The 72,089-nt window shown below is 41.4% G+C and overlaps 1 protein-coding gene across 2 annotated transcripts; it reads left to right on the plus strand.

The window, feature by feature from the left end:
* The first annotated feature begins 12,655 nt into the window (after positions 1–12,655).
* Hs3st1 (heparan sulfate-glucosamine 3-sulfotransferase 1) lies at positions 12,656–42,709 on the plus strand. Of its 2 annotated transcripts, none has more exons than XM_052199234.1 (2): positions 12,656–12,879; positions 41,371–42,709. In XM_052199234.1, the coding sequence occupies exon 2, from the start codon at positions 41,477–41,479 to the stop codon at positions 42,410–42,412; it is 936 nt and encodes a 311-aa protein (XP_052055194.1). In that variant the 5' UTR covers positions 12,656–12,879; positions 41,371–41,476; the 3' UTR covers positions 42,413–42,709. The 2 variants fall into 2 exon arrangements, with proteins under 2 accessions (XP_052055194.1, XP_052055195.1); XM_052199235.1 differs by lacking the exon at positions 12,656–12,879 and adding an exon at positions 30,839–31,008.
* Positions 42,710–72,089: the final 29,380 nt, after the last annotated feature.

Here is a 72,089-nt window from a genome sequence, read left to right on the forward strand (position 1 = left end):
GAACTTAATTAAGGAACCTTAAAAGAAAGTATTAGTAGCTGGTCTCCATAACGATTAATAAATGAAAACATCCGAGCTGGGCAGCACAAGCACAAATTTGGTACCCCTTATGTTTCTTTCCACCAAATTGAACCTATTTATCTGTGAAAAATTCCATAGATGGGAGAAGAAAAATCAGGCTGATTAAAGCTTATTTATTTGCTTTTAAGAAATTCTTATTATCTGGCCACTAGAAGTAAAAGAATCCCCAGTGGTATGGAGATGAAAAACTACTTCTTTTTCTTCCATGTGCCTACCATGCCAGAGAAAGCTGGGTGAGACAAAAGAAGCACTTGGATCAAAACACTCCAGTGCTCTTCAGAGCATCCGCTAATTTTTAAAAGTCTTGATTGACTCTTTGATTGTTGGTTTTTTTGGTTTGCTTTTGTTTTCTTCTGTTGTCCCTCTTTCTCATCTCCTGTAGTAAAGGGTAAGGGTTATAACTCAGTTGTGGAGCATTTGCCTAACATACATGAAGCTCTGGGTTCAATTTCCAAAACCATATAAATCAAGAACTGTACTGCATACTTGCAATCCCAACACGTTTCAGGCCAGAAGGGTCAGAAGTTCAAAACCATCCTTAACTACACAGTGACTTCAAAAGCATCATGGACTACATGAGGAGACCTTGTCTCAAGTAAAAGAAAGCAAAAACTCTTGTAATTAGCAAGTCCAAAGCTACCCACACTACACATTATAGACTAACAAGAAGCTATGTTTCAAAACCAACTTGATATCCTATGAGAAACATGTTTTAAAAATTGGCGTGGGCTGACCAACTAGGCAAGATTCTCCTCTAAAACTAGCATTAAGACCCAGTTTAACGTGGAGGTGGTGAATGAACCAAACTGCTGAAGGTCAAAAATTGATCAGGCCAATAGAAATTGGAAGGCCAAGATGGCTGTCCTGGTGGGAGCCCTCTAATCTTAGCTAATGCTAAAAGGCATGAAGTACTTATTTTATAGTAATATGGCTCTCAAATTTTTCTGTATTGTTTTATAATGGTATCGCATGTATACACATTATTTCTAGGCCCAGCTCACAGATATAAAAACAGAGCCAGAGTGTTAGTCTTACATATATAAAAATTTATAGAACTTAATTATTAAGAAAACAATCAGCATGCCGGGTGTGCATGGGCATTTAATCCTAGCATTCAAGAAGCGGGGGTGGGGGGGGTGGGGAGAGGCTCTAGGAATCCAAGGCCAACCTTGTCTAGAAAACACAGTCAACAGAGTGTCTGAAACTGAAGGGATTGCTGGTGCCAATCCTGAAGAAGGAACAGGGCAACACAATTTATAAGACCTGAGTAGATCCTGCCTGTTTTCCTGTTTTAAAGACTGATCAGTCTTATCCATCAGGCCAGGTTTATCCTGGGAGAGAGAAGCCTCACTTGAAGGTTTCACCAACAAAAATGTTTTCCACTATGCACCAAAGATTACATAAGGATGCTCCAAGAGGTAGAGTTTGTAGTCCTGCTAACTAACCAGAAACCACAGAAATGCTATCCACAGAAGGGCAGTTAAGAATACTGCTCACATTCAGCCCACGACATTCAGCATTCAAAAGGAACTATAGCCATGTGTGAGAACAGGTGAATTCTTTAAAAAGTGGTGAGCAGGACTGAGGGACAGAAAGTAAATATATGGTGGCATTTAAAGCAAGGAACTGTTTGCAAAATTCAGGCTAACTGAAGAATTTAGGGCAACGGGGAGAGGATGTTGGTGAGGATGGCATGACTTCCTGGCCTCTTGGCATGACTTCAGCGATCCACACTTCACCTGAGTGAGAACAGAACAGCTGTCTACGCCTCTGAAACATTTTTCCTTCATTCTGCTTTATGAACAGGAGTGAGTGCTTGGGATTTAGCTCAATGGTAGAGCATTAGCTAAGCATGCATAACAGTCTGGGTTCATTTTCCAAAACCAAAATAAGTAACAATAATATATGAACAATAATGATTGGAAGTTGATCTATTGCTTGCACTTCATTAGATCTCCTTGTATGAGCATGCAGGGTTTTGAATTTTATTGTCTTCTATAGTAAGAATTGAAGTAATTGCTTTTTAAATGAAATTTTCTACTCTAATTATACCTGTGTCTAAGAAATCAGGAAACTAAATAAGCAATCAACATTATGTTTACTAAAGCTAGATGTGACCTGCTTTAAGTTTTAAAGAATCAACAATGCCAAGGTACGACAGACAGACAGACCAAAGGCTGAATTTCCCTCTCAGCTGAGCTTTGCTGCTTCCCCAGTCTTCATATGTGAGTTGCCTTTGGGTAGTGGAATTACTGATGCCTTCTTCTTTATTATTTATAATTTCTAAATCATCTTTAATGTTTTTACAGGAGTGCATTTTAATGAACCAAATACAAAAACACATCAACCATTGTGTTTAATTATGTCTCAAAAGCAAAGATTTTGCGGTTAAAAGGAAGGCACGGTGCTGAGTATTATTACTTCAACGGCTCCTGCTTCTGTCTCTGTGTTAGCTTGCAGTATACTCTATAGAGATTGGTGCCATTTGAATATCCTCTCAGGACAGTAAGTTGGCCATACTTCATGGGTACCTTTCTCTCATCTCTGTTGTGAGGACTACATTCTCTGACCAGACAGAGGGAAGCAGATCACTATAAATCTTACTGGTAAAGGTAGAAGGACCAGGAGTTTATGGGCATTGTTAGCTGTATGGAGAAATTTCAGGCATCCTATCCTGAATACAACCCTGTTTCAAAATAAATCCTATAATTTTAAAGCTATGACCAGCATTTTCAGTACTGATACACATTCTTAGGATGCCGTAATGCTCATATCTTGACTGATTAGCTGATTTGCTAGTACTCAATTTTTGATACAGGGTAATACTTATTATTTTACAGTCTATTATAATATTATTACCTATTATTCAATGTGAAAGTCATGAGAAAAATGTCTAAAATACGACTTCAAAGATTTTGAGAAATAATATATTGTAATTTATTGACCTTAAGGGTTTTGCTTTTTACCATTGTAATACTAGAGAAAATTGTAATGCCTAGTGACTGGTGGCAAATTACTCCTAATGCTGGCCAAGTGATCACTTGGTGCTGGTGCCACCATTGCTGCTGGTCCATAGCTGTCCTCCTGTGGAAGGATGCTATATTGTTCCCCTGTGAAACGATGCTCCCCCATCGAAGGATGCTTCCATGTAGAAGGATGCTCCCCTGTGCAAGAATGTACCCTGGTGTAAGGATACAGTCTTGTCGGGGGATGCTCCCCCCAAGAAGGATTGTCCCTCATGGATGGATGCCACCCCCATGAAAGGATGCTCCCTCATGAAAGTATACTTCCTTGTGAAAGGCAGCCTCTGCATTGCCTTACAGTGATCCCAACTCTCAGTGTTTGTGCTGCTAAGTAACACCCTCAGTATGAGAATTGGCTGAAGCTGGTGGTTTGTTTAAAAAAAAAAAAAAAACAACTGAAAATGGCAAATGCCAAAAGATGACACTCAAAAGACTCAGTTACAAAGGCACTATGGCATCTACCTTCCATATATTCTCTCTTTAGTGTCACCTGCTCAGTCATAAGAAGTTAACTACCTTCTGTCTACTGCCCAGAACACATAGCAAGAAACTGAAGGGAGCCTCTGCAACAGCCATCAAAGGAACTCAGGTCTCAGACTAACAGCCTGTCAAAACTCAGCCAAGTGAACGAACTTGGGGATAAGTCCTCACCCACAGAGCCTCTGTAGCCAATCATGTCTCATACCAAAAGATGCACTTGTACCAACCAGGACTGTGTACCCACAGACACCATGAGATAATAAACATTTCTAATTTTAGGACAAGAACATTGGAAGCAACTTGTCATGCAGCAATATCTCGCCAGTATGGGTGTAATAACATCATCTCAGTTGAGATACTGGCATGGTTTGAAGTATAATTGTGGAATATAATCACTAGAATATCTTTAAAATACATGCTAAGATTTGATTTAAGAACAAGAAAGACAGCCTGTATGCAGAAATAAGAAAAGCAGAGATAAAAAATGAAATACTTTATGTCTCATGTCCTCAGATATGAGAGTGACCATGAATTCTGTGCTATTTTGCCAAGCAAAAACCAAATGCTTTATGTGACTAGACTTCAAAGGTTGCCTGCCCTAACACAGGGCCATAGACAAGATGACCCACACAAGAGACATTTGTTTTCTTACCAACTCTAGACCAGAGCAAGGGCATGTAAGGTCAAGGTCCGAGCAAGTTGGCCACTTCTGAGGGCTGAGGAGAAGGCTCCATGCCTCTGTCTTTGGCTTGCAGACAGTTCAGATCTGCCTGTGTCATTAAAGTCTCTTCTACTTTTAACTTATATTTACTCTTTGCAAAGTTGCCATTTTATATTTTAGAGGTGACATGACTGCATGGTGCAGAAAATGGAACTTGGCATCTCTGGAGGGGCTCATGACATCTTCTTAAAATACATTTGGGGGAAGTTCACTTCCCACCCTTTTTCTAGATAAAAGCAGATACTAAAAGACATGGACTCTGAACACACTGGAATTATAGTGACTTCAGCAAAGCCATGAGCGATGAAAACAGTTAGCCGTATAGTGTTTAGGGGCTGAAAATTGTAGGGGGTAGAAAATGGCACCAGGATCCAGAAATGAATTGATTCGAGGAGTTGCATGAGGGTTTAAGGAGAGCAGAGGAGTGGCTAAGCAACCTCAGTCACTCTCCTGTGCTGATGCAGCAAAGACTAAAACAGTTGAGAGCTAAGCACAATCCTTTCCATTGATGGAGATTAAGTTGTAGAGTATGACAGGACAGGTAAGAAGCCTGCTAGGTGACCACATATCAGCCTTATTTTGCAGGAAGAAAGGGCTAGGCTACACTAGGTAGACCTTCTTCCTACAGGAAAATGTCCCTGAGTGGCAGCCAGGAACCCTCGCCAACTGGCCACTCCCTGAAGATAGTTTGCTCCCTAAAGGAGGAAGGATTGAACTTATAGGAGCTCTGTAATGGTTCATTCCACATCTGTCAATAAATGCATCCCTTCCTCCTTTCTAGCAGGTGGTACCCCTGCCAGCTCCAAGTGGCTTCCAGGAAAAAGGTGAACCCTGAGGCAGGCTCCATTCAGAGAATGAACATGGACTGGAGAAGGGGATTAAATCCTGCAAACAATGGAACAACACCTCTCTGTTCTGTATCTCCATGGGGACAAGGTACTGATGTTTGTTCACCTAAGCTCTGTACCTCATGGTCTCTCACTCTCCATTCCTAAGAAGGAATGGCCTTGACATAGATGCTCATAGAACATCACATGCAATCAAGGACCTCAGAGAGAGCTAGAGTATGCCTGGGAACTTTAAGACCATAATAGCTTTTCTAGTTAAAGGCTGATTATATGTGGGAAGAGAAGCCCAATTACACAGAGAACTGAGCTCTTAAGCCTAGCATTTTCTTTTGTCAATTAGTTTATGCAATGCAATTACAACAATATCATGAATATTGCATTTAAATACTTTATGGATAGTTACATTCCTGGAATGTAAGTACATTTTGAAGGCACGAAGAACTTAAGTCTCTTCATTTGAGGAAATAGGGTACAGTATACTGCAGTCCTCTCTGGGTCCATGATGCACTCACACAAGGGAGACAGAATGGTAGATTTGACTTGGACCAGCTTCTCTAGTCAGTATGGCTGTTTGCAGCTGGGAAATTCAACATTCAACACTAACTTCTCAGTCTCTCTGCGAAGTTGAGACATGTAAAAAGTATATTCAAATCCCCAACATGGAGTTACATAAATGATTTGTATTTTACTTACATGTTTTTCTTGATTTGTTTTATATTGTCTAATTGTTTACATTTCATATGAAATATTTACTTTTAGTTTAAAAACTTCTTTTATGATATTATGATGTATTTTAGAAAGTTCTAATTTTAAATGCACAGTGACATATATATTATAAAAACACATGTATTTATCTATGAATTAACTGTCTAAACTTCAAAGCATGAGTGAAGAATTTATTAATATCGTGAAAGGATAAATGATAGACAAACAGATAAACACATAGATAAATTATAGACAAGAAAATGGATTGATAATGGATAAAGAGCTAAATAAAGGGATATACAGATGTTAGATCAATAGGTGGATGATAGGAAGATAATATGTAGAGGGTAGATGGATAAAAGGTAGATAGATGATAGGTAGGTAGATAGATAGATAGATAGATAGAAGGCAGGCAGATTGATTGATAATAGAAAGGTAGATAGAAGATATGTAGATGATGAGCAGGTAGATTGGTGAAAGGGACATGATAAATAGGTATATAGGTGAATGAGTAGTAGACAGATGTATAGATAGATGATAGGTAGATGATAGACAGATGATAGATTGATATACAGATGTATGGATTCTAGAGAGATGGTTGACCGTAGCACTTTCAAATGTCACTACAAATTGTTCCATAAGAAATTTGTTCCCAAAGAAGGCAAATAGAAGCTTTATCAGTTTGAGGTAACTGAGGACCACATGGAGAGAGAGAACTTTAACATGAAACCCAGAGAAGAGATGGTTGTTGCTTTTTGAGGCTGGGAGTTAAAGGTGAGATGGGAGGGCAGAGGGCTCATGTTTCTTCTACTGTCCTGGTACCCAAAGGGTCAGGAGCTTGGGATGCTCATCTGATTAAACTATAGTTTTTTGTTCACACCATGCACATCTATGAATTTCTTTAGAAATGGTATTGGATTTCATCTTCTCCATAATCGCTGCCCACACGCCCTGCAAAGAGCTGCTGCAGAGAAGGGAGCCTGTACACATTGGCTTAGCTGAATGGATGGGCTTACTGGGAGACGGAAAGCTTTTTATTTTATTACTATTTTTTTTTTAATTTTCTGAATACAAGCATGTTTCCAGAGCCTTTGAATAAAGTTCAGAGGAGAAACAGCATCAAGACCCTCAGAAGGACAGCTAACTTTGGTCCCAGAGAATTGAAAAATCAAAAGAAGTGCCATGATTTTTTATTGTAATGAGAGTATTGCAGCAAAAGTAGACTCAAACAGTGTGAGCAAAGGGATCGCTTAGATCCTGCCATGTGGCAATTTCTGTGGCACTGATATGTATGGTCTGGGGCAAAGATTGACAGGAGGTGGCAAATGAAAGCAGTATGTTGTTTAGAACTGTTTATCCAACCCAGCAAAGGAACTCTCAGCCACTTGTGTGAAATCCCCTCCAGCAATCACCCTTAACCTCATCAGCCAAGGACCCAGGCTCTGTGGTATCCCCTTCTGCATGAAGCCAATCTGGTCCTCAGCTGTCATTGGCTCAGTGTCTGCCATCCAGAGTGATTTCAGAGACTCTAAGAATTTTACAATTTAATTTAACGTTAGAAGAGCAACACATGTAAAGCTAAAAATACAAATAAATAAATAAATAATATATAGTTATCCTAATACATTATCATCTTACAAGGACTCCCCCTAGACTCTACCACCTGTGCTAGATGGCCAAGCAAGGGTGCAACACTCTAGGCTCATTCAAACTATCAATGGATTGGAAAGTCTTGTTGCCTTTGATTTTTCCTTCATTTTGTCTTTTCTTTCCTTTCCTTTTTTTCAGTGTGTGTGTATGTGTGTGTGTGTGTGTGTGTGTGTGTGCGTACACACACACACACACACACACACACACGTGAGCGTGCGCATGCGCTGCGTGTGTGTACTTGTGCATGGATGTGGTATGTGCATGTATGTGTGCAGACCTGCTTGCCTCTGCCTTTGTGTGTTTTCGTCTGGAAGCCAGAAAAAGACATCAGGTATATTACTCCACTGTCTCCACCTTATGTTTTAAGACAAGGACTCTCACTGACCCTGGAGCTTGCCATTTCTGCTAGACTGGCTAACTAATGAGTCTATCTCTGCCATTTTCCCTGAGTTCCTCAAGCTTGTATGGGCTTTCTGCCTTTATAACCACTCTCAGAATTACTAAGGTGTCTCCAGAGAACCAACTTGACCCCTTGGCTCAATCTCAGAGACTCAAAGACCTTCTCCTAGGCCTTACATATTAAAATCAACTTCCCCTTCCCCTACATGAAGCCACCTTTGGGTGGGCCCTTTAACCATGGGCCCTTGGCACAGGTAATGGTGGTAGTGATGGTGGTGGTGGTGGTGGTAATTCCAACCATTTTTAAATACTAGAAGATGAGAATGAAGAAATTCGTAAGAGCCCCAAGTCCAAACTTAGCCCTGTAATCACACAAGACAAGAAGAAACCAGGTTATATTTCTGAAGGAAAGAAAATCATCATATAACTTCTTAATCACAGAAGGGTGGATCGTTTACACATGAGTGTAGACAGTTTGGGATTTGGGATGGGCTACAGAGTACCAACATGATGGCCAGCTGAGTTGGAAGGACTCCCCAGATTTTATGTTTGTGGACATGACCCTGACTTCTTTTTACCCAAGCAGACAACTCTGGCTAATTAGCAAATCAAAAGAAACAGACACAGCCTTAGACCCCAGCACAATCAAATTAGTGAAGAAATTTGAGGATGCCATTTCACACAGTGTAATCATGCTCGCTTTGTTTGTGTTCAAAAGGAAAGAAAATTATCTCACAACCCCCAAAGCCTTCCGTGTAACCAATGAGCTCGAAGGACGGCTGCATTTCCTATCAGCTCTCTTCAACTTTAGTTGATCGTTTATGATGAAGACAGGAATGCACAATGCACAATTAAGCAATATCCATCAAGCCTCCCATACAAGGAGAACCTTTTAAAAATACATTTGACTTTTAAGGTGATTCAGCACAGAGAGCCATTAGCACACCATCTAAATCAGGACCTGGAAAGTTTATTAAAATTGGATTTTTAACCTGATCCCAATTTCTACTGCTTGTAAAGAATCCCACTGGACTCCTTAAAATTCATGCTATTAACCTGAAAGACTCAAACATCCATTATGAGGAGAGAGGATATAGGGCAGGCCTTTAGGCAGGGATTGGACGTAGGATTCCTCTGAGTCAGGTCAGGTTTTGAGTGAGTGTGAACCCTCAGAGTCCTCTGAAGTGCATTCACTGGGCTCACTGTTCCTCACTCCCTGCCTTCTCTCCTCCAGACCTATTCCTTACTCATCATTCATCTGAAAGAAAGAACAAGCAAACCAACAACAAGGAACATAAGCAAACCATTCGGTTATGGAGAGCACTGGACTAGGAGCCCAGTTGTAACTGGAGGGGGAAAGGGTTAAGAGAAACTTAGTATGTCATCTTCAATGAGTTATCCTCCTTGTAAACTGGTGTGGTTGTGTGTTTGTTTGCTTGCTTGTTTGCTTGCTTGTTTGTTTGTTTCTTTAATAAGGTTGCTAAGAAAGCAGAAAATGTTTGCCAGAAAAAATGACTTGGGAAGTAAAGTGCTTGGCTTCCTAAGCTTGGATGCCCCGTGCATCTGTGACTTTAATGCTGGGGTAGGTAAAGAAAGACAGATTTTTTGTTTATTGTGGGAAGATAGTAGTAAAAGATCTTGTCTCAAAATATAAGGTGGCAAGATATAGAAGAAGACATCCAATCCAATCAACCTTTGACCTTCACACATACTATGAGTACATATCCATATCACTCACACACACACACACACACACACACACACACACACACACACACACACAGAGCAGGTATATAATTGGTTTTACCCAAGGCCTGACTCAAATCTTGGCTCTACCTTAGATGCTGTTATTGCAGATTATTGACAAAAGCCGTAGGTCACCAGCTTCTGTTTCCTTTGCACGGCTTCAGCTTTGATCTTATGTGAACAGAGTTTATAGCCTAGCCACAATGAATGAGTCTCTGTAAAGGTGTCTTGGGCATATAAGGCTTACTGCTCCTTGAGGCAAGGGTTTCTGCTGGCACCAATTAACATCTTAATGTTTCATTTATCTCTCATATCAAGTATCCAGCCACGACTCTAATAGCTTACATACTAGTGGTGCAGAAGACATCTGTAATACACTTGTTTTCTGGTTGATGACACTAGCTTGGATCACATAACTGAATGATAGCTGTTTTCTGGTTCGTTGCTAGCTTGCCTCTGATGTCAATTCTCACCCTGAACCAAATCAAACCCTTAAAATACCAAATGTGTAAACTTATTAAAACTATTTTATTTTAGGTATAGGTGTGTGAACTCTCTCTCACACACATACACACACACACATACACACACATGTATATGAGACAAGTACCTGCCAGGATGCATACATACACACACATGTATATGAGACAAGTACCAGAGGTGCACTGACAGGTGATGTGAGGCTTCTCTTCTAAGAAGGGAACTTTGGTCCTCTTGGAGCAGCGCTGGCCCTTCACTGGTAAGCTTTCTCTATAGCCCCTACAGATTGTTGTTATGTTTTTGTTTGTGTGTTTGTTGTGAGTTTTGTTGATGTTATGCTTGTTAGGTTTGGGGTTTTTTTTTTTTCCTTTCTTAAGTTATACTGTCAGAGAACCTACAAAAGGCCAGTTGTATGGTTGCTCAAACCCAAGGCTTTTTTAATGTACTGGGGAAGACAGATGCAAAACCAGCTCTGTTTAATACAGTATTAGGGCTGATATAGTAGACCAGGTATCCAGGAGTGAGCAGAAGGCAGACCCAGAAGACATCTAGGAGAGAGGTCAATGTCTAGGCAGACATATACAGCCAAAGAACAGCCGGAAAGCCCATGGGTACACTTATTTACCTAAATCTAAGAATATTGATTATTGAGCAATATTTGATGATATCGGGGTGGGTGGGCAGCTGTAAGGCCACTGCTCCAATTCCTTTCACTTACTGGACATGCCTGGAGTAGCTTCTGCCAAACAAGGTGACTAACAGAGACTCTGAGCTGGGGCTGGGATTTTCGTTTCTTTGGCGGTTCTGTGGCAGGTAATTAAGAAAGCTGGTTAATTGGCCTCTGACTTCCAGGGTCTCAATAGAAGAATTCTTACTAATCTCCTTTTGTGTCTCAGGGATGGCTTGTGTAGTTCATACCATGTATTGGACCCTTTATGAAGGAAAAAAAAAAACACCTCAACCAACTTAGGGAATCAACACCTCCTCTGTATTGATCTGCACTGTGCTTGGCATCTGGTAGAAGCTTAAGGTGGCCATAACTGATAGTTGGCCGCCCTTTAATCTGAACTCTCCATTTGATCACAATAGACATTTGCAGGATGTTATTCAACTTCGTACAGTGAGAGAAAAAAGTATGTATCTAAATCTAAAGTAAATTTTAAGCTTACTTTTCAAGATGCAGATTTAAAGTGGCTTTTGTAAAAAAAAATGCACTTTTTTCTTTTTTTCTCTTTTACTTGAAATGGGCGTGTCAACTTTACATTTATTCAAAGATTAAGTAGCCAGAGTCATTAAGTTTTCTAATAATTTATCATTGAAAAAGAAGACTTGGTCTAGGCTCTCTAAGATGCTGCCTGCTTTATAAACCACAATATACTGTACTGGGCATCTGTTTGCCTTTAGAGAGGACTGAGGCTAATCTTTGCATCAGCTAAGAGGTCAGTTTCCCAAAGGAATTTTCCCCCTTAGATGGGAGAATATTGATTCTAGAAATGCAAATGATAAATATTTATATTCAGATTTTTAAGATATGGAAAATATTAAAGTAGCTAAAGGAAGTTCTTTTGATTTGAATTTGGCTACTTGTTTCTCCGTCCTTTCGTGCCCCTCCCCCACTTGCCTGCTCCTCTTTCCTTTTGGTAACCTGCTTTGGAAGGCGACTGGCTCTGACTGAAGCAGTCCAGCATCTCCAAGGAGATTCCAGCTCCTCCGCCCTCCAAATCTTAAACTGAGTCCCAATATGCAGGTTGGCTTTCGCACAAAACCTCTCAGCTTTGGAACGCAAGAAAAGCTCGATTAGTTTCAGAAGTGAAATTTGCCAGCCTAGCTAGTTTTCCTAAAGGAAAGTCGAATTCTTCGGGCTCGCCTTAAGTCGGTCCTTTTGAGGCGAAACCGAAGGAGAGAGGGTGTTTCACAGCAACACTGCACACTCTAAAACCAGCTCTTCAAGTGGCTTCTGTCCCTGCTGCAGCTCAAGATGGAGCTACCAGCTCCAGAGATCTCCGGGGCTGTGCACCGAGCACAGGTGCCTAAAGTGAGTCACCTACTGGTAAGGAACGCTGGGTGCGAACACACGTGGGAACTGCAAAGGTCTTGGGGACCACGCGGAATTTTCGAAAGGGATAACGGACATAAGAACCCGAGGTTCGGACACAGAGGGGTCAGGGAAAGGACTAGGAGTCCAGGGTCTGTAAGGTGGACAAGCCACACGCCCCACCCTCTAGACTGCGCTGGTCCCTCCCCTTAGACTAAAATCCGTGGAGCCGGGGGACTGGGTGAGCGGAGCCGGCTCCTTCGGGACTCAGAAACACCGAAATCGGGTGCTTAGCTGGCTTGCTCAAAGTCGGCGCTCAGGGACTCGCTGGGAGGTGGGACTCGGGGCAGCAGCACCGGAGCCAACGAGGCAGCAGTGGGCGCTCGAGATCCTCTTCTGCCCTCGGAGCTCTCCCCGAGCTCCGGCCTCCAATGTCCCCTCCTCCGGCTCCTGCTCCTCCTCTTGCTCCTCCCATCCTCGGAACCGGCACCAAAACGCTTGTCTGCTAGGTGCTCAGTGCGCTGCAGCCGGGAGCTGCTGCCACCGCCGGGTCTCTCTCGGTGAGTGCCTGTGTCCCTTCACGGCTCGCCCGTCCCGGGGTGAGTGGGAAATTGCTCCAAGGGGCGCAAGTACTTGGCGGCGGAGCTGCCCATGGCCCGGCCGGAGAGAGGATTGAGGGCGCCGGACCGGCTGGACGGGTACTGGACTCAGGTGAGCGCTGCGCGTGAGGAGTGAGGGCTGACTACGCACCTTCTTCTGGTGTTCCGACTTAGGGCAAGTGCAGAGCCCAAGGTGTGGTGAGGCTAAAGCAGGTAGAATACACTCCACTGGAGGGAAGCCTCGGGGTTATCTTATACTCCTGTCTCCTGCCCCGGAAACCTCACCTCTAGAAATCCCGAGATGGACTATAAGGTAGCAGATTTTCTGACTCTTAAAAGACCGGATTTATGTTACTAGCTGACTCAAAGGGGTCGTCACTGCCCGTTGCTCGGTGGGTGCCACAGTTTCTCTCTAAGACCTTGGGCAACTACAGCTAGAGCGGTGCGCTGGCGGAGCCCGGGCACCACCTGGGGCGGAGAACTGGGCCAGGGGACAGCTAAGAGGAGTCACTCTGGAAACTGGAATCGGGCATCTGGGATACGGAAGCCTTGGTCTAATTTGCCTTTGCATTCGGTAGCAATAATGGAGAGAGAGAGCATCTCCCGGGGTACCCGAAGAAGGAGGTGACAGGCAGGTCCGTAAGTGTTAAGAAAGCCAATTACATACGGCTGCTATTTGTCAGGTTACTTTTTACTTTTTTCCTACCTCGGCTTCTATTTCGAGTACCACAGATAGAGGAGGCAGCTGGGGGAGGGTGGTGGGTAAGGGATGTCCGCACACGAACCTGGGAAGCCTGTATTTAGAATGAGCACAGCTCGCTCAGAGTCCGATCTCTTGGAGTGCGCCATCCACACCGGTCTTTATAGCAGTGGACTCTCTGCTGCTTTCCTCTGGACCCTGCCTTTCCTGGAACTGGAGAGCCACCTCTCCCTCTCCGAACCTGGGGCTCAAGCCAGTAGTAGGATGAAGAAACCAGTGCAGGAGCCAGATGCCTACCAGGGATTGGTGGGCTGTGATAGACTTAGCAATTATTTGTGGGTGCCTCCGATTTTTTATGGCACAACCTAAGCTAAAGAGGCGCCTTATTTTATCTGCACACACGGGTTTCTCCTCTGGACCAGGAGTAGCACCCTTCCTCGCCAACCCCCACAACACAACGAAGAAGCTGTGGTATTCTTGCATTGCCTTGCACCGCGAGACTTACTCCTCCTCTTCCCTCCGCGTTATCCCGGGCTATTTTTATCTGTAACTATGCTAAGATGCTTTTGGGGGATCCCGAGGAGACAACTCTGATCCACAGTCGTGAAGCTGCTCACCCAGAAGAGGTCTCTTGTTAGCCAGGAGCTTGGATAAGGAGAGGAGAGCCAGAGAGGAGAGAGTTAGCCCTTGCTTCAGCCTGAGCTCAGCATTTTCAGGAAAGTGCCACCAGCACCCAGGCTGCCCCACCTCCCAGCCTTTCCCCCAACCCTGGAAGGGCAGGTCTCCAGGATAGTCCCCATGTGCCCCAGGCTGGGTGTTTGACCAGCTGCTAGGGGGAAACAAGGTCCTGTGGTCTCAGCTTTGCTCCCAAATCTCGTTGTATTTGTTGAAATTCAATTACCCAGGAGTTTATTCCAGGAATTCTATATTTGACTTAAGTTTTTACTAAAAGGAGATAGAGATAGCTCAACTTCTGCATCTCCAACCTCTACATTTCTGAAGTACTAATTCCTTTTGATACCAGGAATTAGTCTTGCTTTCTACTTTCCCAACAATGGTGAGTACAGTAGAATTAGTCTGACCTTCTAAAATTCCAAATGAATGCTTAAGGTACAATGCACCGGGCGGCCCTTCCTCATTTTCAACGTGGTTAGATTTTCACATTAACTGGATTGGAAAAATAACATTGATATGGACTATTGTATTATGCAAGGTAACCCCTAACACACACACACACACACACACTCACACACACCTTCACAGGTATGAGAAGGTGAACTTTTAAAAGAGCCTCCTTGGCATCAGTTACCCATCTAAGTCTCGTTCGACAGGGATGGCCAGCTTCCTGACTAAGCACTCTTAAGTCTCTCCAGTTAATTAGCCAGCAGCCAGAGCTGTCTTAGTGAGCAAGACTGAGCTATGTATGCTCCTGGGCTTCACATCCTCCGCCAAGTCGCTGTGCATGCAATACACCACGTCTCAAGACGGGAAGTTTTGGACAGGGGATCCGGTGAGAAAGTGGTCCTTGGTCTTACGAAGGGAATTGTGGATGTGTGGAGGGCCCTTGCTGCTAGTGGGGGAGTGTGAGCTTTACCCCTTCAGTAGATCATCGCCTTCCATACCTTGTTAAGCAGAACGAGCTTTGCCTTACTCAAACTCCTTTATATAGCTGGGTCTTGTGCTTTCATCCTCAAAAGAAGAAATTCTCAGCATTGGAAAATCCTAGGGATCCTCTGAAAGGGAAAAGATTCATGGGAGTTTTTCTTGTCTCAAGTTAAAATTCAGTGGTGATTCCAAAGCAGCTGGGGGTTGGGGGAGGTGAGCTGGCTGGTACATGCTGCTCAACTTTGGGCTCTGCCTCTTTGAGACCCAGCATGCACTCTGGGTGACACCCAGCTACTCATCGGATTGAGCCATGTTCTCTCCTGGGTGGGTAGATTTGGAGGCAAAGACAGTCAAACATGTGGATGCTTTAATGGGTCATAACCTATGCCTGTCAAGAGTACCTAGACACCAGTTTCAGGTCCTGAGCTGAGAAGTGTAGTGCTTTCCTGGCCACTCTGTGGCAAGTGCACTGTCTTCCTAGGTGTTACTGAAGGACAGACGGGACTTTACAGCTGAGGTTAGAAAATATGAACACTGCAGTTCCCCAGTCCCCAACTTAGCCATGGAGCCTTCTGCTTTCTATCGACGCTTCCTTTCTGAAACAAGAAATCAAGAGACTTCAGACTGGGATGAGGCCAACCTCTGTCCCCATGACCTTAGGCTCACTGTTTTCTCTCTCTATGTCTCATAGTCTTTCCTGTAGATTAATGACTGGAGAATGATTAAGAGTAAATGATAAAATACACATAAAATGCATTTTGCTGACTATAAACACTTGTGAAATTTTGTTTATTTAATTTGCCTTTCTGGCATTTGTATTTTATATCTACTTAATGTTCATGCTAATCATAATTGGGGTGGGCCCGCCTCTGAGTTTATTACATGAACTAAACATTAAATGAGGGCAGATTTAAATAAATTTCATCTTCTGTGCACTCTTCGTAAATTACATCAGCACTGATCCTCCCTGTTTCTAAGAATTATAATTTTCAGGATCAGCATTAAGTTTTAGAGTTTCTTGTCTTCTTTGTCTGTTTTCAGACAAGGTCATATATCCTGGGGTGACCTCCAACTTGCTATGCAGCTAAAGAAGACTTTGGGCATCATCTGTCCCTCCTGCTCCTAATTTCAAGTGCTGGGGTTATAGACATGAACTATAGTACCCAGTTATTTGGTGCTGTGCTTCAAACCAGTGTGCTAGGCAAGTACTCTACCAATTGATCTACATTCCCTTGCCTTTTAAAGGTTTGTTGCTGTAGTTTTACTTTTAAGTTCAGTATGTACACAAGTATTCACAAGATGTATTTGTAGGGAGGGACTTAACATTGCTTAATCAAAAACAGAGAAAAGTTAGAAGACAATGACTCAGCTCAGAGAGAGTGAAGCGTGACCAGTTTTGTGGGTCTCTGTTGTCTAACTTGGTCATTGGCACAAAGTGCTTGCCTTTCTGTCTGTCTTTTTCCTTTTTTTTTTTTTCAGAATTTGTCCCCAGAGCCTAGTTCAATATCAAACACTTAATGCGTTTTCCAAAACGGGTTTGAAAAAGTGAATGAATGATTGAATGGAATCTTCACAGCTATTCAAAAGAGCAGATGGCATCATTTCTATTTTAACAATTGAGAATCTGCAGATTAGGAAACGTTGTCAGTTTTCTGAAGGTACAGAGGATTCCAGATTGGAATTCAGATCTATGTGTTCTCATTACAGACTTCAGTACTGCTTTGGGGGCCTCTCTCTCCATCATCACCCGAAGTCCCACTAAGTGTCTGGAAGGCACCCAGCAACCAAATATCATTCTTCTACAGAGAATATCACTGCCTTGGTCAGAGAGATGCTCCTAGTTAGAGTTAGAGTTTCTTTCCCTAGTTTGTATCTTGCAGCCCTGAACTCAGTTAAATGATCCCACCAGGGGATTAGAATCTGGAGGGAGCAGCGTAAGGGCACAGAAACTGTACAGTGTTTATCACCAACTTGGGTCATGGATCAAGTGGCTGGCGTCAGCAGCAGCATCCAAGTCTCAGATGTTCTCTCAGTGGAGCCATTCCTTGGGTACCATCTTGACGTGATTCCTGGAGTCTGGTCCCCTTCATTCCTTCTCATTTTCCAAGCCTGGATTTTCGGCATCTCACTAGCTCCTAGAGGCATCACATAGTCTTTAGACAGATCCCTTTCTGTGTCTGAGTTAAGCAGCATCTTAAGCAGCTGATGCACACAGCCTCCGCAATCCATCTTCAGGACTGCCTCTGGCATGAAGCCTTCTCAGCTCCCTCCACCCACGGGGAATTAAGTCCATAGCTTTTGCAGGCCGTTAGAATAATATTTACTGGGCCATAGTTTGTCAATAGTTATGTGCTACCAGGAGAGGACTAGAAAAATGAATACATTATTCTTCTAAGGAAAGACTTAAACATAACAGAAATAGATCCCAAAGGACATCTTTCCTAATTTTTTTTCCCTCCCGCATACTGCCTGCTTTTTGGTAACTTTCCAGCAGGGGTCGCTAATGGCAATGCCTTCAGCTGCCAGCCAAGAAGCAGCCTGCACAGGACAGAAACCTGGGCCTAGAGCTCAGATCCGCCACTTTGTTGCCAGTGAAAGCTATGGCCTAACCTTGGCAGGGTCTATTTACTATTTAATATAAATTACAGGCTAGCAGTTTTATGTAAAATGTACGGACATCGGTTTCTAGCAGCCAGTTCAACACGTCTAAAGAATACACGTGAGTGTGCGGAGCATTTTTCTATAAAGGGGCCTCGGAGCTCTCCCACGGGCCTGCTGAGTATGTGGCTTCTGCGAGCTGGGGATAGAAGGAAGCTTTGGTAGGAATGTGACACTCGCGGAAGATCTTACCTGTAAGATCTCTACAGGAATGTAGGGAAAGGGGTGTGGGCTGTTATAGTCAATTCCTTCCACATGATCTGCTTCTGCCAGTTCCGGATGCCACTGGTCCTTATCTCTGTGAACATTTTTAGAATCCCATTTACACCTTTAACTCATCTGCTGCATTCCAACCCTGCTCTACTTACTGTTCTCCCTGCCAGTAACACAGCCAGGAAATAAAACAGATGGAAGCCCTCACTACTGTGCATATCGGGGGACACCGAGCAGGAGTGCCCCTCTACTTACACTGGTATATGATAAGGATGAAAACAAAAATCAGGGAAGTGGGGTATGAAAAATCAGGGTTGATGGTAAGTTGCGAGGCCTAAGGCTAAAGTTAGCCTAGGCTCTGGTTCAGTGTGACCAATGTAAAGTTTCACGATCTGACATGAAAATGGTTTTCAGTGTGGGAAAACGGAGTCTTGATTGGACACGGCAATTTCAAATTAATGTCTGCTATTTCTCTGTATGCCTAACTTGTGTTAGGCGATGAGTGGGCATGTTGAAAACAAGCCTTGCACCAGACATTGTATTAAGTATAGGGATTGATACTTAATGATCAATCCAACCAATGATATTATAGACCAACACGGAAGGAATCAATACAGTCTCACAAGGGATTGGATCACCAGAGCTTTGGAGGGGGAGGGGCGTAAGGAAGATGTCCTTGTAGAGAACCCCTGCTCAGAACACTGGTAGCTAGTGCTTTTTTAATTGAACAGTGAATGTGCATATATATGTGTCAAAAATAGTTTATCTGTGTACTTTCCAACTTGATTTCCTTGCCTGGATCCCCTCCTCAGTGACCATTTCTTTGACTGATACTGACTTTTCTTAAAAAGTATTATTACTCTGTCTCTTGAGAGCAAAGTATATAGTTTTATTTTCTTTCAAAACATGAAGGGTGATTGTACCCTTAAAGGCCATCTTCCAAATCTACCCAGCTTTTCTTGATAGACAGTTGTCCAGGAGATGAGGAAATACTTTGGGTTCCTGATGACCTTCCAGTCAGTCAGATAAACTAGCAAGGTTGTGTGTCAAAGGTGGGAAGTATGCAGCTGCCTTCAGTGGTTTTATCTCCGAGATGAGCCTCGTTCGTCACTGTTCCCTTTGTTCAAATCCTTCCTTCGTAAGATGATTGTGTGGCCCCTGAGTGTGCTTAGCTGTCGTCGTCATAGTCATCCTGCTACTTGACTGACTCACTTGCTTACTATGCCGACCTCCCCCACAAGGAGATACGCTCCATGAGAGCGAAGACCTGGAGGTGTATGTCTGCTTCAGTTTCTAGAACACTGTGTCTGCTCCCAAGTACTAGCTCAAAAGAGAAACCCTGAGAGTCTTCATGAGGGGAAATGAGGGGGTAGAGGAGTCTTTAGGAGGAAAAAATATTTAAAGAGAGAGGGAGGTATTAGAGAGAAAAGAAAAAGATAAGATTAAAGCATTGTCAGAATTGGTAGGGATCCAATTATTGAGGACCCAATAAATTATTATGGGGTCTACAAAGTATAAATTCATCTGAGTAACTGATCCGTTGGCAGGAGCCCATTGTTGAGGCTATCTTAGCCCCACAAACCCTCTGACTCAGAAAGAATGTGGGAATGATAAGGTCTTGCTCTGGCAGCTGTTGATAATACCAGCTGTCTTCCCTCACCCACCCATCCACCCTCCTCAGTCCTACAAAGGTGGGAAAGCTTGGCTTCTTGGCTTTATATTTGAGGAAACTGAGGTCTGGAAATAAATCACTTTTTCCCATTCCCTGTGTGAAGCTGGTAGATGCTGAACCTGCAGTGAGAATCCTCTACCTGCACTGAGCAGATAGCTTGAGATTATTCAATCCACCCGGAGGACTGAATGAGGAACCCACACTCTGTTAAGTGTTAGACTGAAACCCGTTCACGTCTTCTTTCATCCATCAAGAACTTCCACTTCAGCATTTTATGTCTTGTCGCCTTTCCCCTAGAATTCCTGCAGATTCAGGGCTTGTAAGGCCTGCAGTAGGTTGTTTTATGTAAATGTCTTCATTCTTTCATTTAGGAGAGTCAATCAAAGTCCTATATCAGCAGTTAGAATACAGTGAGAGAAAGGTGATTGCAGATGAAGCAGAAATGAAAAGGCTTGCTTGCCTCGCAGTGCTCAGAAAAATAGCTGCACCAGGAACAGGGACTAGAGCAGGCTCAAAATTTCCTACAGAAAACTAGGTTGCCTTTGACTCCTGCCCCTTTTCCAAACAGACCATTCTCAGCATTGGGAGGAAGGGACAGATATCTGAGAGTCTATTTTCGAATTATTTTTGCTTTGCTGGTATTATGTGTTTGTGTTGGCTTTCAGTAATGGGCGACTTTTCTGGGACTTAATTTTTCTCAAACTTATTCTGAAGCTATAAAGACATAAAAGTGCCTAGCACCGTGCTTGAGAAGTTGCGACGGGTAAAGTTGATAGGTTTCACAGTCACAAACATAAAGCTGCCAATTAAATTTGAATTTCAGAAAAACAAGTGAATTTCACAAAAACAATAAGCAATAGTTTAGGTGTATCCCAGGTCCTTAAAAATTTATTTACTGTGGACTGAGAATATAGGTCAGTGGGCTGAGAATATAGGTCAGTGGTAGGGTGTATCCTTAATAGCCCTGAGTACTGGGGTCCATCTGCAGTGATGTTCACCTGCTTTCCTATACTTACAAAGTCCCACTAGTTTCCTACATCTTGTGAGAAGTTACTTTTCCAAAAACTCCAAACCATGTGAAGGTCAAGGAAAGGGTTACACTGTAATCTCAAAGGTGAAATGGTTTAGCCTGTGGGAATGGTCCAAGACGAAAAAGAAATGTTTTCCCTAGTGAGCTAAGCAAGGAGCGGCCTGCCTAGTCTAAGAGATCTTATATGCCTGGTAAAAAGAGGGAAGCAGAACCTGATATGTATTTAGTAACTGAGACTTGTATTATCTCTTTAAGACCATGATATCATAAGCCAGGTCTTTCTCAGGCATCTGTGGGAAGAGGGAATTTTGACCTGTTCGGCTACCAGAGGAATACTGGGCCTGCTAAGGCAGGGCCTTAGTAAATGCGAATATCACTCCAAACTCATCTCTGCAGACCTAATATTAGAATCCCTAATTCTGTGTGTTTAAGTTGCAGAATCTTGAGAAGCCAGGAAACTAAGAAGAGGCCATTGGGAGGATTATGGCATAAAGGAGAGAAGGATCGTAGAATGTAAGCAGCGTGAAATTAGAGACAGGGATATAGGGCAGATAAGCAAAAAGAGGTTGGAGGATAGGAGAGAAAAGACAGTAGGGAGGAGAGTTAGCCAGATGTAGGGATATTAAAAAACATAATGGAAACCTACTTTCTAGTAACCAAATTAAAATATATCATTTATTTTTTCATTATTTGAAGGGAGATGCCCAGCATAGCTGGAGAAAACTGCCTCCAAAGGCCATAGGTTATTAAAACAGCAACCCCATGCCAAGGGTGGGATATGCCCTTATGAGTTGTTGGTCAGGGGTCTCCAAAACAGTATAAGCTCTAATCATTTTCTTGTTTGCCACTCAGATGGTAAGACAATGTTGCTAAAAACGCCACACCCCTTGGATGCACAGCAAGGAGAAATCAGGCTGGAATGGAAGAGGAAGCTTCCCCCTCTGTGGGCTAGCTTTCACCGTCCTAGAAGGTGCTTCTGGGGAAGCTTGAATAGAAGCTGTGAATCCATGGTCTCATGCAGCCATGAATCCTACTATGAAACCAGTCTGCTGGGCTAGATGTACCGGCTGATTGAGATGGTGACACTACTGTAAAGTAATCATGCCGGGTACTGCAAACCTGCTCAAAAACTAATGGCACAGGAGATCATTAATGAGCCCTAGTGGGAACTGAATTCTGTTGCCTAGCTAAACTGACAGTGTCAAGCCTCCTTCTACATACTGATGTTTATAACCACAGATGTTGACCAGTGGATCCTGACCAGCAGACAAGAGCGAGTGCAGAGGCTCACAGCTGCATCAGGGGCTGAGAATAAGTCTTAGATGAATGCTCAGTTCTCAAAACATAATTTGTACCAGCCCCTCGGAGGCAAAGGGAACATCATGGAAGAAAGGGAGGAAAGAATCTAAAAGCCACACCATAGGGAATAGAGCTGTAAAATGGTATTGTCTACCAAGACATAGCCATTGAGTGATGCCCTAAGAGTGGCTGAAGATAGGAGCTCTGGACCTGCACGAGTCAAGCATGGCTGGGGGAGCCACTCAGAGGCCCCTCTTACTTACTGCCGAGATACTTGGTGCTGGTAGATTTAGGGAGAGGAGGGAATCATTGTCTGTAGTTACACTCCCACTGGTGACCCCACCAGGCTCCACTGCATGGCTCCAATCTAGTGGCCACTGTGATGGCTCTGGGTAAACCACATAAGGCACAACATCAATCCAATGGTCACACACCTGGGAAATGGACTAATAAGGATGGTAGACAGTGGTGTTGTAGGGAGACAGGAAGGAGTTAAGGGGCAGTGAGAAATTCTATTACTTTATATACATGTATGGAATCGTCAAATAGCAAAATTACTAACTTTGCTATTTAGAAAGAAAGGTTGGCTATCCACCGGGCTCCACTGGGACCTGATGTCAAACGCCTTGCAAGCTCACCCCTATAACTGCTTTTCCATTAGATGAGTGCCAGTCCAGCAGAGGGCCTTTTACATGCACCACGCCTGGATAGCTGGACTGGAACTAGGAATGTGAGTGGAGATCTCCCAAAGATTGTTAGAACGTGCTGTGAGGTTAGATGGAGATGTCTGATGTGGCAGCCACTGGGTAGGAGTTTGTTGCATGTATAATTTCCAGGGCAGATTTTAATAGTTCCCTTGATGGGAACATATTGTTTAAGATAACATAATCCATTTCTGTTGCTATAGTATTAGTTCCTTGTATAATATGAGCCGCATACTAGCAGTGTGTTTCTAGAGACTATTGTCTGGAAAAATAAAAGCAGAATTACATTCAGTAATCTAGCCATTTGGCTCTGGTTGGAATTTACGGTGTATGAACCATACCATAGAAGGTAAGTTGTTACACATAGTTAAACCTCAGTCTTCACATCTGGGAAATGGGCATGCTTAAATTTATAACACTTGGTTGTTTAATGCTCAGTTAACCAAATAAACTATGTCAAGAGATAGATGATGCCTGACAGATACTGCCACATGAAGCTGACAACAGAAGATGACAATTGCCCTGAACAGGAAATTGAATAATGTATCTCAGAGACCAAGAAATCATGCTCATATATTAAATAGGGGAATGTGTCAGTCATTAGTTTTAGCATCCTTAATAGATCTTACCCATGAGAAAGACCAATGAAGAAATTCTATAGGTTGAGGACAGATGACCAAGAGTGCATGTTGCGGGGGACAAGAATTGAGACAGGAAGGAGCAAGGGGTGTCGGGAGAAAAGAGAGGATGATGCAACAGAAAAGCCAATAGGAGCAAACAAATGGAAGCTGAGGGCAGGGAGTCCAGTAACATGTGTCAGGCCGACCTCAGCAAGCCCTGCTCACATCCCCATGCAGGCACTTAGGATAATGACGCCTGTATCCCGTGCCCCACATCTCAGCATCCCAAAGTAAGGCTCCCGATATGGAGGGAAAAGGATGAAAATCTGTAATTGTCAAGCCAGAGAGAAGATGGGAGACCCTGGTACAGTGTAAAGTTGCAGATGAAAGACAAGGACAGCAAGTGCCACCTTGTGGAGAGACCAGCCACTGTACCCCTGCTCCGTCCTTTGGTGAGGTGGGCTTTCTCTTTAGCTGGGCTTTGGATTTTCATCGTTTAAACTCACTTTTGGAGAACCCTTTCTGAGTGTCATCCTGTATGCTCTGTCCTTCCTGGGGACAGGTAGGTATTCAGGGAGAATTCTCTCTCCCCTTCCATTTGAACAACTCATGTGAAGGATCCCTTTAAGGGGATACTAGATTCAGCCTCTACCCATCCTCCCCAGAGGTAAGACCACACATAGGGCTGAACCACTGTTCTCAGAGCAGTGTGCAGTTCATGGTGAATGTGAACACACGAAAATACCTCCAGCCAGGAAGGAAGTGGATTTCCATTTTATTTCACATTTGGGAAGTGATTTTGTTTTTAAAAACCTTCATTGTCTTATCTGTAAAATGTGTTTTACTAATTGATGGACAGTCTTAAGTGTAACAGTGTAACATATGTAGAATGTTCATTAGGAACATTAAGAAGCCTGGCACATCCGTAGAATCATCGTGGTGGCACCTAATACTCATTGTTAATGCCTCTTGTTGGAAAGGCAATTTTCATTGAAAACCAGATCAAGAATACCATCTTGAGTATAGCTCATTGCCCCTTTTATGTGTTGGTGCCCAACACTAATGGAATAAACGCCTCCCCCCCCCCCCCAGTGTCTCTCAAACAAGTGATCTCATTTCTTGGCTCTAAAGTAGGAGGACATTAACCTGGGGGAAGAGAAATCTCAAAACCCTTTAGATTTCCCCAATAGTTCCTAGCCATCAAAAATTAGCCCAAATGTAAATAGGTGTGTGTGTGTGTGTGTGTGTGTGTGTGTATAAATGCACATGCATGCAAATATAATAGGAAACTGAGGCACAGAGACATTGGAAACAATGAAAGCAGAAAATTAATTGACAATGGGCAGCTCAAATCGATCTCTCTTACTTTGAGCAACTATTATAGCTTTGTTTGTACAGGGCAGGCAGTGATTGATCAGGCTGAACTTCATAACTTCTTTTTTATTGCTATCTTCAGCTAAAATACAGATCCTTTATCTGTCTGCTTTCCTCTCTTTCCCTCAGCTGGCTCTAAAACATTTGCAACCGTTTGCAGTCTGCAATATTTGTCCTTGTTAGTCTTTCCTGATGTCCTGTACAATCTTTACAAAACTCAGAGATAAACAGAAACTCCCCTGTGCCCCAGTGCAATGAGGAATCCCAGGAATTTCAGTGTTATACTCTTAGACATAGGTGTGATATCACACTACAACTACAACATAATGTTTCGGTGCAGATGTCAGCTTGGAAAAGTAAATCATTTCTCTCTTCCTTGGGTATTCACTCATAATTTCAATTTATACAATTCCCCTTGCTCATTTATTTAACATTAAATCTATTTCAGGAGCTGAAGTTATGGAGTGTGGGGAATTTGCCAAAAGACGCCCGATAGCCCAGTAGACTATTGTCGGTACATAATAACTGTTGAATGAAAACACCAGAGACCCTGCCACCCTCCTTTTCAGTCCTCAAGATTAAGTGCAACGATGCATTTAATGGTGATTTTAATGACAGTCCATTTAATTAGTTAGAGCATTTAATTCATATAGTAGGTGTGTAAATGCTCTCTCTTCTTGTTCTGTTTTGCCTTTAAAAAGTGAAAGTTTTAATGAGCTTCCAAGTTGGGCAGCTGGTGTGCTCACTGTAATCCCTCCCCACTTCATTCTCTGTAATCTCATAAAGGGAGCCCTGTGATTTCCCCCCACTCAGATCAGGGGCATAAGTATTCCCACATCTAGGCCATACTACCTCTTGTTCTAGAGCCTCTTTGCCTTTTTGTCTTCAGCTTCACACTGTGTCATTCTTACGTTCTTTCTGGATGATCTCCCAATGCATCCTTATCCCGAGGCAAATCATTTCACGTGTGGAGACCAGCACAGATCTCTCTTGCAGGTACATGATGGTCCTAGGCTTTGGTTCTCAGGCAGGGTGTGTTTGCTTTCCCTTTAGGCTGTGGCCTGATCTGCTTGAAATAGTGGCTGCTGCTCTTTTTCAGGATCCCTGAAAGACTAGAGTGTGTGGGGACTGTCATTAGCCATCAGGAAGCAAGCAACTCAAGAAGGAGATGTTGAGAAGTAGGTCTTCACTTCAAGCTTAAACAGCTAGAATAAACAAGACACAGCTCCTGTACTGGGAGAGCGATAGTCTTCCAGAGGATGTGGTTATGACCACTGTTGACTTGACTATGTCCCTGAGGGCTTGGGTCCCAGACAACAGGACAACTAACTCTACATGTTGCGTGATACCTTGCCCTAAGTCCAGGTGCATCCATGCAAATAGAGAAGGAACTGTATGTAGATGGATTGGCTGAGCAAGGTTCAAGGGAAGGATGTGGTCCTTGTAGTTGGGAAGTGAAAGTACTGTTATTATGAAATCAAAGTTCATTATTAAAAATAGAAACACCGACTTTGAGGGCAAGCTCATGTGTGAGTTTATATACACAGCTGCCCTTGGTTGCCTAAGGAAGTTAATGCAACCTGTGCAGATGGTCCTTCTGTAGTCAAGGTTCCCAGTTCTCAGCCTTTGCCTGGACTCCCTCACCAGAGCCTTTCTGTGAAAGAGTTCTCCCAGAGCTCAAGGCTCCTGCTTCTAGGGCAGCATTGTTTTTGAGTCCTGCAGGCTAAGTCTGTTCACACAGACCCCCATTCTCAGTCTCATCTTTATTACACACATCCCACACGAAGCTGTGGAAGGTGGCTGGGTTGACCTCAGGCCACATGGTAGGAATCTGTTTGCATGGCCCACTAGGGTTGGGCCTAGCAGGCTTAGGCAGACCAGTGTGTGAGATCATTGTCATCTGTTTTCTTTCCTTACCTGGGTAGTTTTTAAGGTCCAGAATAAAGACCAGGCTAGGAAACTTTATGTCCTATACTCTGCTTTTTTTTCCTTTCTGCTATTGTTTCCTCTCTAAGGAAAAATATGCAACATTTTTGTACTGAGGAGAGACCTTTTCCCTCAAGTGATAGTGTCTGGAATGTTGCAATTTCCTATCATTCTTATGGTAGTTGTTTAAGGAGACAAATGTAGTTCTTTTAAAACCCAAATTATTTTTATCATTTTTGTCCAGGTTATGACAACAAGTTCATGCATACTAAAAGTCTACCTTGTATCAAGAAAGTTAGGGTGGATTTTATAATAGTGCATTTAAACTTTATATTCACTCAAGTGGGACAGCAGAGTGCCCTTTCTCTCTTTCTAAATGGAAAACTGGGACCCTCAAGGAAAATTATGGTCTCCAAACGAGGCAGACCTGAGGCAGGATTGATTTTCTTTCCCCACTTCCCTATCCCTGTGCTCTTGCCTGGCCTTCATGCAAATGTGTTGACCTTTGTTCTTGTTCTCCTAGACCTCCAAGTTGCCTTTAGTGTCTTCTGAAAGAAGTGCACTGCAAACTTATTTCAGTTGCTTAATTCATATCAACTCCAGTCTTTTGTCTCTCACTGTGGAAGCGACTGCTTCTCTGTCCACACTTTCCTTGCACAGTGGGCCCTTTGGGAAGAGACATTCAAATGAAACATGTCCCTAACAGCATACTGCAGTCTTATCTTATTTCATTCTTGTACTGACTAGACATCTTTTTATAGACTGTTCTTTAGCCTATTTCATCTAATCTGTACCAGAACTTTAGTTCAATTAATATTCATTGAGTAAGTGTTAGCTCTGATCTGAAAACAGTAGATTTCCCTATTAATTGTGCTTTCCCTATTAAAAACAGTTCTATTCCTCTACCGCTCTTTATCAAGGATACCTTAACAGACTGGAAATTTGCTATGTGTTGCTGCATTTAACCTGTATGTGTAAGAATGATAGTGAGTGATAAGGGTTTATGGCTAACTCAACAGGAATTGTCCTGTTTGGAATCTGAGGTAATTACTATGACACAGAGGATGTGTCATAACTTTCTGAATGTTTCTCTTTTAAGATATGTGTTAAATAGTTAGAATCTCTGTCCTAATTACTTCCCTGTTCAAATGAGGTCTAGAATATTCCCAAGTCTTGAACAAGGTCAGAAAGAACTCAGAGCACAAAGTTGAACTGAGCTCCTTCTTCTTACTGTAGCTTGACACAGATCCATTTCTGTGCACCAGCCCTTTCAAGCAAGGGGAACTCGCAGGGACCTGTTGTATGTGCTGTACATTATCTAGGTTAGTTACTTAGACCCCCTGAATAGAGCCTTTATCTGCTACAATGGAAGGCAGAAGGCAGAGAGTGACAATGGCTGACATTTTGTGAGGGTTTTCTCTATTCCAGTTCGCCTCTTTAGCCCTTTCTATACTAACACTTCCTTTGGTTTTCAGACAATCCTACAAAGTCTGTACTGTTGCAATCTTCCCATCTCAGATAAGACAACAAGGCACACAGATCACAGGATTTGATCTAGGCTACAGAGGAGAAGGTCTGTGCAGCTGGGGTTCAAAGCCAAACTCTTAACTCCCCAAACCTTCCCATTGTGAGTGCCAGGATTCATCTAGCGGATGCTACATTTCCTGTTGCTGCCAAGAGATTCAAATGCTTTATCTAAGCAAAAATAAATAATGCTTTAAAGGTACAAAGCACAAGTCAATCATTTTGAATTCACATTCTGAAAGAAGGCAAATTGAGAATCCTAATGATCTTTCTTGACAGGTGCCATCAAATTTGATCTGAAGATAGTGAAATTGTAGTAAAAAATAATAAAAGACCTCCAACAGAGTTATGTTAAGGGTAGCATATATGGATAGATGACATAGCTTTTAGATGAGCAAGATAACAAAGCAGGTGTCCCTTGTTTATAATAGAATCATTACAGATAAATTGAAGTTCAAGTCAGAGAAAATTGAAGCACTAATTAATTTTGTATCACCCAGGCTGATAATCATAACAAAGGCATGTTGAACTTAAATAGCATTTAAATGTTGGTTTGGTTTGTTTGTTTTTTGTTTTTAAGTATAATTCCTCATGGTTTGTGTGTACTTATGAGAGAGAGAGAGAGAGAGAGAGAGAGAGAGAGAGAGAGAGAGAGAGAGAGAGAGAGAGAGAGAGAGGAGAGTTTGTGTGTCAGCAGAGGGCAAAGAATGTTGTTCTATTAAGTGTAACAGAGTTATTCAAAAAATGGTATAGTCACTATGAAATCAGTGCCTGCTGTGGTGCCAGGCCTTGCTTATTACAGCTTTGCTTCTGAGTTTATGGGCATAGACGTGTCTTAAAATCTCTCCCTCTCCCTCTCCCTCTCCCTCTCCCTTTCCCTCTTTTTGAATGTGTGTGTGTATCTGTCTGTCTGTCTATCTGTCTATGTTTCTTTCTTTCTCTCTGTGTGCATCTTTGTCTATGGTATGTATGTATATGATGTCTCTCTGTGAATCTATATCCATACTATATATGTATATGATATCTCACTGTGTGTGCATCTATGTCTATGATATGTATGTATGTGATTCTGTGTGTTTTTGTGTGTGTGAAGTTTTATACTTGCCACCACATGAATGTTGAGGTCAGGGTTCCACCAAAGGTGCAGAACCGTACCTTTCACTTGTTTAAGACAAAGTTTCTCTGTTTTGGGTGTAGAAGTTTTTCAGGTCTGGTCAGATGGCCTCTGAGCTTCTGTGTCTTCCTCCTGTCCCACTGTTGGAGCACGAGTATGCATGTTCACTCAGGTCCACTCTCATGCCAAGTGTTTCGTGAACAGAGCAATGTCTCCAGCCTGTGGTCGGGTTGTATCTTTGGTGCTGTTCCTTCTCTGGTTTATTCACGGTGTTTGGTGGTACGGATAAATTGTGCTGTTAACATGGACATTTCCGCTTTCCTATGTTGAGAAAGCAATGTGCATTCAGCAGAAATTGTATTTAATTTTAAATTTGGAGTAGCTTCTGATCCAACAATGTTTGATATCAGTCTCTCCTGGGGTGATGCCCTTACTGCACCTCCAAGTCAGGTGAGGTCACCAGGGAAACCACCAACACACTGGTGCACCTAGCTCGACAACAGGGATGTCCCATAGGCTAGACATGTTCAATGCCTTTCAATTTGCAAGGGTGTGTCAGGCAGGACAGCTCCACTGTCCATGACAAAGCGTGTACACAAAAAGCTGTTTTCAGTTTATTTTCTGGTTTTGAGACAGGCTCTCACCATGCAACCCAGTCCTTCTGTCTTTGTATCCTAAGCAGTAGAATGTAGGCTATATTACCATGCCTGGCCAAAATACTTGTTTTTATATGTCTGTGATAAGGCAAGCACCCATGTATACCAAATCTTGGAGTAGAAATTTCCAAGAATTTGCAGTAGTTTTACCCTCGTGGGAATCTATTTGATGAAGTGGCCTTGCAGGAAGTCAAACTCAGAACATTGCTGCTTTTGTTGTCCTATCAGGGACACCAGAGAGTACCCAAGCTCCTGAAAGTTCATCTTTGCCAACTCTCACCAACAGTGTGTGATCCCCTCAGCGAATTCTACGTTAGAGGTTACACACACCTACCCCTGTTTTCTGCTACCAACAACCTAGAAAGAATGCCCTGTCGAGGGTTCTGGAGAGTGAGCCCTGTGTCTCCCCCATGACTGTGCCCAGGCATCACCTGTCCTTGGGGTTCCTTCTAGACCTGCCCTGCTTCTTCCCAATTCTCTCCCATCTGAGCCTCGTATTTGCATGGCTCTCTTCATGTTCACTCAGAAATTCGAATATTAGCTCCTTAATGTGCGTCTTCTACTTTAGTGGGAACTCTTTAAAGACAATGAGTGGACTGTTTACATACCTCTAGAATTCTATGCAGTTCAGAGCCCTTACTGAAGTCACTGTGCAATGGAGGGAGAGTGCTCCCCTGTAGCCAAAGCGCATATCTTAGGCATCAGAACTTACAGGTTTGATCGCCATCTCATTTTTTTTCTTGACTTTTCCTTATTTGGCAACAGATATTCATGCACTAATTAATAAAACCCAATGTTTCTCAAGTAAATATTCATAGACGGATCTGGAAATCCCTGAGTATTAGATCATTCCAGTCCCTGGGCTTGAAGGATATCTGCCGGAGTTGACAGCAGCTACCTCTTTAGGTGAACCGTGTGCACAGCTTGCTTGCCACAGCCCTTAACAGTCAACTGACTTCCTGTGTGATGTCATCTGCCTCGATCCAGCAGATAGTCCTGTGCAGCGGAAGGGCTTCCAGCAAAAGCGTGGTTCTGCTGCTGCTTCCCTGAGGATTGTGAGCTCGTGAGGCTGCTCTAAGCAGATGCTGGAGATAGGGGCTTACGTATTGCTCACTCTCCTGGAGGATGAGATCTCAAGATTACATGGTGAGGACTCAGTTCTTTATATGGTTTGGTTCCTGGTCTTTAGACAGCTTCCTTCTTCCTTGTCTTCACACATGTTGGACACAGAAAGAACTCTCTCCGTTTTCTTTCCTTTAGAAGGACTCCCTGTCCTTTCAGATTAGGACCCCGAATGCATGACCTCACCTAAACCAAATTGCTTTTCAAAGATGCTGACCTTCAACTACAATCATATTGGGTATCAGTGCTTCAAAGGATAAATACTGACAAGACATTCCTTTAAAGCTGGCCTAAGAAATAAAACAAATCCTCTCCTGAGCTTTGTGTAAGAGGACAAAGAATTTGCTTTGCATTACACATATTTCTTTACATCCGTATTGTTCTAGTCTCTCTTTCCCAACACAGATCCAAAGGGATTTGTGTTCATAGGGGTTTGTGTTCATAGGCATTGGTTTAGGGCATCATGCTACCCTACTCTGTGTAGTATCTCTGTGCATGACTTTGGGGTTCTTGCTCTTTGTCTATCTCAGTTTCTCTTTCTGTGAGTAGGTACCATGACAGGTAAAGATGGATTTTGTACATGGATTTTGTGCCTATCATACCACTTGTATCTTACATTTCTGGGAAAATATACAGAATCCATGAGTGTTCGCCACATGTGGCATGAGGGATGGCCCTCTGCCTACACAGGAACTTTCCTGCAGCTAAGAAAGCACCTGCCAGAGGTTGAGTCACAGCTGGAGCACCCTTGCTACAGTACCCAGCTCCAGCCTCCAATCTGCTGACAGACTCTATTTCCACTCAGCTACATGGTAATATGAGAGGCCCTGTCTGCTCTCCTGTCACACGGCTCTGCCGTGTGCTGCCTCTGCCGCTGTGTTTCTGTGTCTAATGAAGGATTTATTTAGGTCATTGCTGCCTTCTGTGCCCAACACGAAGCACACGGAGAAGGAACTCTGTCTCCCTCCCTTCTCCGGAGCTGCAGTGACTAGCATCTGCTGTTTCACTTTTGTTAAGGGTTGGAGGGTGGGTGTCTTAGCAAGACCCTGTTCTGTTCTGTCCTTAAACAGAGAACCTAATCCTGTCTGTGTGCCACTGTCCTTTCTTCTATAAGCTTCTGTCTGGTTGAGTCACTGCAGCAGTTTGGCTCATGAACAAATGCATTTGACTAATTATCATCCCTTAGATCCTATTTATACCACAAAGCACTTTTAGGGATAAAATTAGATACCATGATTTGAAGTCATGCCGTTCGACCAGTGTCCTAAACGCCCCATACATACTATTTTATTTAATCCTTGCAATAAAAAAGTGTAGATCCAGTGCTCTTGAGAGTTTCAGAGCTTTCCTGAAGGTTTTAAATTACAGAGCTGAGGGAGGAACCTAAGCTTTGGCTGGAAATCTTCTGGTTAATTCCAACTTCTTGTTATCTATCATCTTCCAGGAATAACTCCACCTCTGTGGTCGGACTGATCTCTCTCTTTGTTGTGAGCCTGGATTGTTGTTAATCCTGGTTTTAAAAGAGGCTGAGTCCACCCCAGTGAAAAACAAACTGGGAAACAAAGGGCAGTCCCTCCCCAGGCCACAGCACTGAGAACTGTCAAGGGCTATCTATCTAGATTCCAGGCCCCTTCCACTGACTCCTCGGTGTCCTTGAGAACTTACGGACACAAAAATTCACATCCTACCCCAAAAATTTTTCGAGTACCATTTTCTTCTTTAACTAGACCTTGTAAGATTAGCATGTCCTCTCCCACTTGGACAGCTGCAGTACTTCAGAGAGAATGCGATGGACAGCCTGACTTGATGGAGGAAAAAGCTGGAGTTACTTCCTTCTAACACCTCCTCAGGGTCCTTGGGTTCTAAACCTGTACCTGGAGGGGAGGATGCGGTTGGGCTGCTTGACCTCTGGCTACCCTGTGGCGAGAGATAGGATTCTGTTTCTACAATGGCATTGTGATGCCTTCCAGTCCCTGCCAAGATATACGCCCCACCCCCACCCCAGCCCCACCCTCACCTGGATCCTATCCAGCCAGCAGTGTTCATTATCCAGGTAATCTTTGTGGATTTGGAGCCCACCTTATGGAGAACTCCAGGGAACTCAGAAAGCATGGAAGATCCGCATTCCAAGAGTGTGAATCACTGCGAAGGGAACTTGGGCCCACTTTGACTTGTTTAGCTCAGCCAGCAAATGTGCTCCTAGAACACTCATTAGCATTATGGAAGCTGTCCTTCGGTCCTTCCTACCCTGAACCCTTCCCACTTCTTCCTACCTCCCAGCAATTACCATAACTCCAAACAAAACTGAATGCCAGCGTTGGCTGAGGAGTGTCATGTAGAGGCAGTTTCAAGAAAATAAATATTTATGGAGGTCTTGAAATACCCATGTCCTTTCACAGACTGACAGGCACAGACTGAATCTGTTTCCTATTCCTTGCCTTCCAAGATGCCCTGCCAAGGATGGAAATTTGACACAGTGGCAACACACTCTTAAATCATTGTGCAAAGATGAAAGTGAAGATGTTTTTGACTTTTCAGGATGAACAAATAACCTGAGCTTACAATTGCCCAGTTTAGTTGCATTAAAAAAAAAAAAAATGACAGTCCTGTTGTTCAAACTGTCTCTACTCAAGTTTCAGTACATTCCAGAAAATTAAATCACACAACACCATGGGAGACTTGAAAGAAGCAGTTTTTGCACAGCAGTTTATTAGAGCCAGTGCCTTCTGCCATCTTCTCTGGCTTTTTTCAGGAGTTTCTGCCTCTGCAAAGAGTACACTTGTACTGTCTACAGAAAAGCTTCCCTTCCAAGATGGCCGCAGGCAAAGCAAGAGCCCTGGAGAAGGTTCCTGCAGTTTAGTTTTGATGCTTCCAGATTCTGTGACCTTGAGGTGGCTACTTAACCTTAATAACTTACTTCTGTAATTGTCGTGGGCAAAACCAGCAGGACATTGATGTTTTTTGAGAACCTACTATGTGCTAGACACCCACTGTGTTGCATACTTAGCAAAGATAATGACCTAATACTGATTGCCCACTATGTGGGAGGCTTAGGCCCATGTGGTAGACTTTGTCTAGGAACGGCTCTGAGGCTTAGGCCACTTCCGGAAGCTTTCCAGATCCTGTGCCTAAGGGTCAAGAATTGAACATGGGACATGAGGATCGTGGCCTTTCATGACCTTGTGCCTGCCTGTGTCACGTGTGTGTGAATATCTGACTTCTCTTGGATGTGTTCTTCTGCCTATTGCTTCTGCTCCTGGTCAGGAGGTCAGGAAGTATTTCCAGCACTTCCCTGCCAAGTGGTTTCTTCTACATGTTAATCTTAACGCTGCAGGTCCCACTCTCCTGCCTTAATATCTATCCCCTGACATCTGTGGTCCCATATATCTTCCTGGAGAGTAGGGTGGTGATAACGCTGAATACCTAAGAGGTAATATATAATATACTTACCTGGGTTTACTTCCTACAAGAGTTCCCTTTTGGATCTGTCCAATTACCAGAGCTTTCTTCCTGCATCTCCACTATTCTCTAACACCCTTTCAATGCTTAAAAAATATGAAATAGAATGAGAACGCAGCCACCCTCACTGGTGGAGAAGCTGGAGGTTCTAGAGAAGACTTTTGTTCTCTTGCTACTTTTGGGCACACAGGGACTGCTCAGCAAATAACGTCTGCATTTCCACCTCTTCTGTTAAAGTCGCAAAGCCTTTTACCCTAGAGGAGAGGCATTCTTGAGCGAGCTGTATGCTCATGCTAGGTGGCAGGACTGCGAAGGTATCTTGAAGACAGGTTAACAAATAAAATTTGTCTGTCTGATTAAAAATTTTGCATATGTCCTCTGATAGTGAATATGTTCTACTGGTGAGACTACAAGGGTATATTAGAGTTAATTATATTTGGAGTCTGAGTCATAATGTGAATTATGCAATAAAAAGACTTAAGGAGAAAATTAAAATATTTTTAGAGGGTTGTTTTGTAGTTACCCCTCCTTTTTAATTAAGATGTTTTTTTCTTCTCCTAGGTGAGCTTGTCCAATTGCTGAGCAGTATGAACCTCCCCCACCCCACCCCCTCACTTCAACATCTGGCTTCTTCTTGACTCTCTAGGAATAGAAGAGACATTGCAATTTGGCAGACTTTCCAGTGAATAGGCCGTTATGTTTCTCCTTTTACTAAATTAAAATCTGTTCCCTGTAACTTATAGCCATTGGCCTTACTGGCCCCTGCATTTGACAAGTTCATAGAGGAAATAAGTCTTTGCCACATGCAGTGAGCCAGGAATGATGTCTTTCTCTGAAGTGAGCATCTGAGGAAAACTAGTCATTGCCAAGAAACTCAGTGGTGTGCAGGACTGGCTAGAGAGCTGGAGGGCAGATGTGATTTGGTACAATGGATGGGGCCTTTAAAATTGGATAATGTAAAAACCTTTGAGAGAAAGCTCGTGTTTGAAATAAAATCTGAATAGCAAGAAAGAGACAGCTTCACAAAGCCTGGCATACAGCATTCTGGAAACAAGGATCTATAAATGCCAAACTCCAAAGCTGAGATGAACTTGGTGAAGTATGAGGCTTGGAGAAGCTAGTGTGGTCAGAGCTAGAAATGGAAAGAAAGAATCGGAAGCCCAAAAGGCATGCAGGTCCCCCAATAAGGGTGTCCTCAGCCTGAGATATTTGGACTGATTTTAAAGAACAATTGGTACCACCTTCTGGAAGAGCCTATGGACACTTGTTTGCTTTCATACTTGGCATTCAGTATTGTCATGGGGCAGATGCAAGGAGGAGGGGAGGGGAGGGGAGGGGAGGGGAGGGAAGGATACCTGCAGGCTTCCAATTCTTAGTTTGTCACACCAGCAAACAGAAAAACAGTCTCTTTGGAGGAGCAGAGAGGAGGATGGCTTCCCTCTTAGACTTAATAATCAATCTATAAAATATGAGGTTTAACTTTGTCAGCCTGACCAGTCTGAGTCTTCATAGTCCTTCATTTGGGGTATGGCTATGCAACAGGACTTTAACCCAAAAGGCCCATTACGTACACATGTCTTAGTTAAGAATACAACCGAGGAGGTGGAGATATGGCTCGGTTATTAAGAGCATTTCCTTCCTGATCTTCCCAAGGACCCAGGTTTGATTCCCAGCAGCCACACTAATCCCAGGCACTGGGAAGAAGTGAGAGGCACAGCCAGGTTCTGGGTCTACCTGCTCAGACTCCATTTGGGTGCTCACTCTGCTTCACTAACAAACCTCTGATTCCTTTGAGCCCCTTCTCTTTCCCATAGCAATACTAGCTGTCCTGAGGGTTCCTTGTCAAGATTGCAGGCATGCTATGTGTTAAGCTGCCAGCCCATAGTCTGATGCCAACAGAAGCTGGAGCTGCTGTCTATGTTTTTGCCAGGGTGTCTGGCCCCGGCTCCAGGTGCTTGGAATAATCTGAGTCTGTGCCCTTGACAGCTCCAAGCTTTCAGATAGCCCTCTGTGTTCAAGGTCACCTGGTTTATTTCCTGTGAGAGAATAATGAAGTTATCAACAGAAAGAATATGAATGCATTTATGTCACCTGCAAGTTCAGGCTTGCCTTCCTTGTCCTTTTCCTGCACAGGGACTTCTCTGTGAGTTGGGAGGGGACCTCTTGATGAAGGTGTCAAGTAAAGAATTACAGTTTCCCCAGCTCTCCTGTCCTTACCCACCTCAGTTGCCCCAGGCTACACAGGGCCAGAAGTGGACTGCTCTTGTCCGAAAGACACACACAGGCTAATCAAGACTTATTGTAAAATACTGAAATATTGCTCATTAATAATATGTCATGATTTTATTCTGGAACAATGACAGTTTGTATACATTGAGTCACATAAAATTGGATTTCTCTCATATGGTTTCTAAGAAAATTTAAAGTACAAGTGTGACTTATTTCTCTTAGGTACATATCTCTGGCACACATTTCTTCATTCATGTTCCAAAGGAATCATTTGGGGTAGAGTCTTATTTCACAGATGATCAGACTGAGGCAGAGTCAAAGTCAGTTCATCTAAACTCAAAACCAGAGGCAGGACACCTCACCTGGCTCTATAGACTGTACAGGTCTTCTTGCCCATTTACTTCCCAAAAGCAGTTAATGGGTTTAATACCATGCTCAATGTACTCTGTGTATATTTGACTTCTAGAATGGAGCAGTGGGGAATTGTAGCTGAGTGTATTACATTCCTTGTGAACACCTACCACTCATTGCTATAAATCAAGATCAAGACTTGCTGGGAGAGTTATAATACCCATCAGGTCACTAGACTGGAACTCACTGGCCAAAAGTTGCAGGCCCAGAGTTTCACTGTGGTTAGAACCAAGTCACCTGAAGGTCTCCTCATGTGAGAAATGAAAGGCCAAGACCAAAGCGAATCCCTAAATCTAGGCCAATATTCGATGTCCTGCAAGGACTTTATCACGATAGGTGATGCAGTTCAAAAAAGTGGAGAGATGAAGGGAGGAAGTTTGCAAGCATAAAAGTTCTCCATTTAGAACTTGTAAATTGGGCCCTGAGGTTTAAAACGAATTATGACATTTTTGCGTCCTTGTATTTTAGGACCACCAGCAATGAATTGGTGGTGATCTTAACCTTGATGTTTGAAAACCCATTGTCAAGGTCAAGAACCCCAGAGATTATTTTCAGGTTCATGTGAACCTTCAGATGTTTTTCTTTCCTGTGAGCAAACGACCAAATAATTCTGATTGTGTCAATGGGAGCTTGAGTTATCAAAGCACAAGAAACATAAGGTTATTGTGTCTATATATGTTCTATACATAAATGAGTTACTATGTTATCACATCTATTCTATACATTTATACCTGTGATATGCACATATACATATGTATACATTTTAGATATGAATGGCATTTGTATAACATACCTAGGTATAAATATATGCACTCTCTATATGTGTGCATATATGAATGTGTGCAAATACATACATGTGCATATCTATACATGATTTTATGCGTGTATATATAAATTATAACCTCCATGCTATAATGTTATATTTTTCTTGCTTAAAATAGTTTCCAAAAACAAACGAGATAAAAATCCTATGCACTATATCTATAGCTTTCTAGTTTGAAATGCTTCTCATTTTTTATGTGTAATGTATTGTTTGTATTTTGTCATACAGACGAACACATGTTCTCTCTCTTGCTCTCTCTATATTTATATATATATGTGTATATGTGTATATATATAGATAGTCAGCTTTACCTGTATTACACCAATATTTTTATAATGAAAAACATCTAAACATAAATATATGTATTAGAAAACAGAAGTAAACAAAAATTTTTTTATTTTTATATTATTATATAATTATATCACTTGTCCTTTGCATGTCCTCCCTCCAAAATACTACATATACCCCACTTTTCTGTCTTTCAAATTCATGGTCTCTTTTTCCATTAATTGTTATTGTATTCATATTTGTATATGTATATACACATATATAATTATATACATATATTTATATATCCATAAATATAACCTGTTCAGTCTGTATGTTGCTCATATGTTTTCAGGGCTGACCATTTGCTAGTGAACAAACAACTGGACTGTTTTTCTCTCTCTTAGCATCCCAGACAACAATATTTAGTATCTTCTCTGCTGTTTCCTAGTAATTCCCTTTAGGAATAGTCTCAGGTGCATTCTGTGGTGACCAATTTGCTTCAGAATAAATCAGAGAAAGTGTGAGTAGCCAGATAATACAGATTTCAGTAATACCTGTTTGATGGCCATATGAGTATTGAATCCTGTGAATTGTTAGCTGTTCCCGGGTCCTGAGTCCAAAGGCAGAACTCTGAGAAAGTGACAGCTGTGGCCACCACACACAGTGAGGCACTCTAGCATGTCAGAGTTAGTGCCACTCATGTCGCACTTGTGCTTCATTCTTTCCCCTTGGCCTTTCTGGGCATACTACCTTAAATGTGTAACAAGCTTAACAAATGGCTCATTGTCTCCACTCACTTGAAGAGAACAGAAGGAAATGGAATTTTTGGTAAAGCTTCCTGAATCCTTTCCTTGAGGAAAGCAATCTTATCACACTGAGTTCACGCCCTTTGTCAAACCTACAAAACCCACATTGCCTAGCCACACCCTCCACGAACACCTTCCCCCAAGGGCATCCTCAGTGATCTCAAGTCCCTTTTGCAGAGTTCCATAGCTCATCTCTCCATTTTTCCTTGGTGTTGGCCACTCTTTAAAGGCTTCTGTCTGGTTCAGCGTTCAAGATTTTTGCTTTCGTTTTATTTTATTTTAATTGTTAATTTTGTATATATATGAGTATTTTGTCTTCATGTAGACGACATGTGTATCTGGTAACTGCCAAGGTCAAAAGAGGCTTCGGATCCCCTCAAAGTGGAGTTACAGCCAATTGCCAGCCACCATGTTGAGCTAGAATTGAAAATGGGTCCTCTGGAAGAGCATTGAGTATTTTTTTAACAGCTGAAACACCCTCAGACCAAGTGCTCATATTTTTAACATACACTTTATAAATGACATATCCTTGTGTCTGAGGACCACAAATTTGGAGGCCCCAAATTTGCTCTTTATCCAAACATTATGATCAAGTGAATGATAAGCTTGATATGATGAAGAAGCAAACATTTCGCTTAGTGGCGAAACCCTAAAATCCCCTTGCAGGGATTTTTCCCAACCCTTTGTCAATGACCAAAGCAAGCCAGTGCCTCTACTGCTTTGTGCAAGAATGACAAACGTGGTTCCAGTGTGTCCATTCTTCAGAGTGGCAACCATAGCTTGTTATCTGTGTGAATCCCTAGATCTGGGCCAAGAGCCGATGTCCTGCAAGGACTTTATCACGATAGGTGATGCAGTTCAAAAAAGTTGAGAGATGAAGGGAGAAGTTTGCAAGCATAAAAGTTCTCCATTTAGAACTTGTAAATTGGGCCCTGAGTTTTAAAACGAATTATGACATTTTTGCATTCCTTAGGACCACCAGCAATGAATTGGTGGTGATCTTAACCTTGATTTCGTAGGTCACACTGTGTGGCCGTGGTGACATTGAACTCTACCAGTCGTGAGCCACTTTATAATAGTAAAGCCTTTTGCTGCAGGGAGCTTTGTGCTCTTCTGATAATGCTTCCTTTTTAATCCTATTGGGCACACTTCAACATCTTCTTCCGTTATGAAAACTTTTCAATGGTTTTAGGCAAATGAGTAAACATCTCTCCATATAATATCAACCTATCATACAATTCCGGTCTGTGCCAATCATCCTGCTGCCTGTTGCCTGCAGTCAGTGTACACACATTTCCCTCTGCCAAATTCAACAAACCATCCCCAAACCCAGCGATCCAACCACAGCCATCCATCAGTTCTTGTTCCTGGGCCAGGGTCGTTGTCCTTCTGCCCACCCGGACCTGTGGCTGGTCAGACCTGTTCTTATAGCAAGGGTGTAGCTGTAGGAGTAATGCATTTGTGGCAGAGATGAGTTCCGCCTGCTGTCACATCTGTCTGTATACATTGGCCAGACCCAAAACTGAGAAACACAGTGTCTGCTACAAAGCAGCAACCAGAGTCTGATGCTGGAGGAAACACTGGACTATTCATTCATTCCACAACATGGGGTCATTGGAAAATAAACACCTCATTGGAAAATAAACCCTGGTGGGAGACATGGTGTGCTAAAATCAGTCTGCTTCCATATCCGCTGAGCCTGCATATCACCAGAGGCTGACAGCAGGGAGATATTTCTTAAATGCTTTCTGGAGTCGAAAGTCTATTTAGTCCTTTTCTTTATACCAGGGATTGACAAACTATGGTTAATTAGGAAAGCACCATTTTGTACAACTGTGCAGGAAGATGGCCCAGAAGGTAAGAACATATAATGCTCTTGCAGAGGACCAGAATTCACTTCTAAACACCCACTACAGGAGGGCTTACAAATGCCTATAATTTCCACTTGGAGGGAATCATGGGCTTCTTGCCTCTGATGCCACCTGCACTCATGAAGAAAATTTTGCAAACACACACAAGTGTGCACACACACATATACACACAATTGAGCTGAATCTCCAAATTGAGTGTAATATTTAATACCACATGAGAATTATTTGGCATTCAAATTTTTGTGTCCACGGACAAAGTTTTACTGAAACACAGCCACACCTCTGCTGCTTCAGATCCAGAAAAGCACTGTTGGAATTGGAGTTGCCATGGAAACTATATGTCCCAAAAGCCAAAAATATTTATTCTCTAGTCCCTTACAGAAAATGCCTGTTATCCCTCCTTTATAGAATAGAGAGTTTGAGGGAGATGAAGACAGCGCTCAGGACTATAGTTGTGTGTTGGATTACTTCCTTCCGTGGCTACTTGGGGCTAAAAGTTTCTTCTTTTCCTCCCTAGTAATTGGAAACTGGAGACACCCATGTTCCAGTAATCAGGAGGGATCCTTGCTGCCGCTTCATGATCTAGGGGCGTGTGGCCCAGTGAAGTTCCTGAGCTGTACAGCATGACCTTGCTGCTCCTGGGTGCGGTGCTGCTGGTGGCCCAGCCCCAGCCTGTGCATTCCCACCCGGCTGCTCCTGGCCCCGGGCTCAAACAGCAGGAACTTCTGAGAAAGGTGATTATTATCCCAGAGGACACCGGAGAACAGGCAGCCTCCAATGGTTCCACACAGCAGCTGCCACAGACCATCATTATTGGGGTGCGCAAGGGTGGAACCCGAGCCCTGCTGGAAATGCTCAGCCTGCATCCCGATGTTGCGGCAGCTGAAAATGAGGTCCATTTCTTTGACTGGGAGGAACATTACAGCCAAGGCCTGGGCTGGTACCTCACCCAGATGCCCTTCTCCTCCCCGCACCAGCTCACAGTGGAGAAGACACCTGCCTATTTCACTTCGCCCAAAGTGCCTGAGAGAATCCACAGCATGAACCCCACCATCCGCCTGCTGCTTATCCTGAGGGACCCATCGGAGCGCGTGCTGTCCGACTACACCCAGGTGTTGTACAACCACCTTCAGAAGCACAAGCCCTACCCACCCATTGAGGACCTCCTAATGCGGGACGGACGGCTGAACGTGGACTACAAGGCTCTCAACCGCAGCCTGTACCATGCACACATGCTGAACTGGCTGCGATTTTTCCCGCTGGGCCACATCCACATTGTGGATGGAGACCGCCTCATCAGAGACCCTTTTCCTGAGATCCAGAAGGTCGAGAGGTTCCTGAAGCTGTCTCCACAGATCAACGCCTCAAACTTCTACTTTAACAAAACCAAGGGCTTCTACTGCCTGCGGGACAGTGGCAAGGACCGCTGCTTACACGAGTCCAAAGGCCGGGCGCACCCCCAAGTGGATCCCAAACTACTTGATAAACTTCACGAATACTTTCATGAGCCAAATAAGAAATTTTTCAAGCTCGTGGGCAGAACATTCGACTGGCACTAATTTGCCGTCTGTTAGGCTCGGGACTTTTCCTGTTTAACGTCTGATGTACATCTGAGAGGGGGAGGAAAAAAGTTTTAAAAAGGCATTTAAGCTATAATTTATTTGTAAAACCCACAAATGACTTCTGTACAGTATTAGATTCACAGTTGCCATATATAGTAGTTATATTTTTCTACTTGTTAAATGGAGGGCGTTTTGTATTGTTTTTCATGGTTGTTAACATTTGTGTATGTGTCTCTATAATATGAAGGAACTTAATTATTGCACTGAAAAAAATAAGAGATTTTTTTTTCTGGAGACGTCTTTTTTTGTTTGTTTGTTTTAAATACAATTAACTTGCCTCCAATTCAAAATAGCTCTTTGTTTTCACCCTCCTTGTTAAATCTATTATCTTTTTCTGCTTAAAAAAATATTGGTAATAAGGACCTCTCTCCTCTCTTTTCTGAATTTGTTCTTTTACATTTTAATGCCTCACTGTGGTCATCTGATTTAATTTTTACTTGCACTTTGAATTTCCTCCTCACCGAGAGAGTATTATTTTTGGAAGTGGCAGTTTTATCTGTGTTCAAGTCAGCCCGCATGTGGGCTTAACCCTTATAGCCTGCATATGGGTTTAACCATGCCAGCTTGTGTGTAGATTTAATTCATATGAGTTTTAAGGGAAGAAAACGGTACTGAGAATGAAAAACATAAAAAGGGGTTTCTTAAGATCCAAATTAGTCTCAGAGGATATGTGCCAAACACATAGAGAACAAGCTTACACCCTTGGATTTCAGAATGATCTTGGGGCTGTAAATTTTGCCTTTTGGGGCAACTGGCCTCTGCTACTTAAGTGAGAGCAAGAAATATGCAAGTTATCTTTGTGTGTGTGTCTGGCCAGCCTGAATCTCGCATGAGGGAGGAAGCAGCCTTTGCTCGCTCTAGAATTTGTTTCCTGAAAGATCAACATGCACTTAAGATCTAGTTCGTACTCAGAGAGACATAACTTCAAAATCAAGTTTACAGTCTTGAATAGGAAAAAAAAAATTAAAACTCGCAAGGACTGAAGTTAAAATGGCAACAAAACCAAAATATAACTATGTGCACCTGCACACATAAATGGGCGTTTCGCTTCTCCCTAGAACAGCCACAAAGCAGAGGCTGGTCACAAAAGCCAGTTCTGAGTCTCTGGGTTGTCACACATACCTGACAATCAATCCTTTATGAGTAAATAGACTAGATCTTTTCCATAATAATAAATATGGATAGGAGAATAAAGATAATACGATAATAAAGTGCAATCATTACAGTGGGAGAGAGTACAAGACAGCAGAATGAAACCATTTCCTGATAGTTTGTTCTGAAGGAATGAAAAACAAGCAGGCATCCTGGGTTGTTTTCTCCATCTTAGAACACTCCGAAACGTCCCTCGAGCAAACTTAAGATGAAGGCATTACTCTGACAAGTTCAAAGAATAGAGAATAGGCCCTGAAACACAAGGCACTTGTTGAAGGTCACACTTAGAACCCAGGCTTAGAGCCCAGTTGCATCCAATGCACAAGTAAGTTATCTTATACATGTATGTATTTATGTATGTGTGTATTTATTTATTTATTTATTTTTATCTCTATATGAGCTCTATAGAAGAGCTTAAACTCAGAGATAGTGTTTTTATTTATTTCATCTTAGCTCTATCTGAACTCTAAAGAAAAGCTCAAACTTAGAAGTGGTGTTTTCATAACTTGACCTGACATGTCTTTCCTGGTGCCAAAAGTCTTCTACCCTGAGCTGCACTTGAGCCAGAGGAAGGGCAAGGGGAAACCAACATTTTTCTCAATAGTTTTCTTAGGGAAATGAGTCACCTTGGTTGTATTTTAGCAGTCCCAGCCTGATCTGACCTTAACCTGGCCCACATTCCATTGCTGGCTAGGACTAAAAGTAAAAAGAATACTGTTCTCTTCAGAACTCATTAAGGTTATCCATCAACCACTGTCTCCTCAGTAAGAGAACCACATATATTTACAGCAGATTTCCATGGACTCTGATATGCCGAGTGCTTCCCTTTGCAGCATACCCTTGGGTCTTTTATGAGACTTTACTGAAGAATGAGGGGCTCCAAAAAGATTAAATCAAGTTTCCAATGCTGCTCAGGGATATGGGGATAGAAAGAAAGCTTCAGTGGGGATCTCTGATACTCAAGAAGAAGCTTGTCTGGAGATGATACAATTGGAAGCTAGTCTGCTCCAACAGTCTGCTGCAACCACTAGTCTGCTAATTAGAAATGATGAGAATCTGAAGAGGCATCGGTAAACCTGAGCTGTTAGAACTGGCATAGCTGATGGCATAGGGTAACGCAGTGTAGGTGATCAGTGGATGCAAATCTAATTCATTGCTTTATTGGGGGAAGAGAGTACTGACTCAGGGAGTCATAGTCCTGCACATACCACTAGAGAAGATGCCAGGAGTCCCACTGATAGTAAATATTCTTTCTTTCTTTCTTTCTTTCTTTCTTTCTTTCTTTCTTTCTTTCTTTCTTTTCTTTTCTTTTCTTTTCTTTTCTGATAAAACTCCAGTGAGTCATCAATACATTCTAAGAAGCAAAAATTCCATCACTTCATACTTTGTTCCAGGCATTTAGACCTCATCCTAGCACTGTTCATAGATACTGCAATAGACCCATGGCCATTCCTGTTAGAACAAAATGCAGTGAGGCAGGAGTCAAATGGTATTTGCTCTCTCCTGATCATGTTGCATGCCAATCCTATTAACAAAGACAGTTTCCTGCTGGGAGGTGTTAATACCTACTGGAGCCCAGGCTATAGACACCCGAGAGCTCTAGAGAAACAGCTAAAATTTGCTGAGCAAAGCACTATGTACTGGGTTGGGCTCATGCTTCATTTGCTGTTCAAAAGGAAGAATAGCATCACTTTCTCCTTCCTCTAGGAATCGGACAGTGTTGAAATCTGGTTGGTACTACATAACTAACAGCCTGGGAATTGGCTAGTTTGTGAAAGAAGCATGATATACCTCTGATCTGAGGCTGCCTTTCTCTTTCTATCCTCCACAGCGTACACATGGAGGGTTGAATAAACCAGTGCCCATCCTGTCTGTTGCTTACAGATGTGGAGACAAAGTCCACAATATTTATTAAAATGATCTTTTTTCCTTAGATCCTATAATGTATCAAACATAGTATTAATTCTTCAAGAATATAAAAAGAAGTCACTGGAGTTAAATGTCTTGGGTTTTAAGAAGAAGCAAAGAAATGGCAAGAAAGCAAGAGAAATGGTCTTGAGCTGTGTACATTAGATAGGATATGTTCTATAATTTAGCATCAATTCAGCTACATTCCTAGAAGGAGTTAACTTGCCCATAGAAAGAGGATGAGTGAAGAATGAGGTATGCGATTTTCCTGATTGCCAATCATTTTTTATAAGAAAGAAAAGAATATTACGTAAAAGTTGCAATAGAGCTATGACTAAAGCCACTTAATTCAAGGGTCACAGAGGCCCTGTTCTTTTTCAACAAGCCATTGTGAAGGAATTTCCCTGGAGCCAGAAAAATGAAAGTCATTGATGTTACCAAAGGAAGACGTCCTTTGTAAAGGCTCGTCTTGAATCAGAAAGTGGTGATGGGAAGGGAATGGATATAGAAGTACAGGGAAAAGTCTTGTCTAGCAAGTGTGTAACTTGAATTAAACATGCTAAGCAGCCAAGATGTAGCCTTGTCACCACTTGCAGTCTTGGCAGGAGGTTTCCAAGATGGAGGTGCTGAAAGTCTCATAGTCCCCCATGTGTCTTTAAATCCTGTGCAGGTTTGCCAATTGCACAAAAATAACCATCATTATTACACACCTTTCATGTGCTTTGTATCTTATATTCATTGCCTCTAACATAACTTAAAAAAAAAACCCTCTGAGAGGTAAGAAATAGTGCCCTAGTTTCACAGTCAAGAAAAAACTTAAGAACAGAGATTAAAACGTTGACCTCTTATGACAGAGAAATTTATTTATTGCATTTGCAAATTTTTCCAGGGTTCTGAATTTGTGCAATTTTCACCCATCCCATGGTGACTCAAGGGAAGAAGAAACACACAGACCTTGTTAAAGGGGCAGCATCTACCGAGAAAGGTACAGGGTGTGAGGTTAGACAAAAGAGGACTGAAAAGTCAGTGTCCATAGGGCCACACATGAAGGATGTCCTAAAGGGTGTTACAACAGGCGGGAGTTAAAAGAAAAATATATCACCAAGCATGAGTTGAATGCAAGAGCAAGGCTTTCCCAGAAGCATAGAATAAGCAGGGGATCCATAGCCCATCAGCTCATCCCGTTGCCTCACTGAATTACACTCATGTTAGGAGTGGCCCTTGATCTTCAGCTCACACCGATGCCAAGGTTTCTCAAATTCCACAATCAGATAAAGAGAAAACACACACACACACACACACAATTGTAATCAGGACATTTGGGTGTTAACCCAATTTGGCCATGCAGCCTTCAATACAATTTCTCAGACCCTTCCTCTTTGGTAAAAATGGGCTGATATGCAACTCAGTTTGGAAGGAAAGTCAATGAGAAGAATGGTAAAGGGTATCAAGCTAGTGCACACAGAGAGCTTAGCTGTGAACAGGTGTAGGGTTTTAGGAGACAGACAGGAATTGATTGTAAAGTGGCCAGCAAAATCTCACTGTCTTTATTATGTCCCCCACTGCCCTGCAATGAGACTGTGGTCATTGCTGTTACTGGTCCAGTCAGAGCCTATTTCCCATGGCTTCTCCATCTTTTATCTTCCACCAAGGTAGAGTACTAACAGCTCCACAGAAATGTGTTCTTGAAGTTTTATCTTAGCAAAAGTCACATTGCCTAGAGATAGCTCCACAATTATGACCCCTTTCTTGGGGGAGAACAAATAACTAATGTTTGACTGTTCAACATCCTTGACTTTACACAGGATACTCTTCATAGTACAATTTCTGCTCATAGACCCTTTTGACATCAGCCTGGATTCAGACTTCTAAAACATATACCTGTTTGTTTCTTCCCATACTTCTTTCCCCCCTCCATTCATTTTGGTTTTTTGTTGTTGTTGTTTGCTTGTTTGTTTTGTTTTGTTTTGAAACCCATTCTCAGTAAATGTATCAGCTCAACTTTTGCTTCTAGGACACAAAATGTCAGATAATAAACCTGCATTTGTGTCTTGTTCTATAGAAATAATATAGGTAGTATGACCAAACTATAGATAACACTTTTTAATAAAATAATGAGTAGAAAACAAGTGTATGTTATTGGATTGTACATCGAAGGCTTAAATATGATAGTAGATGAAATTGTTAGCAAGTAAACTATTTTCCTTGGATTATCAGACTATCATCAAAACCCATGAGGCAACACATGTTGGCACATACCTATAATCCCAGAACTTATGAATTGAGATAAGAGGATCTCTAATTCAAAGTCAGCATGAGCTACATAGGGAGACCCCCCCCCACCTCAGGGAAAAATAATAATTTCAAGGCATTAATGTAAAACTTGAGGTTCTGGTTCATGAAATATTTCTGATTCTCACAGATAAAATTGCATTGTTTTAATTTATTTCTGCTTCACAGTACAGTATTTATGTTAATTTGCAATGTTCCTTTCAGGGTCTGTAAAAGGAAGAGCCTTCCTCTTAATGGCAACCTTGTGCTACTTTGCACTGTGCTTGCCTAAGTAGGAGGTAGACAGAAAGTACTTTTTTATGGATTCGGATGATAAATCTTGTTTAGTTGTCAATCTAATGTGAAAATTCTCTTCATCACTTCCCAGCCTCACAGTGTGGCCTCCCCCTGGGAGTCCTTTCTGTGGTCCATGAACTACTAGGAACTTAACAATATGGTGTTTTATTCAGTCCATGAAAGCCCTTAGGGAAATAACCAAACCAAGTTTCACGTCTTACTTGATGTTGGAATCACAAATGCTTATTAACTAAACAAATCTTCCTGCTGACCAGCTTCCTTCCACTCTGCTAAACTCTGCAGCCTCTTCTGGAATATTCAAATAATCCAGTATTTTCCTAGGCACCCCATTTTGTCTTCAAACCGACGATTGAGATTCATACTTCTTGGACCTTTATTCTCTAGGGTCTGCCCATGAATCCAAGAATGAATATTCCTTGTGCAGCCTTGTTCATAGCTATGTGAACTTGGACAAATACCTTAATTTCTCTGACTTTCCAGTAGGGGATATAATGCCTTTTCTACAGTTGTTATGAGCAATACATGAATAATGGACAATTGAACAATTTTAAAGTTATAATTCCGTAAGCAGTAGGTGAGTTATACTTTAGTCTTCACAGTAACTGATGGGCCTTTGTTACCATGAACTTTGACTATGCATGACGAAACTATAGGACAATGATAGTATTTGCCCAGCGTCCGGTATCTCCTGGATGGTCACTTGCATTATTGGCCTCCATAATTACCCCCTGGTTATTTTCTACCACACCAGACCTGCAAAATTCTCTTGTGAGTAGCCTTTAACACACTTGGCTGCCAGAACTCTCTCCTGAGTGGTCTCTAGCATACTTGGCCACCTGGCTACTCTCCATTTCAAAAAGGAAGCAAGATAGTTTCCAGTGGCAAGGACAAGGGCAAAGAAATCAAAGACAAATCATGCAGGAGCTCAGGACCAACATCACCTAAATGTCTCTGGCAGAAAGAATTCTAGAATGGCCCTAAGAAACCCACACTTTGTTGTATGTATCATGTTTAGTGATCTCCCCTCACATCTGAGTAGCATTTGAAAATAATATGGGTCATTTATTATCTTAACTAGGTTTAACCATATGGCAAAGAAAATAGTTTGTAATTTAGTAGATCGGTTCAGAAAGAGATGGAAATGAAGAGAAAGGAAGGGGAGACATGTCCTCCTGGCTTTGCTTGCTGTGCAGAACAGGACTCTGAGAAGATGACATACCAAAGAACTGTTGTGGTTAGTAGAAGTTAAGGGTATTTCTAGAAACAGGGATGTTTGCAAATATCTAATTTTTTTCCAACATTAGTGAGCAAAGAAGATACTGACTCGAAAATGTTCTGTCTAAATCTTGTTTTTAATCTTAGGAAACTGTCCCATGGCAGGCTTGGTCTTCTGAGTTACCTACACTGAGTTAATAGATGTGTATTGGCTTACCCTGTTGTGATCTAGTAATGTGCTTGCCTTTATGTTAATACAAAGACTTGAGTTGATTTTTCTAGTCCAGTCAAATGGCTTGTGCTTACTTTTTGATGTTTGCTTTCAAAACAAACAAAATCTGTGATTTTTGTTGTTGTGGTTACCAAATAAACACAAGTACATTATATAATAACCAGAGCCTGCATTTGAGCACCAAGAAACAATTATAATTGCCAATATTTGTGTTCATATCCTTCTACTTTTTTTCAACCTGTAAGCCATATTACCATGCTATGTATCTAGAAAAGGCCCGTGGCTCCATATACTAAGGAAGCCAGTATCTCATCTATGTTTCTACAGAAAGGAGAAGTTCAGCTTGCAGCTCTTTGGTTAGTAGTGTTTTGAAAGTGAGGAGAAAATCATTTAGCCCTGGATCACTTGTTATACACATCCTTGTAACAAAATACACCAGCATTGCTGGTTCCCTGGCAAATCTGGTATCTCATAGACCCTGGAGGTTAGATGAGTGTAGTTAGGCAAGTCTGAAATGGCAGAGGCTCGTGTGTAATCATATGTTGGCTATAAAAGAAAACACTTGGAGCGCCAAACTGAACGATTATCCAATATGTTGTATTGAATCACATGTTTGAATCTTAAGTTGAAAGGAGTGCACCACCATCCTCGCACCCAACTCTCATTCCCTCCCTTATCCCTTTTTCCATATTACCAACTTGGGTTGTTTACAGCATGGCAGAGCTAGGATAGCAGACATTCTATATGACTGGCTTGCTCTAAGACTTCCAAAAGAGAAATCAAAAGTTATCAGGTAATAATGAGAGTAGCTTATTCTATTGTTCCAAAACTACCAGCTATATTCCTTATAGGAAAGTACCACATAAGGGGCTAAATAATAGGAGGTATGATTCATGGGGGTGCATTTGTAGAGATTAGCTATTTATCAGCCTACTAAATATTCTTTTACAATAAAATGGACAGCAAACCTGAGAAATGGATCATTGGCCATATTTTAAGGGGGAGATTAATATAGGTTTAAGCTTTCACGATATCAAAATGCTTTATACTAAAATGCATGTTATTATAAGTCCTTGTGCCTCCTATGCAATTTCAGCTACTTTTGCCTCAGTCATTTGACTCTTTTCAAACTAATTCTTTGATGATATCAATGGTGATTAAGTGATTTTTACATAAATCCATTCATGCCATAAGTAAAATGCAGGTGTGTTTGTTGTGCTGTTTCTTCTGACCATTGTTGTGTGATTCCATCAAACCATTTGAAGAAATGCTTTAAGACACACTTAAAGCAAATTGCAAATTGAGATCCACTTGGGAAACTGCTATATGGAAGCACATAGCCTGCCAGACCTACCACACCTCTTAGACAATTTGTCAAACACTAAAGAGTGTTGCTGAGACTTTTAACACTGGGTATTAAAAGCTGTCTGTGGCATTCAAAAGGGAATTCACGGCAGGTTCTATTTCCAGCTTCCCAATTTGAAAGTTCTATTTTAGTAGTAATTTACATTTCCACACAATTAAAGACTACCTAATTCTGATTTGCACTTCAAGTATCCAATTTACCTGTAATTTACATCTTTTCTTTTATTTTTTGTTAATCTCTTCAGAAACAACCACAAAATAACCCTAGGTTTTAAATGTTGGCATCATGACAAGATTGCTAGAAAAGTTGGACTAAGCATTTCAGAGGGTCAGTCTGTTGGTCTATTGAATGGGAATTAGGAATGACTAAAGCCCTTTAAGATTATGAACCTATTTACCCACACAGAGACATCCAACATTTATACATTTATTTTTATATTTATGTACTTTCCATGGTAACACTCAAATTATTTTTAAGTAGGAATTTACCACTAACAAGACTGCATTCTTTTAGCCATCATTGCAACATCCTAAGCACCAACACCAGCTGACTTAAATTCTTGTTTTTAAATGCTCTGTGCCTCTAACTATGAATATTCACAGAGAAGGAATCAAAGTCCTGAAAAAGTCAGGAAATAATACTGTATTTTGGTCTCATCTCATTTTTGACTATTAACTTCTAAACTCTCGGACTTCCTAAGTATTAAAACAAAATAAAGAAATGTTTGGTGGTTCATAACAAGTCATACTTTATTCTGTGTTAATGAAGAGACTTTGCACTAGACAATGACAGAAGAGAAGATAGCAGCCAGAGGGTTCAGCCTTATTGTTTTGAATTTCTTGCTCCTACCAGTCTCCTGATCTTCTAGGGTACAGACAGCAGGGAATGAAGGTTGAATTATAACCCATGTTCTGCTATTTAGTTATCTGAGCCTCCTGAGCAAAAATTCTATAGCCCAAATGACCCAACAGACAGGTGATTATGTGGAAGCTCTGGAAAAGACTTGCTGGAAGAACATGCACATTTCCTGGCCTATAGACCATTTCTTTCTTTGCCTGTTCTCTAATTGTATCCTTTTTAAAAATGAACTGTTTATCAACTCAGGAAACTATTTTTTCAAATTATATTGGCTGCTCCAGAAAATTATGGAACCCAAAGAGTACATCTAAGAACATTTAACTTATAGCCAGTTAGTAGAAATGCAATGGCAACATGGATGTCCATGTACAGCTGAAATGAAGATGGATTTATGGAACTCAGTCCTTTATCTCTGAGATCTGTGGGTACCTCAGAGGACTGTCAGAATGAAAGTTAATATGAAGACACCCATGTGATGTCTTCCATTCACCAGAGAATTGCTTATTCTGAGAGGAAAAAGAAACGTATATTTAATGACTAGCAGAAAAAAAAATGAGGGAGTCAAAGTGGAAGACAAATATATTTTATTTTAACATTCCATCAACACATGCAATTTTTGAGCCAACTCTTTGAAAACTAAAGGTCATTTTGTTTCCATGTAATGTTCAAATAGTGAGCAACTCAAGGTAAGATGTGTTCTGTTTCTTCTCTAACTGATGCACATAAGAGATAATTTAAAAGAAAAGTACTTCAACTAAGCCAGTTGGAAATTTATTTTTACCCCTTTGGGAAGGAGAAGTTGTTAACTATATTCTACAAACATAAAAGGACATTTTTTTCTTTTAGCAGTTAATTTTTTTTTGTCCTGCCACAGCTACTCCTTAAAAAATTAAGCTATTCTCCTCTACAAATGTACAGTGACCTACTTAATATATTTTCCCTTCCCTTGGGAAGGACGATGACAATGTGAAAAGTACCCTTAAAGAGGTTTAAAGTGTGGTGGATATCTTAGCCTAATCATTTCCATACATAGTCAAGTATCATTTTATTTACAGCCAAGAGGAAGAAACAGCCAACTGGAGTAGTTCCCTTTCTATTTCAGTATTAAAACACAATGACAAAGGAAACGTCTAGAAGGAAGGGTTTATGTGGGTCTTATATTTCCATAGGATTAGAGTCTGTTATGGTGGAGTAGAGGGAGCAGGTAGAGGGTCCTGGAGCAGAAACTGAGAACACATATCTTAAACCACAAGTGGGAAGCAGAAAGAATGCATTCAAAATGTTGAGAGTCTTTTGGAACTTTCAAAGTCCACTCCTAGTGACATACATCTTCCAGTAAGGCCAGATCTAAACCTCCACAAACAGCCACCAACTGCTGAGAACCTCAAATGCTGGATTCTTATAAAGGACATCTCTTTCAAACCACAACACCAAGTGTCCTCTGTAGATAACTGGATAAATGAAATGTGATGTATCTATGTGATACTATATAGATGAAGTACTAAAATTAATGATGTTTTGATAAAAGCATTTGATAAAAGTCAATTCCAAAACACAAATATGGTTCCCTATACAAAATATCTTGAGTAGGCAAATCCACAGAAATAGAAAATAGATTAATGTTACCAGAGAGCAGGAGGAAGGGCGAGTAAGAAGTATGTTTTTAGAGGTATAGAGTTTGTCTTTGAGATATACAATGTAGTGGAAATTAATTCACAATGCTTTGACTAATCAAGGACTATGAATTATATGTGGAAAATGAGTAAAAGGACAAATGCTTGATAATATATTTTCCTCAATTATATATGCATACATGCATTTTATATATAATACATATATATGTTGCTTATATGTATTTATATCTATCAATGGAGGATGGTACCTAATCTTAGTCTATGTATGAATTTTGTTCATATATAGAATTCATAGTTCATTTGTAGTATAGATACAAAAATTTCTGTAAAAGCACTTACATCTTTTCTATGAGGCAATTTCATTCCATTTGATATTTTATTTATTAGTTATGAAGATTAGAAATTATAATGATGCCTAATGTGAAACAAACCTATACCCACTTCTGTTATGCCTATTTCATGACAGCTTAAAGAGTAACAGAATCATTTACATTCAAAATTTAAGCTGTTGCTTGAGTTTTCGGCTCCACCATATCAAGATCTACAATTTGGTCTTTGTAGAGTATGTCCTTTCTGAGCTACCTAAGAAATGTTCAGTATAACAACTTTAATGTGTATCATCAGTCATCTCTTTCAAAAATGGAAGTTAACTTTCTGCCCTTTTAATTTAATTGTGTTTGTTTAGGATTCCTGATCTTGGATTGAGCGCCACTAACAGAAATGTTTGTAATGATTACCAAATGCTGAATTGGCAAAATCAGATAAATATTGGGTCCTTTTAAAAAAAAATGAACAAAAGAATAAGTTAACAAGGGAGTCAATGATCAACTCAATACTCTAGGATCATCTAGAAGACACAGCCACTGGGAATTTCTGTGACTTTCTCGATTGCGTTTATTAACATGGAAAGACCCACCCTAAGTACAAGTGGTACTGCTGTGTGAACTGGAAGCCCAGACTCAATGTAAAAAGAAAGTGGGCTGAGCAACGTGTGCATATCTCTCTGTTTCCTGACAGTGGTTGTAATTAGCTGCCTCATCTGAGACTCTGTCTCCATGACTTTCTTTTCTTGATGGACTGTGCCTTTAAACTGGGAGCCAGAATAAACCCTTCTTCCTTGAGTTGTTTTGCTAGTTTTTTATCAGAACATAAAGAAAAATAAATATTAAAGAGAAAACAAAATCCCAGCTTTTGTTTGTTTGTTTGTTTGTTTGTTTATATCTACTGGACACATAATTGGATCAGATAGGAGCATGTCCTGTTCCTGGATGTCTCATCCCTCTAGAAGGCAAGTGAAAGCTGTGACATCCTTAGAAGTGAGACTAAGCCTTTATATTTAACATTTAAAAATATGTATGGTCAGTACTCAAATAGTGCCTGGAGAGAGCTAGCCTCCCAGGAGTGCATACAAGCCTGTGAGTGCAGAAAAACTACCACTGCTGCTCAGAGGGACCTGTCCTGAACCCTCAGTACACAGGAACTTAGGAGCAGCCTGGGACAGGAGCTGTCTGATTTCAGTCTGGCCCAGAGCTGATCCTCTGCCACAGGGCCCCAGATCCAAATACCACCAAGAGAGAGCTAGCCTCCCAAGAGTGCAGACAAGCCTGCAAGCAAAGGTAAAACCACCACTGCTGTTCAGAGGTACCCTCCCAGAACCCTCAAGACACAAGAAAGGAAGAACTGTTGGGAGAGGAGCCTTCTGGTTTCCATCAAGCCTTCTGGTTTCCATTGACACCAAGAACTGACCCTGTGCCACAGCTCTACATATGCAAATACCACTAGGATAGAACTGGTCTCCCAGGAGAGCCAACAACTGCAAAAACAGGTAAGACCACCATTTCAGTTCAAATTCCTGGACCAAGAGGGACCGTCCCAGAGCCATCAGAAGACGGGAACCAAAGAACATCTGGGGAAAGGATCCCTCTGGTTTTTGTATATACCCCACAGTTGACCCTGAACCACAGTTCTCCATATACTTACTCCCAGAGTGAACTGGTATCTCAGGAGTATTGACACAGGCTTCCAAGAGGGAAAAGCCACAGTCAGAGACAGCAAGACGAGCTAACAATAGAGATAACCAGATGGCAAGAGGCAAGGGAAGAACATGAGCAACAGAAACTATGGCTACTTGGCATGATTAGAACCTAGTTCTCGCACCATAGCCAGCCCTGGATATCCAACACATCAGAAAAGCAAGACTCTGATTTAAAATCATGTTTCATGATGAAAATAGAGGACTTTAAGAGGGACATAAATAACTCCCTTAAAGAAATGCAAGAGAACATAGGTAAACATGTTGAAGCCCCTAAAGCGGAAACAAAATAAATCCCTTAAAGAATTAGAGGAAAACACAAACAAACAGATCAAGGAATTGAACAAAAACAACCAGGATCTATAAATGGAAATCACAAAACAACAAAGAAATCACAAAGGGAGACCTCCCTGGAGATAGAAATCCTAGGAAAGAGGTCAGTAGTCATAGATGCAAGCATCACAAACACAATACAAGAGAAATACAATAGAATACAATAGAAGAGAAAATCTCAGATTCAGAAGACAACATAGAAAATATTGACAAAACTTGGGGCGTGCTGCCGCTCCAGACCTTTGAGGGTGTCAGACTTCGAGGGATGGGTACAGGGGTCAGGGGCTCCCTGGGAGGGCTTGGGCAGAACATTGGCCTTTCCCCAGGGCTGTTGCTTGGGAAATCATTTGAAATGTAAATAAATATATAAATAAATTAAAAAAAAATACTTGTAGTCAAAGGATATGCAAAAAGTTCCTAACCTAAAACATCCAGGAAATCTAGGGCACAATGAGAAGGCCAAACCTAAGGAAAATATGTATAGAAGAGAGTGAAGATTCCCAACTTAAAGGGCCAGTAAATATCTTCAACAAAATTATGGAAAAGAAACTTCCTTAACATAAAGGAAATGCCCATAAACATGAAAGAAGCCTACAGAACTCCAAATAGATTGGAACAGCAAAGAAATTACCCCCATAATATAATAGTGAAAATACTAAGTGCACAAAACAAAGAAAGAATATTAAAAACAGTAAAGGAAAAAGGTCAAATAATATATAAGGGCAGACCTATCAGAATTACACCAGTCTTTTCATCAGAGATTATGAAAGCTAGAAGATCCTGGGCAGATCTCATACAGACCCTCAGAGAACAAAAATGCCCCAGCCCAGACTACTATGCCCCACAAAACTCTCAATTATCTTAAATAGAGATATTCGATAACAAAAACAAATTTACAGAATATCTTTCCACAAATCCAGCCCTACAAATGATGTTAGATGTAAAATGCCAACACAAGAAAGAAAACTACACCCTAGAAAAAACAAGAAAGTAATCTTTCAACATGCCCAAAAAAAGATAGTCAAACAAACATAAAAATAAAATTAAAATAACAGGAATCAACAATCATTCTTTCTTAATATCTCTTAACATTAATGGACACAATTCCCCAATAAAAAGACATAGTCTAACAGACTGGATATGTAAATAGGACCCAGCATTTTGCTACATAAAGAAAACATACCTCAGTGCCAAAGACAAATACTACGTCTGAGTAAAGGACTGGAAAACAATTTTCCAAGCAAATGGTCCCAAGAAACAAGCTGGAGTAGTCATTCTAATATAGAATAAAATCAACTTTAAACCAAATTTATCAAAAATTATAAGGAAGGATACTTCACACTCAGCAAAAGAAAAATCTACTAAGAAGAACTCTCAATTCTGAACATCTGAGCTCCAAATGCAGGGGCACCCACATTTATAAAAAAAACTTTACTTATTGCATGCTGGGGAATCCTCTGCGTATATGCCCAAGAGTGGTATAGCAGGGTCCTCCAGAAGTATCATGCCAATCTTTCTGAGGAACTGCAAGACTGATTTCCAGAGTGATTGTACCATCATGTAATCCCACCAGCAGTGGAGGAGTGTTCCTCTTGAAAGAGAACTTCAGACCAATTTTCCTTATGAATATCAATGTAAAAATACTCGATAAAATTCTCACAAACTTAATCCAAGAACACATCAAAACTATCATTCACCATGATCAAGTAGGCTTCAACCTAAGGATGCATGGATGGTTTAATATATAGAAATCCATCAATGTAATTCAGTGATTAAACAAACTCAAAGAAAAAAAAAACCACATGATCGTTTCATTAGATGCTGGAAATGCATTTGACAAAATTCCACATTCCTTCATGTTAAAAGTCTTGGAAAGATCAGGAATTCAAGGCCCACACATAAACATAGTAAAAGCAATATACAGCAAACTAGTAGCCAAAATCAAACTAAATGGAGAGAAACTTGAAACAATCCCATAAACATCAGAAACTAGACAAGGCTGCCCTCTCTCTCCCTTTCTACTTAATACTATACTTGAAGTTCTAGCTAGAACAATTAGACAACAAAAGGAGGTCAATGGGATACAAATTGCAAAAGAATTCAAAATATCACTATTTGTAGATGATATGATAGTATGTTTAAGTGACCCCAAAACTCTACCAGAAAACTCCTACAACTGATAAACAACTTCAGTAAAGTGGCTGGATATAAAATTAACTCAAACAAATCAGTAACTCTCCTCTACTCAAAGGATAAATGGGCTGAGACACCCTTTACAATAGCCACAAACAATATAATGAATCTTGGTGTGACTCTAACCAAATAAGAGAAAGATATGTATGACAAGAACTTCAAATCTCTGAAGAAAGAAATCGAAGAAATCCTCAGAAGATGAAAAGATGTCCCATGCGCATGGATTGGCAGAATTAGTATAGTAAAAATGGCCATCTTGCCTAAAGCAATCTACAAATTCAATGCATTCCCATCAAAATGCAATCTCAGTTATTCATAGAGTTAGAAAGAGCAATTCTCAAATTCATTTGGAATACCAAAAAATCTAGGATAGTGAAAACTATTCTCAGCAATAAAAGAACTTCTGGGTGAATCAGTATCCCTGACCTCAAGCTGTACTACAGAACAATTGTGTTAAAAAACTGCATGGTATTGGAACAGAATTGAAGAGCTAGAAATGAAGCCAAGTGCTTATGGTCACTTGATCTTTGACAAAGGAGCTAAAACCATCCAGCGGGGAAAAAAGCATCTCACTGTTCTGGAACTTGATCAAATTTCTATGAGCTAGAAACAGACTGTGTTGTCAGGGATCTGTTTTTCCTGGTGTCTCCTGGGAACACGTTTTTCTTGGAATCGCAAGTCTGTATATCACAGAATAGTTTTACCTTTATGTATACTGCGGGACAACTTAAGTGTCCAGCAACAAAGGAGTGAACAAGGAAGACACAGTGCATGTGTGTATGTGATGTATATACTTTCACATATATACTTTTCAGATATATTTCATATATAAAGTTTTAGAAAGAAAACAGTTCACCCTATATCAGATCTCCTTCATTTAGAGTCTCTCTTGGTCTGTTTCCATAGAGCTCTGCAGACAACTCAGAAAAGCTTCTCATTTCAAGATTATTAATCCCATATACAAATCCATCTCCATATAAAGTAACTTAGTCACAGAATGTCTCAGACTAGAATGTGGATATCTTCTAGGTCTTCATCCTGCCTTCCAGCAGTCTTTCATACAGAATTCTGATGTACCTCAAGATATAAACTCTAGGTGAACAGTCTCAAGTTTAAGACACAAAAGAGAGATAGATCAGAAGGCTGCCTGCAAGGAATGGCCTTCTGCTCACCTAAGGAGCTCAGTTTTTCAAGGGAGCTCAGCTATTTCAGAAATGGAGGGGAGATTTGTATTATAGTTTTGACAATTCACTCTCATAACCCAGGGCTGCTTTCCTACTCTAGGCCTGGTCCCTATTGAGAAGTGAAGCCAATAATGCCTGTCTTGACTTGTTTCTGGTTCTGCTGACCTCAGACCATATTTAGTGCATTTCTGTGTGCATTCCAAAAATCCAAGCTAAGGGCAAGTGTCTCAGATACTTCCTCTAACCTGGAAGTGCCTGTGGCCCAGTGACAGGGATAGAAAAGCACATGTATTGGTGTGTGTGTGTGTGTGTGTGTGTGTGTGTGTGTGTGTGTGTGTGTGTGTGTGTATTTGTGTATAATTTCAATGATAGAAAATTAAATTCAGCTTTAAAAAGTGTTATGGAATTGTATCTTGGGTCTGGAAATTCACAGACCACATGAAGCTCAAGAAAAAGGAAAACCAAAGTGTGGATACTTCAAATCTGGATACTCTGGTCTTTCTTAGAAAGGGGAACAAAATACACACAGGAGGAGACAGAGATACAAAGTGTGGAACAAATACTAAAGGAAAGGCCATCCAGAGACTGCCCCACCTGGAGATCCATCCCATATACATTTACCAAACCCAGACACTATTGTAGATGCCAACAAGTGCCTGCTGACAGAGCCTGATACAGCTGTCCCCTGAGAGGCTCTGCCAGTGTCTGACAAATACAGAGGGGGATGCTCTCAGCCAACCATTGGAGTGAGCACAAGGTCCCCAATGGAGGAGCTAGAGAAGCTGAAGGACCTTGCAGCCCCATTTGGTTGCTGGTTTAGTCCCAGCAACCAAAGAAAACACATGGACCCATGGCTTCAGCTGTATATGTAGCAGAGGATGGCCTTGTCGGTCATCAATGGGAGCAGAGTTCCTTGACCCTGTGAAGGCTCGATACTCCAGTGTAGAGGAATACCAGGACAGAGAAACGGGAGCGGGTAGGTTGGTGAGCAGGCAGAGGGGGAAAATGGGATAGGGGGTTTTATGAGGGGAAACCAGGAAAGGAGATAACATTTGAAATGTAAATAAAGAAAACATCTATTACAAAAAGTGTTAGGGAAATTACACTAATTTAGAGTCTCTCTTGGTCTGTTTCCATAGAGCTTGTGTTTCCCAGACCTTTGATAAGTGGGTGTCATCTGAATCAGGTATTTACTTTCTGATGGCCACCACCCAGCAAAATCTTTGCTCTTGCTAATGTATTATTTAAAACTATGATTTGACCAACTCCCATCGAAGTGAAAAATGGGATTACTGCCCTAAGTTCTCTTTGAGGCAGTTGTCCATTTTGATTGTATTCCAGGAATGCTTTAGAGGGGGATTGCACAAACATTCAGCCTCATATTGTATACAACTGTATGTTAACCACGACCACGTTTTCCCTTCTACCAGACGGTCAGAAGGCAATCTCATTGAGGACACAGGTAAAACTGAGAGAATGAAGGGAAAAGGGCTTTGTAAATAACTTAGAAGGGCTTTTAGGATCTCTCCAGCCTAATGATTCTAATAATTGTAATATGTACTGAGTTATGACAGAGTAAATTGGTCTTAATATCTTGAAAACTTCAAGGAAGTACTTCTGTGATTAGTGACAATTCCCTGGTAATGCTACTGAACCTGTGTGCACCCTGCTCTTCAGATGACACCTATGTGTCAAAGGTCTGGAAAACACAATCTTTCTTGGTAATTTCCCTAACACTTTTTAAAGCTGAACTTCATTTTCCATTACTAAAATCACACATACATACACATATGTTATATATTATATAATTATATTCATATGATATGTTATATATTGCATTCTAACTCAATATAATACTATTTATTCTGCCTTGTATTAAATGCTGTTACAAAAAGCATTCAACTCTCAGTGTTAACTGGGAATTTATTAAGCATTGAATAATTAATTGATCATGATTTCCTGACAGGAGTCTGTCTTTGCATTTGCATTTCCTGGTCATCAGTGACCTCTCAGAACCTAGAAAAGCCAGTGAGACATGAAGTTATAAAGTTGCAAAGTAATGAACAAATAGTCTTTTTACCTGGCATAGAAGTTTCCAGGTTAAAAATGGATAGGTATTGAAAATCTACAGAGGGGGAGCTTTGTGATGGACTCTCCTTAGTCTCTGTGGTTTGTGTGCTCTCTCCTCAATGAGAAAAGTGAGATATAGAAATCACAAACACATTGACAGGAACAGAGTCAGAATTTTAACCCAGGTCAATTAGACCACTTTTCTCTGCTACTCACCACATCTGTCTTAGTCAGGCTTATTCTTGCACAAGACATCATGACCAAGAAGCAAGTTGGGGAGGAAAGGGTTTATTCAACTTATACTTCCACATTGCTGTTCATCACCAAAGTAAGTCAGACAGGAACTCACACAGGGTGGGAGCTTGGAGCCAGGAGCTGATGCAGAGGCCATAGAGGGATGCTGCTTATTGGCTTGCTTCCCCTGGCTTTCTCAGCCTGCTTTCTTATAGAACCCAGGACGACCAGTCCAGGGATGGCACCACCCACAATGGGCTGGGTCCTTTGATCACTAATTGAGAAAATGCCTTACGGCTGGATCTCATGGAGCCATTTCCTTAAGGGAAGCCCCTTTCTTGTGTTAACTCCAGCTTGTGTCACAGTTGAAGCACAAAAACAGCCAGTACAACATCCCTGCAGCACAGAGTAGCTGATTAGTGGTGTATATCTACAAAGGGTCCACAAAAGCTTTAGTAACATGAGACCCTCCTTACATCTTAGATGGATGTTTAAAAGGTTCACAGTGACACATCGCATGCAGCTGCCCGTACATATTATACATCACAAGATGCTATATGTTTTTGAACAAGCAAGGTGAAGATATCTGAAAAAACAAAATCGCTTTTGTGGGTAGTGAACAAAGGAAAAAGAGAAGAGGGGAGTAGGACATGGAGACACAGAGAATGAGGGAATAACCAGGTGGACTGTTTCGTTGGCTTTTTAATTAACATCTTCACATCAGTATTTCCTCATTGGTCAGGGACTGAACACTTGAAGCTGTTTCATTTCCTAGAGTGATTTCTTTTTTAGTTCCTTGGGAAGGTGTTCTCTGCACTTGGCAAGGGAGAGTCCAGGGGCCCCTCTCTGCTGGGAGACTTCCTCCACTAACTTCAGTCTGCTGAACTAAGTCCAAGACAGCCCTTCCCTGGGAACAGATAAGGCTCAAAGAGCAATAAGTTCTCAGTATCAGGACAAACTCACTCTGCACACGTAGTTTGGTGCCGTGTTCCTTAGACAGGTGTGGGAAAGAGAATCACAGAGAGTGGCCTTCCTCTCTTTGGAGCTCTTGTTTATCTTCATGTCTAGATTTGAACACAGGATCATGGAAAGTGATTTATCTAGTCTCAACTGACTTAGCAGCTCTGGGATTTTAGAGAAGGATCTTACCTTTCTGAGCCTTGAGTCTCCCCTAAAAACTGTCATAGGAGAGGAATCAATGGTCTGCAGCTGTGGGGTAGGGTAGTGGATAAAGATAGAATGGCAAGAGTTTCAAGCATGGAAGAGGTCCTACTTCCTTGTCTGATGATCCTCTGTCTGAAACAGCTTTACTTCTTTAAATGTCACATGTCATGTTCATAGATGTTATGGACTGTCCTAGGAAAGAAAAGGAGAGGTTTGAGGGCTGGCTTAGTGCTTGAGGGAACATGCTGCACCAATGTTGGACAAAACACAACTTTCTATAACTCCTGCTTTAGATCTGATGGCATAGGCTTCCCTAGGAGCCTGCACTCATATGTATATAACAAACCCCAACGTGTGCACATGCACTGGTTAAGAAGCCTTTCTTTTTTAAAGAACGTTCTGCACACGGTCATATCATTGCACAGATGGACGTGGGTTTTTACATTTGCCTTTGCACACCTGTAGAGTAGAGAAGACATTGGAGATGGGAATTCGTGGATGATACTGTGCAACTCCTGAATGAGTGTCATTCCCTTGGAATCTGGCTAAAGTTTAACTCTAAGTAGAGACAGGGCCTGACATCCATGTCCCAACACCTTTGATCCTTAACCATGTAGAAATAATGCACTAGTTGCATAGTAGGGGACCATAATGCTAATGCCACCTGAACAGGAAATGAATCTAACAGCTTGAAGTATTTTTGTGTGAATAGCCTGTGATATTTGGAGATGTTTATGTCATTATGCAGTCATACTAAACATTTAGTCATTCAGACTAAACAATTGTACTGGCTGGTTTTGTGTGTCAAGTTGACAGAGACTGGAGTTATCACAGAGAAAAGAGCTTTAGTTGTGGAAATGCCTCCATGAGATCCAGCTGTGGGGCATTTTCTCAATTAGTGATCAAGGGGGAAGGGCCCCTTGTGGCTGGTACCATCTCTGGGCTGGTAGTCTTGGGTTCTACAAGAGAGCAGGCTGAGCAAGCTAGGAGAAACAAGCCAGTAAGAAACATCCCCCCTCCCCCCATGGCCTATGTATCAGCGCCTGCTTCCTGACCTGCTTGAGTTCCAGTCCTGTCTTTCTTTGGTTATCAACAGCAATGTGGAAGGTGTAAGCTAAGTAAGCCCTTTTCTCCCCAATTTGCTTTTTAGTCATGATATTTGTGCAGGAATAGAAACCCTGACTAAGACAACAACCTACAGAAAAAAAGACAATGTGTTGATCAATGATAAGAAATTAATTTCCTTTGTTGTGGGAAAAAAAATTGGTGGCAAGACATGGGTCGAGAACTGAGACCCTGAAATCAAATTCAGAGCATTCAACAACACAGGGAACACAGGAACATAGTCCACGTCAATAGACTATGGGTATAAACTTTCTTGGGAACAGAGCTTTTATCTTTGAGGTGTTCCAACTCCTTAAACTAGAACAGTAGTTCCTTTGAAGAGAGAAAGCAGATCAAGTTTAACTGTTTTGAACAAATGTCAGTGGTCCTCCAGCCAACAGTACTGACTCGCATCGTCACGTGCTCTGCTTCTGGAGACTGTGTCACTTTAATGCACATGAACTCCCATCAAACTATATGTTATCACAACTACCCTAGAGACGGCGTTTCCTGTGGAAGACATTGACACAGTCAGCTCTGGACCAGCATCAATGACTGCTTAAAATCCTCTGCAACTGGTTCCTCTGCCTATAAAAACTACTTTGCACCTTGAAAACCTGTGAGCTCTTGCTCTGCAGCTGTGGGAGAGTGAGAAAACATGGGATGACAAGAGTTTCAAGCATGGAAGAGGTCCTTGGCTGACGATCCTCTATTTCAAACAGCTTTCCATGTTTAAATGTCACATTTGAAATGTGCAATAGAGAGTCATTAATAAACATCAGTGGATGTTTGAGGTTCAGCAACACGGCAGTATTAAAGAGATGACAGATTCTATGTAGAGAGCAGGTGCAAGAGATGGAACTCCCTGTGTTCTCCAACTGGCTTTCACAAACCGAGGGTGAATCTTTTGGCAATGGCCATCATAGCAAGAGAGTTTTAAGTTTTCTGAAATCAAGGGGATTGAATCAAAAGCCATAACTAATGGCATGGAGTGGGTGGAAAATGAATCTATGAGTGGAGTGGCCTTTGGAAAACAAATAGAATTTGGTAAGCTTGTATGAGATGACTCTTGATTAAATCCTGCTGGCTTTAGAAGACAGACATACACAAGTGTACACACACACAAACACACACACACACACACACACACACAGAGAGAGAGAGAGAGAGAGAGAGAGAGAGAGAGAGCACCTGCAGACTTGCCAAGAGATAGCAGATAGCATCATTGTACTCTGCCAGCAAAAAGCTATCATTATCCCTAAGCTGATACCAGACCTGAACCCTTAAAACCCCCAAACAGTGAGCTAAAGAAACCTCTCTTTTTACAAATAAGACCTTATCTTAACTAGCAACAAGAATCTGACTTGAAAATCCTTCATTTTATCTGCCCTATCAAGTTAATAGGTTATGCAACTAATTCTTGGAGAGGCTTAACTACTAAGGTGGAGTCACACAGCTACCCCATGACCATGTGTGAGCTAAAAATATGCCCTGTGCTTTCCTGAATAGTAAGCAGATGCTGAACAATGTAAAGGCACTTTTCAGAGATAAAGCCCTGTCTCGGTAGCCTTGGATATTAGTGGAAGGCAAGTGAAGTGGAGGGGCTTAGTCAAGCTTCCACAGAGATGTCCTAGAGAAAAAGCTTGCAACATCGTGTGCCTTACACTGTCTCAAGATGTACATTTTTCAAAATGTACAGGCCCATTTCTACAAATGAATTTTGGGAACTCTTATAGATACAGGATAGATTTGTCTTTTGTCTTTTAAATACCTTAAAAGTAACCAGCATGTGGACTCTCCTCACAGTTACCACAAGGTCCAGCCTCCAGGTCACAAGTCACATGTGAAACCAATTCAACAAGAGCCAAGTGATGCTGGGACAGTGAGTGTGACGCAGGTTGAGAACTACCCCCCAGCAGCCATTTCTCCTCGGTTCTTCCTATACTGTCTTTCTGCTTGGATTTGGAGAGTAGAAAACCAAGGAGGCATGTAGGCACTCTTTTGGTAAAATGAGCAAAAATAGAGATAACTTCTCAGTTTTTCGAGCAATATTTTGAAGGCCGTTGTAACACAACTAAATGACTTCTACCTATCAACTTGTCAAACACACAGGGAGTTTATAAACACAAAATGTCTAACATTGGTAAGGATCTGTTAATTGGGACATTCTACAACAGTCTCAAATTGAAACATTACCAATACTCCTAACAGCCACCTAGAAGCATGTATTAAGGTCCATGTGTCTAGGTGCATTCTTTTGTAAAACAACCCTGTTTCCTGAAAACCCTGATAAGCTAATAACAGCTCAGCAAAGACTTTGGAGCAAAGATTGCAGAACTGTTTCTTCAGCAGTGGTCATGCAAAAGTAATATTGAAAGCAATTGAAATATGTATTGAGAGTGCGTGTTGAACTGGATAGATGGCTCAGAAGTTGTGAGCAATTGCTGTTCTTGCAGAGAACCAGGGTTTGGCTTCCAGCCCCCAAAAAGCTGCTTACATCAATCTGCCTCAGTATTTCCAGGGCAATGACCTCTTCTGACTCCTCTGTGCATTTCGTACATGTGGTACTCTTTTGTATATGCAAGCTATATGCACATACACATAAAACAAAAAAATCAAAATAGCAGATGTATACGATCAGTATGGATAAGTTACAAGAGTCATGATCACTTGGCATAACATCAAAAGCAAATATTCATCTATAGAAGAACTTCACTGTAATGGTTAATATTTTGTGACTCTGGGTGAAAATATCAAGAAAAATTTGTGTTAATGATAGGACATCAGTCAAGAGCTCAAACAATGGTAGCAGTCCTAGAAGTGTGACATTAATAATGTTTTCACTAATGACAATATCTTACCAGCTAATATTTTGTGGATGCATAGAAATTCTTACACATTTCATGGTGCTGGCACTTGCTGTCTGTTTCAGTGCTTGGATATGCAGAGGCAATCCTCTGAGTAAAATGTAAGAGAGAAAACAAAAACAAAGAATAATAACAGAAAATCTTGCTTCAAACATGTCCACTGCAATGCTTATAACAGTCTAGATTTAATAATTAAAGCAATAATAATCAAAACAATCATCAAAAAAACACATGTTTAATGATCTGAAAAGGTTCAGCAACTTGTAACACAGAAACACGGCATGCCATGTGGACTTTCAGTCTTGCTGCTAAGAAAGCAACAAGAACATGTGTTTATCATGTTAGATGGAAACAAAGAATGGACATGAACATAGGAACATAGTATGTAACAATTGTTTACACATGGAAAAGAAAAAATATTCAGAGAATGATTTTAAGGGCAGGTTAAAGTGGATCTGTGTGGCAGCATTAGGTTCCCTGTCTATTTTTTATTATTCTTTTCTTTCAGAGGTGCTGAAAATGAATCCCAGGCCTTCACACATACTAAGCAAGCATTCTGTCCCTGAGTTACATATACAAACATGTATATATATATATATATATATATATATATATATATATATATATATATATATATATGTGTGTGTGTGTGTGTGTGTGTGTGTGTGTGTGTGTGTGTGTGTATGTATATGTATTCTATCTGGATGTATATATGTATATATGTGAATATATACATTCTATAAAATGGAGAGAGGGTGGATGGGGAGAGAGAGAGAAAGGGAGAGAGGAGGAGGGAGAGAGGAGGAAGAGAGAGGGAGGGAGGGGGAGAGAGAGAGAGAAAGGGAGGGGAGAGAGAGAGAGAGAGAGAGAGAGAGAGAGAGAGAGCGAGCGAGCCTGGGTCTCCCTCAGTTTCCCAGGTTGGCTTGAACTTGTGATCCTCATGCTTCTAACCCCCAGAGTAGGTGTGGTTCGAGGACTGTATTCCCTGGCCTAGCTTAGCTGTTCTTTCTGCTCTTTTTTGCTTTCCCTGTATGTATTTCTATCAATCTCACCCTTTCCCCCTGTTCCTTCTTCTTTCTCTCTTTTTTAAATCTCTTTGAACTCCTAATGTCACCTCTACTTAAAATAAAGATAAAACATTTAAGATGAGCCTAGGTTTCTTCTCTTTTTAAATATAAAGGATGTTTTTACATCTCCACAGGAGACAAGCAGGGTCAACTGAAGACAATCTAAAAGTTATCAATGCTTTCATTGGTATGTTAGTAGGAAACTTGCAGAGAACCTCAGTCATCTCAAAAGAATGTTCAAAGGGTATGTGCTTTCCTAAAACATGGTAAGGAAAGCCATTTAAGAATGTTTAAAAGACTTTGAAAGTTTTAGAATGGAAGATATATGTAAAACTTAAATTTGGGTAGGCTATTTGGAGCAAAGTCTTTTCAGAGGAACACATTTAGAATTTAATTTTTCAAATTCTTTCATACAGAAGCTTCATATTGACGGTGGCAGCATTGTGTAGGGTTGTTCAATCCTGTGGTCCAACTTGAAGGTCTATCATTTGGAAAGATGCCTGAGATTCTTTGTGTATGACTCACAGGGATCGACACCTATCCTATTAATTTGAAACAGTCCGTGTTAGTGAGAGTGGTGAGAAGAAAAATATAGCAAGCTCAAAATAGGATTGTTTAAAATTAGCTTCTTACTGAAATTAACTCAAAAGATATGGGTGGGATACCACGAGCTGCAGAGCCAGAGAACATAATGTAAATATCGGGGTTAATTAAAACAGTGAAGGAAGGAGAGAGAAAGACAGAGACAGAGAGACAGAGAGACTGAGAGACAGAGAGGAAGGATAGGGGGCTGTTTTAGCATCCACTAGCTTGGTCGGATTAATGCTGTTGAATGGCTCCAGTGCACAGGACTTTCCAAAGCACAGGCAACTGAACAGCCATAGGACTTTTCTCCTACACACATTCACTTTGGGGAAAGCCACTATACAATAAAATAAATATCAAAAAACAAAGCCCTAAAGTGTCTATTCCTTGGAGACATCACAGAACTGTAAAATCATGGGTCTAGAGTCTCAGGCAGCCTGTGCACCGCAAAGGACCAACCCCCTCAAGGACCAACCTCATAAAACTAACTAGCAGAGTTCACTGTGAAGGGCATGCAGAACATGCATTGGAACTAAGGACTGACTCAGATTCTCTGTAACTCTAAAGCCCTTCACTTCTGCTAAATGCAATAAATAAATAACTAGAAAACTATAGTTGCACATAATGGTCAGGAACTTTAAATGAGGAGAATTGAGCTCTTTATCCCTTTTATGGAGTAATAACCTTTCCTAGCACTAACTCTGATAATCTTGAGAAGATTTTTACAAAGCAGTAAAACCAATGGTATATTTAATTGAAGTATGACTGTTGACAATGAATGGCAAGACACAATATGAATATGTAATGAAAACACTCTGCGCGTGTCACTGAAGATCAGGATGTGTGGGCAGTACATTTTAATACGTGCTTATGTATTGAATGTCTCTTGTGTGCCAGGCAATGAGCCCTGTACTGTGACTTAGCTGACACTTGCCAAGAGTACTCTGAACTATGACCTTTGGTTGCCATGTCCTGCTCAGTGCAGGAGAATATCTAGAGAAATGTGCTACTCTGATCTCTGCTGTAAACTGGTGATTTGCTTCTGATGGATCTCTGCTACAGAGTAGTGATTTGCTTCTAACCCAGAACCTATTACCTTGTCTACTGAAACTTCGCTCATGTACATGCGTCATGGCTGAGCCCTGCAGGGTATTGCATTCCCATCCCAGGGAAGTGAGACTCTTCTCAATGAATGACTTGTTCAAGAACACCCATTTCAGAAACATCCTTCTTTTCCAAACCCTCTTTGTCTTGCCAACTCATGTTACTTTCTCCTACCTCTTTGTAATGTATTAAATTATTATATCCCACTATGCCAAATTGATACCCTTACAGCTACTCTGTAGGGCACTGGAATTTGAACGTCTCCCAAAGTTCATAGTTGAAATATAATCCCTAAGTTATATGCTTAGTCTACTTAAATGAAGGGTGCTTAGGATTGAATAGGGACACAAGGTCATGAGACTATTAGTGACCTTATAAAAAGTCAAGTCCTGGTCTTGCACAATAACTGTCTTACCATGCTGTATTCTTCAGAAACACAAGCTAAACATCACTCCATTCTTTGTAAAGTTACCAGGTCTCAAGTTTTGTTAGAGAAACAAAAGCACTAAACTGAGGAAGTAGTTATGTTTAAATTGAATCATAAGAATCAGAGTACCAGATCCTAATTCTACACTACTGTGTCCTTGTAAGTGTGTATGTGGGGGGTGTGGGGGGGGTGTGGGTGTGGATGAGAGAGAGAGACAGAGGGTGAGAGAGAGGGAGAGGGAGAGAGGATGAGATAAAGAGATGAGAGGGAGAGAGAGAATTAGACAAAGAGAGAGAGAAAGAGAGAGGGGAAGGGAGGGAGGGAGGAGGATGAGTTATCTGTTTCTTCACTAAGACATAATGAGAAGGCAATTCAAGCCAGTATGAAGGCTTTCACTGGCAAATGCATTTAATAATCTCCTTATGTTGGACTTTTTAGACTCCAATACTATGAAATGATAAGCCATTTTATTCAAGCTGTTTTGTTTAAGGTACTTTATTAAGGCAGCCTTCAGGTACTATCATCCCCTCTCAAAAGTCTAACTTTAATTTGCCACTGGCTGTCAATGGACACTTTAGCTACTGCACATGCCATGTGACTGGGAAGACAGATATGGACAGTGGTCAAGCTGAGGTGCACAGTAAGCAGTTGGGTGCATGCTCTCCAATTGCAGGACCAGTACGCTGTACCTCTTTTGAGTCACAGAGCAGTTTAGCCTGCCTAGAAACAGTATTAGGAATACCTAACAGGTTCTATCTTTCTACAGACAAAAACTGATGGCTTTCCTTTCGTCTGACTTGAGACTCCTGTGCTGCTGGGTCTGAAATCTTCTCATTCCAAGAGAACACACCTGGCCCTTTCCTTCACTCTTTCTAGTGTGAAGGTTCAATGCTAGGTGCTTTCTTTTGTCACTCTCCTGGACAGGCAAGTTAGTCAGATTTAAGCATAAACACACTGGCCTGCTGTGACATTCAGGTTCATTTAATGCCATAAGCCTTTGTTGAATGGGGTCAAAGTAATAATATCCAATTCTGACTTACGAGTCACTGTACTGAGTGAGTATTCAGAGCCCAAGGAGACCAGCTGGTACAGGAGATAGGTAGTAATACACACCACCACTGTTTGGGTGTGTCTTTTGATTCCTTTCCCCTGCCTGCTAATAAATATATCCAAAAGTGAACGCAGTACCCTCATAGTGATAGTTGGATTTTTTTGGTAGTTTTTTTTTTTTTATCCTCCTGTCTTGTATAAGATACCCAATGGCCTGTTTTGGAACTCTCTTAAAGTAATACAGAGTTTACTTATCACATGTTTTTGAGGACAAAGAAAAAAATATTTTGTTTTGTCAACTTCTTTGATCTCACTCCCTGAATTGTTCCTGAACTTGACCTCCAGATCCCAGCCAGCAAGAATTATTATGGTAGCTTTGGCTGGGTTGTTTGATTGTTTGTTTTTTCTTTTTTGTTTTGGGTGTGTTTTGGTTTGTTTTCCGCAAGATGATAAAATAATCAAGCTCATTCTTAAATAAATTTTTGCTTTAATGTATTTGTTTTATGTATGTGAGTATTGTGCTCACATGTACGTCTCTGCACAATGTGCGTGCAGTAGCCATGGAAGCTAGAAAAGGGCATTGCATACCCTGTGACTGAAATCACAGATGGCTGTTAGCTGACTTGTGTGTGTTGGGAACTAATCTTTTGCAAGAACAGCCAGGGCCCATTCACCAAACTACTGCTCCAGGCCTTCATGTTCTTTCTTGTTTGGTACAATTTGATCTCCAATGGCATAAGATCTATGTTCAAGTATTTCCTGTACTTTGATCCTGACTTAGAAAGCTAAAAGTAAAATGTATCTGTCTTTGTTCATGTTAAGCATCTTTAAAATTAGGACTATATACAGACCTTATTCCATTCTCTGGGTACACTGACCTTTAGAGTAAGATGAATAGTGCTTGGCTCTGAAGTTAAAGAACTATGTATGGCATATTGTATAGCTTCCTCAAATTGTCTGAGTTAGAGTTTTACAACTAGACAATGGCAGCTGATTCATTTTTCTTAGAATTTTATGTGAGGATGAAATCAAACTATTCCACATATCTGGTATATACTAATACCAAACTAAGTACCAGTTAGTACTACGTACTATACACATGTCAACTGACTCATCCCTGTCTTAGTACTCTCACACCTCTTCTTTGTTCCTAACTATAGGTCTTAAAAGCTCTTCAGTTTTTTCAAAATTTTGCATAGAGAATGTCCATACTTCCAAGAAAGTGTGGGGTGGCTTGTAGAAACTT

This window comes from Apodemus sylvaticus, chromosome 11, assembly GCF_947179515.1.
Source record: "Apodemus sylvaticus chromosome 11, mApoSyl1.1, whole genome shotgun sequence".
NCBI classification, from domain to species: Eukaryota; Metazoa; Chordata; class Mammalia; order Rodentia; family Muridae; genus Apodemus; species Apodemus sylvaticus.

Excerpts from the sequence above, each read along its gene's own strand:
- Hs3st1 (XM_052199234.1), top strand. The coding sequence starts at position 41,477 with ATGACCTTGCTGCTCCTGGGTGCGGTGCTGCTGGTGGCCCAGCCCCAG.